Here is a 71,598-nt window from a genome sequence, read left to right on the forward strand (position 1 = left end):
ATCAGATAGAATGCATGGGATTATATCAGTCCTCTTGTATCTGCTTTAGTTTTCTGTATGAACTATTATATGATCTATTTTGGAGTATGTTCCATGTGCTGCTGAGAAAAATGTATGAAGTTTTGCTGTTGGATGGAAGACTCTGTGTATATCTGTTATGCCCAGCTGGGCTATGGTGTCCTTTAAGTTGGTGGTGTCTTTGCTTATCTTTTGTTGAGTTGACCTGTCATTTGATGAGTGTGACATATTGAATTCTCCCACTATGATTGTGTTTGGGTCTATCTTGTTCTGTAATTCTAAGAAAGTTTGCTTGACAAATATAAGTGCTCCCATGTTGGGGAAGTAAATGTTTATAACTGTAATATTCTGATTATGAATTGTACCCTTTACTAATATGTAGTGGCCATCTTTATCTTTATGTATGTATTTTTACTGAGAAGTTAATTTTGTCAGAGATTAAGATTGCTAGTCCTGCTTTTTTGCACTGTCCTTTCACTTGGAGTTTGTTTCTGTCTTTGGCAGTGAGGTGGGTCTCTTGGAGGCAACATATGGATGGGTCTTGTTTCTTAATCCAGTTTGCTGATCACTGTCCTTTGATTGGATTGTTTATCCTCTTCCCATAGGAAATTATGGAGCAGTGGTTAATGTCCTTTGTGATTATTTATTTTTACTTCTGAGTTTCTTTCTCTTTTTCCCCTTTTGTGTTTAGTGATTTATAAGTAATAGCTTCTTGATGGGAATTCTTGCTGTTCTGCAACTTGTTCTTGATTATTTCATATTTTTTGTAATGCTGGTTTATTGTGCATGTATTCATATAGCTTCTCTTTGGAATGAAATATTCTTGTTTCTCCCTCAAATGTAAATGCAGTTGTTGGCCTTCAAGGTATGAATGATATATTTCCCAGCTTTTCTTTCATTTAGGGTTTGCGTGGAGAGGTCTGCAGTTATTCTAACTTTTTTCCATTGTAGTATCGCTCTTTCTTTGTTTTTGTGGCATTTAAGATCAGCTCCTTAGTATTCAGGTCTAATGTTTTCCTATAATGTATCTAGACAAGTTCCTTCTAGGATCTTGCCTGCTTGGAGTTCTGAAGCCTTCAATAATGTGAGTATTTTCCTTTTTGAGGTTGGGAAAGTTCTCTGCTATGATCTTGGTGAATAAGGGTTACATTCCTTTATTACAAAACTCCTCCCCTTCTTGGATTCCTATTATACAAAGATTAGCTTTCTTGGCTGCCAGGTCCTGGAGTTCTCTCTGGTGAATTCTGACTGATTTCTTCAGACTGATGATTCTCTGTTCCAGCTCTTGCGTTTTATCTTCCATTACTGATGTCCTATTCTCCATCTCAATCTGTTGCTTAATGCTTCCATTTTTGTTTGCATTGTGGCCACTGAGCTGATCATGTCTGCTCTGAGGGTATTAATCATTTCTTCTAGGGAAGTATAATTTTGTTCTATTTCTCTTTTGAAATTGAAGAGCTACTTGGTGATTTCCTGCTTATGTTCCTGGAATTTTCCTTTGATATCTTTAGTCATGTTTGCAATCATCTCCTTGAGCAGAGTCATTGTTTCATGTGTCTTCAGGTGTCATTTCTTTGGATGTTGACATCTCTCTCATTCCTTCACTCTTGATTCCTTTTGGGATTTGTGTGGGACTTTGATTATTTATGTATTTCGAGATTTGTCATTGCGAATTTTGCCGTGGTTATGAATGTTGTTGTAGGTTTGCTCTGTGGTCAGTAGGTGGTGGTTTTTGCTTGGTTTGGGAGTGGTGGTTCTTGGAATCTGTGTATACACGTGGTTCTCAGCCAGATGAGTTCCGCTTCTGACTGGGTCAGAGTCTGCAGCTTTTACAGGTTTGTCAGCCTGTTCGCAGAGGCTGTGTGAAACTACACAGCTAGCTCTGAGCTAGCCCAAACAGTGGCCCCACTGTGGGCCCACAATTTGGGGACTTTAGCCATAGAGTGGATCTGTGGTCCGGCAGCTAGTTTTCTAGTCCTGTTTCCAGGGACGGGCCAGCCAAGGGCCTGCGGTTTGGGAGCTCTCCTGAGATTTCAGCTAGACCAGTGGCTAGTTTGTGGTCCTATTCCTGGGTGCAGGACCCTGCAGAGGATGTGGGCTCCGAGGGCAGAGCCACACCCTTCTGGTTCTCCAAGTACGAGCTCGGCCCCTGCTGGTCTGCCCTTCAGTTCCCTGCAGTGTTTCAGGGAAGTACTGGGCTGCTTTTGGCTGACAGTCTTTCTATGACTCTATGGGGGCACCACCTGGTGCTGGCTTGCCAGAGGCTCCCAGCAGGATGGCGCCCCTCTTGGTTTTGGTTCAGTCAGATGCTAGCAAGCAGACTCACACACACCCCCACCTGCAGTTGGAAGACAGGGTCTTAGTGCTCCCTCAGTCTCCAGTTTTTGTGGCCTGGGTGGAGGAGGCTGTTGGGCAGTTGTAAGCAGGTATACCTCCACACCCTTTGTTGGGGTGCTGGGTCTTAGCGCCAGCCCACCTGTCAGTCTCCAGTTAATGGCTTGGGGGAGGGGGCTGTTGAGGGAAGGGACAGGATTCTGAGTTACTTGCCCACCCCCCTGCACTTGTCAATCTTTCTTGGGTGGGGTGGAGGGGTCTGGGTTAATTTCTGTAGCTTGCCACTAGCTCTGCTTTTCCGATTGGTTTGGGGGAACCTGCTGGACTACTTACTCCTCGGGGTTTGGCTGTGAGCTGCTCTACGGTGTTGGAGGCTCGCTCGCCTCCCCCTCTGGTCTCTGCCACTGTCTGTGCTGTCTGTGCCTGCTCTCTGTGGGATTCCTGCATCTGGATTCTGCTGCTTGCTGGGTTCCATGTGGTGTGTCTGCTAAGCCAACCATAGAACCTTCCTCGAATGAGCCCATCATCTGCCATAGAACAATGTGACATAAACAGGGTGCCAGAAAAATTTTTTTAAAATGTATTTTACACACTTTTGGAGCTAGTTATCCACAAGATCAAGGCAAAAGAATAATTGATGTCTCATGAGAGTTATGTTTTTTTGGTTTTTGTTTTTTTTTGGCCAGTCCTGGGCTTAAGCTCAGGGCCTGAGCACTGTCCTTGGATTTTTCTCAAAGCTAGAGCTCTACCACTTGAGCCTTCGCACCACTTCCGGCTTTTTCTAAGTATGTGGTACCCAGGAATTGAACCCGGGTCTTCGTGCATGCTAGGCAAGCACTCTACCACTAGGCCAAACTCCTGGCCCTCATGAGAGTTTTTTCCAAGAGACCAGACTTGTTTTTTTGCCGGTACTGGGACTTGAACTCAGGGCCTGAACACTGTCCTTGTGTTTTCTCAAGGCTAGCCTCTACCACTTGAAGCACAGCACCATTTCCAGCTTTTTCTATGTATGCGGTACTGAGGAATCAAACCTGGGTCTTTGTGCTTGCCAGGCAACCTCTCTTCCACTAGGTCAAACTTAGGGGCCTGAGACCAGATTTTGTTGTTGTTGTTGTTGTTGTATCACTTAAGGAAGAGAAAAGAATGATACTCTGATCATTCCTTAGACATTACATTATCAATCTCTTCTAAACAGGGATAAAATTTGAACAAACTCATTGTGCAGAAAAAAAAAATCGTTCAATCAATTCACGGTCGTTGCACTGCCTTCTTTGTCCTGACAAATTTCTTATGTCTATGGTGCAGATTTAACTTTAAGAACTACCAGTTTGTGCTGGCCTTCACTTTTGCTGTAGAGGAGATCAACAAGAATCCCAATCTCTTATACAACATGACTCTGGGATTTGATATCTATAATGTCGATTTTGGAGGTTGGTCAACACTTAAGAATCCCTTTATTTGGCTCTCTGGACAATCCAAGATCCCTAATTACACCTGCATGAGAGAAAGTAACTCTGTAGCAGCACTCACAGGAATATCGGGAATAACATCTGCCCAGATTGGGACACTGCTGGGACTCTACAGACTTCCACAGGTGAGGATGGGAAGGAGGCACATGTCTACTTTGGTGCTTTTTGTTCAGATGATTTGAAAAGAAAAAGAAACCTATCAAGTTTTATGATTTCAAATTTTATGATAGCAAAGGCTAAATACACAAATAAAGCAGGGTATCTACATTCCTATTGATGAAGAAAGGATGGAGAAGTGGGTACAAACAAGGGAATGACCTGGATCAGAGAGCCTGATGAATAATGTTGCAGAAAGCAAGCAAAAGGTAGAAAACTACTCTAAAAATTAGCCAGGTGCTAGGAAGTGGTGCTGTGACTCATGTTGGTAGAGCCCTCGGCTTGAACTGAAATGCTCAGGGACAGTGCTCAGGCTCAGAGTTCAAGCACACGACTAACAAAAACAATAGCCAGGTGGTCATGACTTTTGTCTGTAATTTGCTGGTATATGTGAGGACAAATGACAAAAACAGTTACACTGATACACAGTCATACAGAAACTGGTGCACACAACTTAAAGGCTTTTGTAGAGCTATTTATAAACAATTTGAAATTTGTTTTCCAGAAGTACACAAAACCAACTCCTTTTTCCACTCATTTAAGCCTCTTCCTTAGTATAAATCTAGACACAGTGTGTGAAGAATACCAATCCTCTAATAGACTCCCCATTTTTCTTTCTCTCTAGCTTACCTTTGGGAATTTAGATCCTGTCCTGAGTGAACAAAACAAGTTTCATCCTTTCTATCAGATAGCCTCAAAGGACACATCACTAGCCAATGCCATGGTCTCCTTGATGCTTCATTTCCACTGGAACTGGGTGGGGCTCTTGATCTCACTAGATGAAAATGGTTTGTGCCTACTTTCAGAACTGAAAAAAGCAATGGCCAAGAACAAACTCTGTGCAGCCTTTGAGTATGTGATCTCAAGCAATATGCTGACTGAAATAATTAACTTTATGACAATCCATCAGCAGATTAATAAATCATCAGCAAATGTATTTATCATTTATGGTGATAATGAATTCATAATAGACTTAATGCTATATTCTGGGCAACTTTTAATGACAGGAAAAGTTTGGCTTATGAACTTACAGAGTGATTTGTCCTTCAGCAGAAGGTATTTTATATTAGGCTCATTCCATGTTCCTCTCATGTTTTCACATCACCATTCAGACATTTCTGGGTTTAGGGATTTTATCAGGGCAGCGAAACCTTCCAAATACCCAGAAGACTTTTATCTTGCTCGATTGTGGTTTCTCTCTTTTAATTGCTCCCATTCTGAGTCTGACTGTGTGACATGGAAGAACTGCCCAGAGGATGCCTCCTTGGAATGGCTGCCTGGACACATTTTTGACATGACTATGTCTGAAGTGAGTTACAATATCTACAATGCTGTGTATGCTGTGGCCCACGCACTTCACAAAATGATTCTTCATCAAACAGAAAAGCCACTGATGGGAAATATGAAAGGGAGGTTGCCTTCCTCAGCACAGGTAGGTAATGTTGTGTTTCTTGGTTTGACACACCAAAATGCCAAGATAAACATTATTTACACTTTCTAAAATTATTTCAGGCCTGCGTTCATATGTTCATCAAGAAATTCATGCTAATGGAAAGGAGGAAATGTGCTTTACATTCCAATCAAAATTTTTCTATTACAACTAACCTCAAGAAACTCATACCTCATGTTTTCACATTTGCAAATCTATCTAATTTTCCTAGGAGTTTTTTTACATAGCAAAGGATTAATAGCTCCTATGTATCTAGGTACTTGAATGGTATTGTTTTCAGAAAGTAACTTGAAGCCAGGCACAGTAGCTTGTGTCTGTTATCCTAGCTTTTCAGGAGGCTGAGATCTAAGGATCATGATTCAAACCAGCCTCGGAAGTAAAGGCCATGAGACTCTTATCTCCAATTAATCACTAGAAAACGGGAAGTTGGGCTGTGGCTTTCCAGTAGGGCAGTAGCCTTGAGCTGAAGAGCTCAGGGACAACACCTAGGCCCAGAATTCAAGCCCCATGACTGACAGAAAAGAAAAAAAAGTAACTTGAAACAGACTGGAAAGATGGGGGAGAATATATAAGAGGTGGCACTGATCAAGCTTTATATACTGACTTATTGAATTCAAATCCTTTTGCATGATAACAAAAAAATTAAAAAAATCAATGTACCATTTCCATGCATCAAATATTGGTAAACAACTATATACCTAAAAGGAATTCCACTTTACTTTCTACCATTTTAGCTAGCTAGAAGTCCTTAGGGAGTCCCAAAATACACTAAAAATAAATGAGTAGTACCTCTTTAGGTACTAATTTATTAATAAAATGAACACTTTTGCTAATCTATGGTTATAGAATTCAGAAATATCTGATTCATGACTATTTACCTGGCAGTGGTTTGTCTTCAAGGGGCCTTGTAACCTTTTCCTGCATGACTAACATTCAGAGGCATTATTTTATGCCTCTATAAACTTTGTTTAGTTGTATTTCATACAGTATATATGCTAATATTGAATTATAAAACAAGTGTGATGGACAAAAGGGGGCATTGTAGAATTCAGATTTTCTGGCTTATCTCTTTTTTTCATATATTTTCTATTGTAATTAATAGAAGGGTTACATTATATTTACCAGATAGAAAGTACATTACTTTACATACATTTCTCATGTCTTGGTTCCCATTTCTCTCCCCCCACCTCCACCCCTCATCTTTTCCCCCCTTCCCTATCCGATTTCAAATAACCAAAAACGCATATATCCAATATATCAGATAACAAGGTAAAATACTGTAACAATATGAGATAACCAAGGAACAGCAAAAGAGATTAGAGATAATATAGTACATTAAGGACAACAATCACTCATTCTATGGCTTTTGTTTCTATATCCTGGAGGTCCTTTCATAGAGCTTCCCTATGACACAGCAATTCCACTACTTGGCATTTACCCAACCGTCCAGAAACAAAGACATACTAAAGCCACTAGCACAACAATGTTCATTGCGACACTATTTACCGTAGCAAAGATATGGAACCAACCCAGATGCCCCTCAGTTGATGACTGGATCAACAAGCTGTGGTATTTATACACAATGGAATTCTATGCTGCTGTCAGAAAGAACGGCATCACCCCATTTGTAAGGAAATGGAAAAATTTAGAAAAAATCATATTAAGTGAAGTAAGCCAGACTCAAAGGAACATGGGCTCAATGGTTTCCCTCTTTTGTTATAATCAGTAGAAACCTTGGGCTCTCCTAGCAGAGATTTACAATAGAGCAAAACCTAGATATATAAGGCCATATAGTATGATGCTAAATGAATGGATTATCTCTTTTAGCTGCATCCTTTTCTGAAGAAGATTCAGTTTCATAACCCTGTTGGAGAGCAAGTAATTTTGGATGAAAAAGACAAATTAGAGGCAGAGTATGACATTGTGAACCAGTGGAATTTTCCAGAAGGTCTTGAACTGAAGGTGAAAGTAGGACTATTCTCTCCATATGCTCCACATGGCCATCAACTGTCACTATCTGAAGAAATGATAGAGTGGGCCATAGGAACTGCTGAGGTGAGTTGGACCTCATCATAATGATTTGAACTACATAGATGAGAAATAAGATTTCATGGCTCCTATTCTCATTAATTATCCAGCATTTTAAATTCAATTATTTTCACCTTTAGGAAGTTTATTTATTTTTCTCTTCTAAATGTGATGTACAGTTACACAAGTAAGGTAATGAGGACATTTCTTTAGAAGAGTGTCACCTCCTCCCTCATTTTCTCCAAGATTCTCAGCACCTTTCTCCCTCTCCTCAAGTGCATATTTCATTTCCAACAGTCTCTACTAGTTCACACTTGGTCCCACCATTTCTGTGCTTCACATAAACTTACATACAATACAAAGGGTAGAGGAATAAAAAAAACAGCTACAATAAGGGAAAATGAGAAGGAAAAGAAGAAAAAAAGATCCCAAATAGTGCAATAAAATAAAACTTCTTGTTTCAGTGTCTTGCAGATCACTTTGTTAAGCATCATTTTATATGATCTCATGCACACAGCTTTGAGCCCTTGTAAACTAATACTATCCTCCTTTTGTTACATGATGAGAATGTTTAGAGTCCTGTCTAATTGATCATATCCAAGTGTAAAGTTGTGCTTTCACTATCTATTGGGTTTACTTGTAGAATTATGGGCCGATTCTATTTATTACAACTGAGTGAAATATGTCAACCAATGTTTTCTTGGGGCCTGATATACTTTGCTTAATATAATTTTTCCAAGTCTTTCTATTCCATTACAAATGGTGCAATATCGATCTTTCTGATGGAAGCAAGGAATTCCATTGTGATACATTTTCTTGATCCATTCATCTCACTAAAGAGCATCTGGGTTTATTATTAAGTATGGTAAGCAGTTCTTCAATGGGCATGGTTGTGCTGGTGCCTTTAGTGCAGCCTGGTTTGGAGTCATTTGGAAAAATGCCCAGAAAGTGGGATTGCTGGTTAAAAGGGAACACATATGTTTAGTCCTTTGAGGAATCTCCATACTGCTTTCCAGAGTACTTAAACAGGTTTACATTTCCACCAACAGTGGCCACAATCCCACCAGCATTTGTTATTGTTAGTTTTTTTGCGAGTGGTCATTCTAAATTGGGTGAAATGGAATCTCAATGTTCTTTGATTTGCATTTCCTTTATATCCAGAGATGATGAACATCATCTAATGGCATTTCTTATCTCTTTTTCAGACAAGTGTCTCTTTAAGTCTTCATCCCATTTGTTTTAATTGAGTTGTTGTTTACTTGAGGAGTTGTTATGCAGCATTTAATTTTTTGCGCTATGAGTATAGTTTAAATGAGGACATTGCTAGATCTTCCATTGTGTAAACTTTCTACTTAACTTATGAGCTGTGTCCTTTCCCATGCAGAAACTCTTTTTAGTTTTAGGCGATCCCATAACCCAATCTTTCTTTGATATATTGATGCTTACTTAGGAAGTATTGACTTATGCCAAGGTGCCCTATTGTTTCTGCTATCCCTTCCTGTAATATTATCCTGTCTGGTTTGGAGATAAGAGTTATGCAGGATTCAAAGAATGAGGTTGGTAGTGATCATTCCCTTTCAATTTCACAGAAGCATCTGAGCATTGGAGTGAGTTCTCTCTTGAAGTCCTTATAGAATTTGGCTGGGAATCCATATGGTCCTGGGCTTTGCTTTGATGGGAGGTCTTTTCTGTTTCATTAATTGGTATGGGTACATTTAGTGCCTCTAAATATTTTTGGTTCAATTTGGAGCTCTTCCCTACAAACTTGGAGTCTTTGATGATCACCTCCCAGTTTATATTAGGCCATCCAGAGAGGTTGTGGGGGCTTTGTGTGATTAAACACTTAGGAAGAGGCTCTTATCTGCTGCCTCCAATCTCTGCTGGGGGGCTTGGGTTTGGACAAGACTGCAGCCGATCTCAAACCTGTAGATTTCTCTGGATATAGGGGGGGCTAGCATCTGACTTTTAAGAAATTTTCATTTTTGCTGATTCTTGAAGGAAAAAAGAATGTACTACTTCTAGATTTTAATGTTTATTATCAAGATCTAAATGAAATGTTAGTATAGTTTTCTAATATTGTAGCCAAGTATCTGAGGAGTCAATCTATAATGTAGAAAAGGTAATTTTGCTCCACACTGTGGTTTTTTTCCATCTGGGCTTACTCAACCAGTAATTTATCCATCATGGACTTATCTAAGGAGATGTACCAAAATAATAATTTAAAGAAAATCTCCTGACAATCAGAAATCAAAGAGAAGGAAATAATGAGCCTCATTACACTATATAAGAGATATCTGCAATTTAGGTAAGACATTAGCAGCTTCAGTGAGTGTTTTTCTACTTGTTTTCATATTTCACAAATGAGTAAGAGACATACAATAAATTATTTGTCAGGTGCCAGTGGCTTATGCCTGTTATCCTAGCTGCTCAAGAGCTGATTTATGAGGAATGTAATTTTAAACAAGACCAGGCAGGAAAGTCATTAACCAGGAAAGCTAGAAGTGGAGCTGTCTGAACAATTATCAACACATATCTGGTTTTCTTCAGACTCCTCATTCTGTTTGTAGTGAAAGTTGTGGTGCGGGATTCAGGAAATCGCCTCAGGAGGAAAAGGCTGCTTGTTGCTTTGATTGTGCTCTTTGCCCAGAGAATGAGATTTCTAATGAAACAGGTAAGTCTATGATGTAAGTAGGAATTTTCCCTAATGTTCTCCAAATAATCCCTGTCAAGACAAACTAAGATTACAGAGCCAAAGCTTCCCTTCCTTCAGTTAAAACAATTGATAATATTGCTCCTTGAAATTACACAAGTAATGGCCTTGAATTGCATCTGTAATTATTTTTTTCTATGTATGGATTTCCTAAGAAAAATGACTTCTTAATATTCAGGATGTTTATCTTCTATTATACTATTTAATACAAAGTCAGGATCTCCACGTTCTTCCAAATTACATTTATAAAACAAGGAAAAAAGGTGTCATGTACACAATACATAGAATTGCTCTAGCCACAGAGAAAGATATCAGAAGAAGGGTTTGGTTTAATAAGTAGGCAAGTGCTGTTCATAGCCTGATGTTAGACCTTCAAGGAGTCGTTTGGTTCTCTGTTGCCCACTGTTTCAGAAGTGAAGAAGAGAGACCAATATAAGAACCATGAATTCAAGAATGTTTCCCCAAATTCCTATTAATGGTTCATAAGGATATACACCAAAGTATTAGCTATATTTTGCACAGTTTGCCATAAGGCTTACAGAGTTGTGCATAGAGTACTAAGTTAATATTACATTTGTAGCAACATAAAATATTGTAGAATATCATTAGGATATTAAAAATGTCAAAAATGACACATGATCATAAGAGTCTCTGGGTCTCTAATGCCCTGGCTGTCTTTGAACCTTGATCCTCTGATCTCAGGCTCCTAAATATCTAGAATGACAGGTGTGAGCCACTGCACCCGGTTTCATATACTACTTGAGCTTTTTTTAAATCACAAATCCTGACATGTTAATTTTATATCTAAACAGTCAGTTTCTAATTTCTATTGAAAATAGGACAGTATTGAAATGGGAATAGTGGTTATGTTCCTCAACAGATATGGAGCAGTGTGTGAAGTGTGCAGATCATCTGTATGCTAGCACCAAGAAAAACCAGTGCCTCCTGAGGGATGAAAGTTTCCTGGCTCATGGAGATCCCTTGGGCATGGCCCTGGCCTGCATGGCTCTCTGCTTGTCCACACTCACTGCTGCTGTTCTTGGGCTATTTGTGAAGTATCAAGACACTGCCATTGTCAAGGCCAATAACCGGACTCTTAGCTACATCCTGCTCACCTCCCTCATCTTCTGTTTCCTCTGTGCCTTGCTCTTTATCGGCCGTCCCAACACAGCCACCTGCATCCTGCAGCAGATCACATTTGGAGTTGTGTTCACGGTGGCTGTTTCCACTGTGTTGGCCAAAACAGTGACTGTGGTCCTGGCCTTCAAGGCCACTTGTCCAGGGAGAAGGATGAGGTGGCTGCTGGTGTCTGGGGCTCCTAACCTCCTCATCCCCACCTGCACCCTCATCCAGGTGAGTCTGTGTGGCCTCTGGCTGGGAAGCTCTCCTCCCTTTGTGGACACAGATGCACACTCTGAACATGGCCACCTCATCATCCTGTGCAACAAGGGCTCCCTCACTGCCTTCTACTGTGTCCTGGGCTACCTGGGCTCGCTGGCCCTGGCCAGCTTCACGGTGGCTTTTCTGGCCAGGAACCTGCCTGACACCTTCAATGAGGCCAAGTTCCTGACCTTCAGCATGCTGGTGTTCTGCAGTGTGTGGCTCACCTTCCTGCCTGTCTACCACAGTGCCAGGGGGAAGGTGATGGTGGCTGTGGAGGTCTTCTCCATCTTGGCCTCTGGCGCAGGCCTCCTGGGCTGCATTTTTGCCCCAAAGTGTTATATCATCCTGTTTATGCCAAATAGAAATTTTCTGCATGGCTTCAAAGATAAAAGACAGAGATGAAGGAGTTAGCTCTCTTACGATTAAAGTGGTATGTCTGATTTGTGCATAGAATATGTGGTGTATCGTTATTTTGTATATTGTATATATATTTATTTGTTTATTTGAAATAGGATAGGGAAGTGGGGAAAACAAGATGAGAGGAAGGGGTGTGGAGAAAGAAATGGGGACAAAAACACGAGAAGGTGTATCAATGTTTGTGAAGTAATTCACTTTCTATCTGGCAAATATAATGTAGCCCTTCTATTAATTACAATAAAAAGGAATATATTAAAAACTTAAAAAGACTAGAAGTTTCTTTTTGAAAACAAAAGAATGTGAGGTGTAAATCCACAGGAATTTTCATTTGTATTGTGGAATACTTCGATGAATTAGAGTTTATTACTTATTTTTCTAGTATTGGTAATCAGAAGTTGTATTGATAACCATTTAAATTCCAATACTTTGTATAGGTTTTCTCCTCCTGTGTAATCTGCACTTAATCTTCTTATCTTCTCTTCACTTAGCTTTCAGTGTTTTTTTCTCAATCATTTTTCTAAATTTTTGAGTACTGGAAACCTCTTCCTATATTACCATGCTGTGTAGACCTCTAATACATTTGTTTCATTAGCATTTCCTGCTTCAGAAAGTTTCATCCTTTAATGTGATCCTTGCCAAAGGTTTTCCTCAATACTTGTATATTTGTAGTCACAAGGTCGCTTTTTGTGCATTAATCCTGAATCTCTTTTGCAGGACCTTTCTCTATGTATCTGACTCAGCCTCTCCTTCTGTTTTCCATTCTCCATCTCCCCCTCTTCGTCATCCCTCTCTTTCTTCTTTCCTGATATAGCATTAGGAATGACATCCATACACTCCAAAACATTCTCTTCAAGATAGAATTACCAGGTCAAGATCTTTGGAGTTTCTCTTAAGTTAAAGTCTGTCATGTATCATACTTTGCTGCTCCATACTGGCATTCCCCTATTGCTTTTTAATCACTCTTTATTTACTTGGTATGTAAAAATGTGTACATTAAATATACGTAACATTATATCTTGTGTTTGTATCACATTTTACAATCTCTTGATGGAAGAACAATTTTCTCTCTCTTATTTCAAACTCTTAATTTGATAAGAACAGCGTTACTTATTCTTTCACATGCATTGACTTAGTTGGTTCATTCAATTTCTACAAAACTACATATTTAAGATACATGGACCGAATTTCACTCATTTCTTGTCCATTTGATTTTTGTTCCATGATTCTTCTGATATTAGTTATTCATGCATTCTTGAACTCAGTGCCTACACTTTCAGCCAAGTCTCCTTTACCACTTGAACCACAACTCCAATTCTAGAGTTTTCATTAAGTGGAAATCAAACTCCCATGAACTTTCCTGGCTAGGCTCAATTTGAAACTCTTTCCTCAGTTACGTTTTTAATAAAAACCCGACCTTAGTTTTTTTTTGAATTTTTATATTATTGTAATGAATACAAAGGTTTCATTATATTAGCCAGAGAGAGGGTACATTACCTCACAAACATTGATACCCCTTCTCATGTTTTTGTCCCTATTTCTGTCCACCCACCCCTCCCCTCATCTTGTTTCCCCCCTTCCCTATCCCATTTCAAATAAATGTATATACAATATAACAGATAACAAGGTAAGATACTGTAACAGTATGAGAATAACCAAGGAATAACAAAAGAGATGAGAAATAACATGGTACATTACAAACAACAATCACACATTATATAGCTCTAGTTTTCATACCCTGGAGGTCCTTTCATTTAGCCTAATCCTATATGGCCTTATATATCTAGGTTTTGCTCTATTGTAAATGTCTGCTAGGAGAGCCCAAGGTTTCTACTGATTATGACAAATGAAGGAAACCATTGAGCCTATGTTCCTTTGAGTCTGGCTTACTTCACTTAATATGATTTTTTCCAAGTGTTTCCATTTCCTTATAAATGAGTCATTCTTTCTGACAGAAGCATAGAATTCCATTGTATATAAATACCACATCTTTTGATCCACTCATCAACTGAGGGGCATCTAGGTTGGTTCCATATCTTTGCTATGGTAAATAGTGCTGCAATGAACATCATTGTGCTAGTGGCTTTAGTATGTCCTTGTTTCTGGACGATTGGGTAAATGCCAAGTAGTGGAATTGCTGGGTCATAGGGGAGTTCTATGTTTAGTCTTTAGAGGAATCGCCATACTGCTTTCCACAGGGGTTGAGCGAGTTTGCACTCCCACCAACAGTGTAGTAGTGATCCCTCCTGGCCACATCCCCTCCAGCATCTCTTTTGTTTTGTATTTCTTGATAATGGCCATTCTAACTGGAATGAGGTGGAATCTCAGAATTGCTTTGATTTGTATTTCTTTTATTGGCAAAGATTTGAGCATTTCTTACTGTGTCTATAAACCATTCTTCTTTTGAGAGAACTCTCTTTAAGTCTTTGGCCCATCTTTTAATGGGATGATTGTTTCTTTGGAGATTAGTTTTGGAGTGATTCAATGTTGGGGCCTGACCTCCATCTCTGAGGCCTGATTCTGGCTCAGTGGCAATTAAAGGGCTTTGGCTAGGCATTCACTCCTTGCATACCTCTCTTAAGGCATCTCTGTGTACGTGACTTGATTGAGCCCCCCTCAGGTTCGCGGGTCTTGCAGCTCAGGTCTCGCGTGTGTTTTCCTGCACCTGTCCCACCCAGTACCTGAAAGCCCCACCCAGACCCTTAGTGGTAGCACGGTGGCCCTCTTCCTATTGGCTAGCTTCCCAGTTCCCACCTTCTCCTACCCCAACAGTATATAACTAATTGTCTGACACAATAGAGAGCATGAGAGAACAGCAGGTCAGATCAGCAGAGATCAGCAGAGAGATCTGATGCACTTTCATGGTTAACACTGCTTCTGACTCAGGCGTGGTGTTTTTCTTCCCCAGTAATTGGGGGAGGGCTGGGTCATCGATACTTACCATCTCGCTCAGCTCCCGGGGGACTACAGGCTGGCCCTGTGTGTCCCTTCCTGTTCCTGTATTGCTGCCCCAGAGAGAAGCAACAACTGGTGCCCCGTGTGAGGACACTTTGCAGCCTGTGTGAGGGCTCCACGTGCTCGAGAAATTCACCGCCGATGAGCCAATCGGATTGAGGGTAAGTATACTCCCATAAATTACAGGAAAGATCTTTTCTAAGAATGACCCTTCCCTTGACTCTCTTAAGCTCTTCCTTAAGAGTCGAGGGTTAGAGATTTTAGCTACACAGACATCTAAAGTGTGGGATACTTTAGTTAAAATCGCCCCGTGGCTGCCAACTAGCAACTTGTTGGACTGGAATACTTGGGACAAAATTGAGCGTCTAATCGGAAAAGCCCTGATTAATCAAGGCGAGATTCCCCCACTCTGAGTTTATCCAGTCTTCTATGCTCTAAAGTCTAGTTTTTCTTCTCAGCATTCCAACCAGAGGGCTGAGTCCCCCGGGGACATAGTTAACAAAGAGAGGCCAGATGCCTCCTTTACTCCCTGCTGAGATGCTAATCTCTCATTGTCCATGGAAAGGCCAAGTTCCCCTCAGGGAAATGAGAAGGAACCACCCTCTGCTCCTCCCCCTATACCCAGACCCCCAGGCCTTAACAGTCTCACAGGAGGGTCTGGGCCTGGGCTGCCCTGCTAGTTTCCCAACCCCCACGGTGCCAGAGCTCCATCCACCAGACAGGTGCTTCTGAGGTCCACAAGATATTGCAGTCTTTGTCTGGAAGCCTGTCCAAAAGGCCGGAGAGCGTGACCCCAACAGACAGTGTCACTAGTGAGGCACCATTTAAACCTGGTCAGGAGTCCTGCCAGCTATTCCCGGTTAATATTGACCCAGGCGGTAACTGCCCTGCAACCGGCTATCCCTGGGAGCCTGGCAACCTTAAGGAACTCGAAAAGGCTGTCTTAGAAGTTGGCCCTAATGCTCCTTGGACGGAAACAATCCTCCAAGGCCTTGCTCATCAACCATGTACTGCAGCCGATTGGATGACTCTGGCCAAAGCAGTTCTTCCAGGCCCGCTTTTCATTAAGTGGTGTGCCCTGTATAAAGAAGAATTCCGCCAACAGGCGGAGAGGAACCAACATGTTCAACCTGTAATCCCCATTACTTTGGGGATGCTTGCAGGGACCTCTGATCAGTACTTGATGGGGGTCCAGCAGGTAACCATACCACCTCCCTATCTGGACCGATTAGAGCTTTGGGCCTAGTGGCCTGGAGAAAACTGGAGGAAGGTCCCTCTGAGTCTCCAATAGCAGGAATTAACCAAAGACCAGGAGAGGACCTGTCCACTTTTGTTGATAGAGTTGAGGGGAGCATAAAAAGTGAAGAGCTAAAAAAAGTGCCCCCATTCTGAAGCAGCAACCGTCTTGTTGTTTATGTAAGCTGTTCAGGGTGTAGAGATGAAAAATAACTATCCCCAGGCACAAAATTATCCCCCATCAGTAAGCAGAATAAAAAGAAAACTCTGATTCGAAAAATCTCCAAGGACCCAGAGGCTGCACAAACAGGAACTTCTGGACCCTAGTTGACCATTGTTCGCACAGGTGTCCATAAGCTCCAGGAACTAACCTATTTTGTGTCAAAATTAGACTGCACATATAGCATTGGATAGCATTTGTTTCCCAAACCATAAAACTATTCTTTGACAGTTGAATGAGACCCAGCCAGCGTGAGAACTTCCCGTCAGTTTCCACCGGCCTGGGAAGCTTCCTAATCCCTATGTAAACCTGTGATGTTTGCCTTTAAAAAGACTGTAAACTCTTACTGTCAACTCTCTCCTCCCCCACCTCACTGCCTCACTGCGTCGGGGTGCGCGTGGACAGAGAGTTCCTTGCCTGGCTCATAACCCACAATAAACTTTGCTTTTGCATTTCGGACGCCTCTATCTCGGTGGTTTTCTTTGGGGACCCCGTCTCAGGGCACAACAAAAAGAAACTCTCTGAACCCTTGAAACTCCCCAGTATTTGTGATTAAAAAACCTAATGGCAAGTGGAGACTACTCAAAAATTTGAAAAAAATAAATGAGAGGATGGAACTTTTTGGGACCCCCCCCAAAGGGGGATGCCCTGAATACCTGCCATTCCTAATGACCAATATCTCATAGTCATAGACATCAAAGACTGTTTTTTCTCTATTCCTCTCCACCTGGAAGATACTGAGAAGTTTGCCTTCTCCCTTCCTTCATTAAATTATAAAGGCCCTGATTTGTGTTTTGAATGGACAGTTCTACGTCAAGGTATGGCCAATAGTCCTCCTATATGTCAGGACTATATGTCTAGAGTCTTATCCCCTCTTAACGAGGAGACAGGCTCACTTTTCTATGTATATATGGATGATATCATTATAGAAAGCCCAGACACTCAGCATTTAGATTGTCTTTTTAATAAATGTCTCCAACTGTTAAAAGATAATTGCTTCCAAATTGCCCCAGAAAAAATCCAATAGATACCCCCCTTTAAAATCCTGGGATCTGTCCTAACACTGGATGTGGTGTCTCCTTTAAAACCCCAATTATCTATCCAAGACACTTACACCCTGCCCCAACTTCAAAAACTTCTTGGTGAAATTAATTGGATGAGACCATGGATCCCCATAACCACTGTAACTCTTACACCTCTTTTTGACCTCTTAAAGGGTCTTGATCTGATCTCCATAGTAACGTTGTCAGCTGATCATAAAGAGGTTCTAAATAAAATTCAATTAGCTATTGATGAAGCAGCCTTAAAGAGGTATGATCCTACTATGCCCCTAATGCTCTATGTCCTGTCAGGACAGACCCTCTTTACTGCCCTTTTAGGCCAGGAAGGGGAACCTCTTCACTGGATTCACCTGTCAGTCGGAGGAACACCTAGAGTTTACTCCATGATTGACCAGATGGCAGATTGTATTGTCAAAGGACGAGATTTATCCACTCGTCTTTTTGGAAGTGAACCCCACTCTCTTATTGTCCCCTTTAGGATTAATGATTTCTCTTGGCTACAAAGAAATAATGCTAGATTAGCAATAGCCATGGAAGGCTTTCCAGATAAAGTGGATTGTCATTATGGTCCCCATAAATGGATGTGCTCCTTTAGCCAGCTGGAGTGGCGACCTCCAAAACTTTTTCTAAGTGAAGCTGATCCCTCCTTCCCCACCTCTGAAATAACTCTAGGGGGAGAGAGGTCTTTTCGTGAATTCTAAGTCTCATGTATTTTGGAGGATAGAAAACATGAAGGCGCTTTTACACGCTTTTCTTAGTTATTTTTTTCTTTGGGGGGGGGGAGAATGATTTCTTGCATAGTCATATATTCTCAAAAAACCATAAATAGAAAAAGCATGAATGGAAAAACACAAACTGGTACAGGTGTCAGTGCTTCATGATAGTAGATTGACTCATGGTTTTAATATTTGTAGGAAAATTATTAATAATATAAAATTTAAAGTTTTAAATTCAAATACCCAACTCAACTTGTGCATTGATCTTGCGTTTCTGAAGTGTCATTGCTGAATATAGCAGGGCCATTGCTTCCCCAGCCAATAGTAAACGGTGCATTTGTGGAGGCTTTCGAACATAACATTATTGTCCATTATATTTTCCCCATGCTCACTAATCAATTTCTTCTTTGTAACATGAAGGGTTTCCATCATGATAATTCCCTTTATGGATAGAGTGTACATTGAACAAGTTCACACCCTTATTTACATTCCCACTTCTCCTCCATCCCTTCTTTCAATAAAATACTGTACACTGGGTTCTATTGTGCTGTCTTCTGGGATACACACATCTAAGTGTACATATCTATGCATATGCACATATGAGAAGGTATACACAAATAGGCATGTTTTGATCCTTTTATTCCCTATTTATCCTTTCTTTATGGTAACTTAATTTAAATACACCAGACCAAGAATAATGATCAGGGTGGTGGTTCACAACACTGAAGTTACCATGGCAGCCAAAATCAGGAGTTCAGAGTAAGACTTTGTTACAATTCTTTCTAAATAACCAAAGTTGGAGGGTCTTTTCTCCATGTGAGTTATTTGGTAAAGGGAAATAAATTCAGAAATTATTTTCTGCTTTTTAAAATATGTACCTCTTTTGCATTGCTGCATGAATCAAATGTATGGTCATCTAACTATTTAGTTTTCTGTGGTGGATTTTGCATGAAAAAATACTCAGTATGATTATGCTGTATCTGTGAGCAGAGCCTGACATGCAATCCCCATCAAATCACATGTAGCTGTGTTTCTACAAGTTTCTCTGTGAGTGATTCCCTTCATTAACTTGGCTGATCCTATAACCACATTACATAAATGCAGTCGCTCAAAACCAAACATTTTTCAGGCAGGTGCTGGTGACTCATGGAGGCTGAGATTTGAAGATCACAGCTCTGGAGTCATTCTGGACAGGAGAGTCAGTGAGACTCTGAGCATGGCCACACCACTTAACCCCCAAAGAAAGGGGGGATGTGCAGCTGTGCCTCCTGTGCCTGTCTGTGCACACACCTTCAACGTGAAAGTTCATTCAAGCTCCAGACCCTGCAGGAAGCAAAGCTTACTTTTGGTTCCTGTGGAGCTACTTGCCTCAAGGTCAAAACAACAAACTATTTAGTGTCTCATACTTCAGATTTAATGGAGAGAAAACTTTTTTTAACCTTTTGTGCCTGTTCTAGGGCTTAAATTCCAGGCTTGGGTGCTGGCTCTGAGCTTTTGTGCTCAAGGGTAGTGCTCTATCATTTGAGCCATGGCTCCACTTCTTGTTTGTTTTTGAGTTAACCAGAAATACAAGTCATGAAAGACTTTCCTGCACAAGCTGGCTTTCAAATGTGATCCTCAAATCTCAGCCTCCCGAGTAGCGAGGTTACAGATGTGAGCCGTGGGCATGCAGTGAGTGCAACCTTTTTTTGGTATGTCACATATGGCAGATAAAAATGAACTCTCTCTGGACTTCCATAAAATTCTGAATCTCATTCACAAGGAATTCTCCTTCATGTCTTTACTGAATCCTAAATAAGACTATTCATTTTCACTCTTGCCAAGTAGGGGGAAATTTAACAACATAGTCATTTTGCAGAGCAACTCGGATTTGATCTATGAAAGCCACTGCATTTCAGATCAAGCTTCTTCCATGCTCATTGTGCAGGATTCTCTTCACGACTCTCAGTTTGCTCTGGTCTTGGCTTTTGCTCTTGAGGAAATCAACAAGAGCTCCAATCTTTTTTACAACATGGGTCTGGAATTTATTATTTAAAATGTTGATTTCAGAGCTTAATCAGCCTTTCAGAATCCCTTTAGTTGGCTTTCTGGTCAGTACCAGACTCCAAACTTCACCTGTCTGATAGAAAGCAAATCTGTAGGAAAATATCATGAGTGTCATTGGCCCAGATGGTAACACTGCTGGAATTTTGTAGATTTCCACAGGTGAGAGTTGAAAGGATGGAAGAATGTGAAAACACCTGTACTTCATTGAAATTTTTTTATTGATTTACTTTATTGTTATTATAGAGCTGATGTATAGAGAGATTAAAATTACATGAGTCATGTAATAAGTAAATTTTCCTTCACTCAACGTCTTCTGTTCCCTCATTCTTCCCAGTTCCTGCCCCCCATCTACAACCAGGAGTTGAATAGTTGACTTTTGAAGTGTGTAAATAAAAGGAACTCAGGGGCAGGGAATTTGACCTAGTGGTAGAGGGCTTGCCTAGCATGCACGAGGACCCAGGTTCGATTCCTCGGTACCACATACATAGAAAAAAGCTGAAAGTGGTGCTGAGGCTCAAGTGGTAGAGCTCTAGCCTTGAGAAAGTCCAAGGACAGGGTTCATGCCCTGAGCTCAAGCCCAGGACTGGCAAAAAAAAAAAAGGAACTCAAGAGAGTGGATTTAGGCACCTATCAAACTTTATGATTACCATAAAATGCACTCAGCTAGTGAAGTCTCCACATTCCCATTGTCCACAAAAGACAAGATGGCGAGATTGGAATAGACAGATTACATGACATTGTAAGCCTGACCAATAATGTTCTAGTATGCTCTCAAGAAGCAGGAAATAACTTTAACAATGAACAGTATGTTAAGTGAAGTAAGCTAGGTTCAGAAAAACAAAGAGGTCCATTTTTTCTCTCATATATGAGAGCTAGATCCCAAATATGAACATGAAAAATAAAATAACTCACTTTATCATATGAAGAAGCATATCAAGAGGGCCTGGGCAACAGCATACACACCATTGTAGACATTGTAACTCTCTTCAGACATGCCACGTCAAAAATGTGTCCAGGCAGCCGTTCCAAAGAGGCATCCCGAGGACAGTTCAGAATATGAGAATGTGAGCAATATTTCAAAAAGCACAGCTTAGCAAGAAAAAACTCTTTTGGATATTTAAGGGTTATCATGATAAAATATGTGATAAAAATAGATAAAATGGCTGAATGATGGTGTGAAAACATGAAAGGTACAGGAAGTGAACCTACTATGAAATTTCTCTTTCTCGTGGAAAATCCCACCATGAAGTCATACAAGCTATACCTTTCATTACAAATTGTACAGATACAGTAGGAAGATTACCATTAGACTCAATTTCAGTTTTAATTTGTATTAATAAGCAATAGCCAGGAGTGGTAGAAATTTTAAAGTGCCCCCACACACATTCTGAGAATTCCTGGAACATTACTGATGAAGATCAGAGCTCTAGGTGATTCTTTTATTGGATCCAATTTCTTCCAAACATTTTAATGTATATATCCCTCCCACTACCAGGTTTTCCCCTGATTATGGCCAAGTGTACCAAAATATGCATCCAACACCACAGCCGTTTACAGAGCATGTTCACTGTCCTGAAGTATTCCTGTCCTCTAGTGCCATTGAAGTGTCTGAATGCAATTTGGGTGTAACAGATGTTGACAAATGAAAAATATAAAGTGGGATATTGATTTAGGTTTGTAATAGAGAAGAATTTCTCCTGTTATCACATGTCCTCGGTCCAGCAAATCATGCAAATGTCTTGATCTATGTTAGCATGTTCAGTAATAATTACCTGTTTATATGTGAAAGTTCAGAACACAAAAGTGGAACTCAATTTCAGCAGTGACCTTGAGTTATTGACATGTAATTGCTGATTTCAGTAACGGCATTGTTTCCTTAGGCAATAGTAAATGGGTACATTTGTGTTGGCTTCTGCACATGGAATTCCCATTGAAACCTGCCTCAGTCAACCACCAATATCCTGTGGCTCTTATGAACATGGTGAGAATGAATCAACCCCTCTAAGCATGATGCCCTTATAACTTTAATTGGAATCTCGAAAGCATAGACTTCTCTGGCCGTTTCACCATGCCCCTGACATGGTATCTTCTGAGGCTGTCCACGTGCATCATCCCAAATGGCTTTCTTACACAGATGATGGACAAAATACAGCCAAGGTAACTCCATCTCTGGGGCCTCACTCTCTGTGGTTTTAGATGAACTCACAGCACCTGGGATGAAGAATGCAAATCTACAAACATATTTTCCGACTCATGTTTTTTCCCCTGGATGCAAGGACACAGATGCAGAGCCCCAGGGAAGAGTTTTACACATTACTTTTGGGAACTCACCACAGTCCCCCCCAAAATGAGCTATAGTATAGATCTCTGTCAATAAAGAGACACATCTGCACATATACAACGATATATGAATATAGGTACCTGACACAGTGGTCCTCACTTCCAGCTTAGAATTTCAGCATGGCAGCTGCTTCAGGGATGTGCCCTTTGACTTTCACACTCCTTCTCCTCCAGCTTCCCCTCCTTGTCAGGTCCTTGGCTGGCACCAGCTGCTTTTCTACCATGAAGCACCAAGCACACATGGATGGAGATGTGATGATTGCTGGGTTTTTTCCTCTCTACACTTTGGAAACCGATTGCAGTAACAGCGATGCTTCTACACAAGAAGACCACATGCCATAAGTAACTTGTCATTTTATTCCAATTTAGTTTCAGTCTGAGAATGGACAATGTCTGAGGGAGTTCTTGATGCACACATCAGTGTTCTCTGTCTCCTCTAGGTGGACCTCCCATCCCGGTTGTACCAAGTACTAGTTATTTTGTCTTACATCTTATGTTGAGTGATGTTTTTTTCTTCCTACTAGTAGGAAAGGACTCTATTTTCTCCCACATACTTTCTCCTTTCCAGGTCGATAAGCTCATCACTTTTTAATCCAGCATCCCTGTATCTCCATCTCAGCTGTCAGTGCAGAAGATGAAGTGGTGTTATTACAAACAATCTGAATTACAGCACGTGTTCTATATTAGAAGGATGCAGCCACATTCCCTTCACCCCTGTGGCAGTAGTCTGAGAACTTTTCTTTAGTAGCACCTATATTTTTAGGATATTGATAAAATTTCTTATTCAGAGGTCTGATATCTAAAGACCATGGTTTGAAGACATTCCAGGAAGGAAATATGTCACACACACACACACACACACACACACACACACACACACACGCATGTGCACACACACGTACATTCTTATTGTAGACAAGTAGTTATTGTTTCAGGCTAAGCACTGTGTTATTAATTTATGTCAAATATGTTCCACAATGCAGGCTTTACAAGGCAGATCTGCATTATCAAAGATCCCTTCTGGGTGGATTTTATCTGTCTGAGTTCTGCTTTACTTGGCACATTCATCTCTTTGGCTTGTGGGCTGTAGCTGAGGGTCTAATAAATGGCTATCCAAAAATGGCTGTATAGAACTTGAAGCATTTCTATCAAACTCTTAGATACCTATTGCAAGAGAAAATGTTGGGGTTTTTAGCACTCCTTGCCTCCTGACCCACAGGAGGAGCAAGGAGAACAAGCCCCGACTAAGACAAGACCAACAAAGGTTAGGGCTGACTGGCCACCTTCACCCAGCCCTCCCTCTCCAGAGGGGAGCCACAGATGCACCAAGGAGACTGTCACAGCAAGACTTGTTTATTGGGAAAATACAAGGGGCTAAAGTAAGATGCAGGAGTCTATCAGCATACAGGTGGGCAGGGCAAGGGGAGGTAGGTGCGGTCAGAGAGGGAGGCGGGGCCAATCCATGGGTTTGAGGTAGCCTTATTTTACATCACAAACCACAGCCAAACCTCCCAACCAGGAGACAGCATGGTTGGATTTCCAAAACCAGGAAGTGAGCACTGGACCACAAGGTAGGCCTTTTACCCTTGATGTGACGTGCCCCACAAGAAAATATTTGTCATTTGCAGTCTTTTTCAAGTGCTGGTGTGACAGGTGAAGCCTGAAGTATCTGTATATAGTTAAGACCAGAAGAGATGTCACAATAGAAATTACCCCCTTCTAGCTATAGAAGATATATGTCCTTATGTTATGTGTTACTGGTATGTTTGGTTATTTTTCTTTTGTGCTATTCCTGGAAACTCAGGTCTGGGCACTGTTCTTGAACTAATTTAGCTCAAGGCTAATGCTCTAGCACTTGAGCCACAGCTTTACTTCTGGCATTTTTGGTGGCTAAATGGAGATGAGAGTGCCCAACCTGGCTTCAAAACACAATCTTCAAATATCATACTTCTGACCTGCTAATACTGAACACATGAGCTACCAGTGCCCGGGTTAGCTTTATTCCCCATTATTTACTCATGTTTATATGATTTTCCTTCTCTTAATTTCCCAAAATATATTTTAGTACTTTCGTTAGCATGCCAAGGTAGACAAATTGAGTATTATGGTTTCAGCCGATGGGTGTTTCTTAGCTACCTACAGATACAAAGAGAGGCCTATTCTGAGTTAGTAAAATTTTATGCAGGGTATTGACTAGAGATAGCAATATTTATCCACTAACTCTAGGCATCAGTGGTGAGAGATTTGACTCAAATCTTCACTCTCTAAAGTCACAGCAATGTTTCTCAATTTTTATACAATATGGCACTTGTGCCAAGAGTCTGGTGCATTTTATAGCTCCATACCACATCTTATGTACTTTGATTAAAGTCACTCACTCTACTTGTGATCATTTTTGGGTACTTGTCCCACATCCTTCATATCTCGAATTTCTTCTGCTCACTTTCAGTTTTCTGAGGTAGATGGGATTATGGGCATGAGCTGTTGGTTAGGCTTCATTATATTCTTGACTGGCTTTTTTTCTTGAGGCTGACACTCTGACATTTGACCTACACACCTCCAATTCTAGCTTTTTGTTTGTTACCTGGAGATAAAGAGTGTTGTGGACTTTTCTGCTCCCTATTGCTTTGACTTAGGATCCTTGGATCTCAGCCTCCTGTTCAACTGGTATTGTAGGTAGAAGCTAATAGCAATTCTTGAGGAATCTGCAATTCTTTTTTTTTTATAGACCATCACCCAATCTGCAATTTTTGGGGGTTGATGGGTAGCTCATTGTAGCTTTGATTTCTATTGTCTTGATTGCTCAAATGACTGATCATTTTTGTGTATTGATTTTCCATTTGTTCCTTTTAATTTTTAAAGTGTCTGCTCATGTTTCTGATCCTGGCTTGGATTTTTTTTTCTTTCTGGTATTTAAGGTTCAGAATTATTTTACACTGTGCTATTAATCCTCTGTAAGATGAATAGCTAGCAACATTTTTAGCTATCCATTTAACTCTCCCTCCATTTCTTTCATTGTAATGAAGCTTTTCAGCTGGTAGCAACCACAGCTACTTCACATTTCCAGTGTGTATGAATGAGACAAATGATTCCATCACTTAGCCAAATCCAGAGTTTAATTCTTGCTGTTATTTAATGAGTGATTTAAATTTAAAGTTACCTGTATATGTATGTTTCTATTCATTTTCCTTATTACTTACAAATTTCTAATGTCTATAAAGAACTAATCAATTTTGAGCTGTTAAAAAGCACAAATTGGGTATAGTTCCAGTAGGGTCTAGTTTTAGTGTTTGACCTATAGATAACCCGTTTCAATGTGCCACCCCTTATCAAGGGTGCCATCCTTAGGCCATGTATTATTTTGTAACTTCTTCAAGAACCAGATATCTGGTTGCTTACAATTATTTCTTGGTTTTATATTTCATTGATCTCTATGTCTGTTTTTATCAGTATTTTTTCTGCTATTATGGCTCTGCGGTAGAAGACAAAAACAGGTATAGTGATGCTTCAGTATTGTTCTTGTGTCCGAAGATAGCTGTGGCTAATTGAGGATTTCCTTTTTCATAAATTGTAGTCTTACCTGTTCTATTTCTGTGACGGAAAGGATAGGAATTTTGATGGAGACTGCACTGAATCTGTAGATTTTTTTTTCAGTAACATGGCTATTTTCATCATACTAATTCTGCTCAGTCAGAATAAGGGGAGGTATGTGTTGCTATGTGTCATTTTCTTTGCTTTCCCCTTTGATTGTTCATGATTTTGACATCAGTCTTATGATCCTGTTGTTTTGTAGAACCCCCTCTAAGCTTTATTTATCATCAGTATTGTGTTTTTTTCCCTGTACTTCATTTTCTTTGACTTGATTAGTTCATTTCTTCTTCTAATTTGGGGTTTGTTTCTTCTAGTTCCCTGAGATGCAGTGTAGGTTTTTTAGTACACTATGTGTACTCCTGATTTAAGCAAAGGTTGTTACAGTTTCCTTTTATTTCTCCTTTTTCTATACCTATAGATTCTAATATTCTGTTTTCATTTTCATTTGTTCCAAGGATAACTTTATTTCTTGAAAGTTGCCTTGGGGAAAAAATAATATATTTAATCATATATTAATCATTTAGTTAAACTGAATAATTTTTATTTAATTTAATTATTTATTTATGGTTGTAAATAGATCATTCAATTGTCATGTTATGTGCAAAGGGAAAAAAGTAAAAATAACATAACATGTTTCCATTTCTAGAAGTTCATGTTTTTTGTTTTTGTTTTTGTTTTTTTGCCAGTCCTGTGACTTGAACTCAGGGCCTGAGCACTGTCCTTGGGTTTTCTCAAGGCTAGCACTCTACCACTTGAGCCACAGCACCACTTCTGGCTTTTTCTATGTATGTGGTACTGAGGAATCGAACCCGGGTCTTCGTGCATGCTAGGCAGGCACTCTACCACTAGGCCAAACTCCCAGCCCCTTTTTTTTTGTTTTTGTTTTTTTGCCAGTCCTGTGGCTTGAGCTCAGGGCCTGAGCACTGTCCTTGGGCTTTCTCAAGGCTAGCACTCTACCACTTGAGCCACAGCACCACTTCTGGCTTTTTCTATGTATGTGGAGTGCTGAGGAATCGAACCCTGGTCTTTGTGCATGCTAGGCAAGCACTCTTACCACTAGGCCAAACTCCCAGCCCCTAGAAGTTCATTTTGATTAAAAATATTTTATCTTATCATAGGTACATAACTATCAAACTCTAGTGATCCTCTCCTAAGGGGGTGTGGGGGAGGGAAAGCGGGAACAAAGCATGGAAGGAGTAACAATGTACAACCAGAAATGTACTCACTACCTTATGTATGTACTTGCAACCCCTCTGAAAATACCCTTGACAGTAACATTAAGTCTTTAAAAAGAATATCTTCCTTTGGTCTCATGTGTGAATGTTTCGAATCCTGTTTGATTTATCATGTCCAAGTGTCATGTTCAATCATTTACTATCCATGGGGTTTTTTTTGTAGATTTATAAGCACATTCAAATTATTATAAATGAGAGAAACCATGCATCCTATATTTCTTTGGGTCTGGCTTACTTTACTCAATACAATTTTTTCCAAGATTTTCTGTTTTCTTATGAATGGGGGAAATGTCATTCTTTCTAATGGAAGCATAGAATTCATTGTGTATATATACCCCAATTTCTCCACCCATTCTTCCACTGAGGGGCATCTGGTCTGATTCCATATCTTGGCTATGGTAAAGAAAGCTGCAATAAGCATGGTTTGACTGGTAGATTTAGTTTAGCCTTGTTTTTGCTCCATTCAGATAAATGCCCAGGAGTAGAGCATTGCTGTGTCACAGGGAAGCTTGATGTATGGTCTTTTGAGAAACCTCAATACTTCTTTCCCAAGTGTTTAAACACATTTACATTCCCATCAGTAGCATGGTACCATTCCCTTTGACCACATCCTTGACAGTATCTCTTCTCATTAATTTTCTTGATAATGGCCATTCAAACTGGGGTGAAGTGGAATCTCAATGTTGTTTTGATTTGCATTTCTGGACTGGTCAGACATCCTTTAATTGGGTGGCTACTTTTGCATTGGACTCTTTTTGCCATCTTTTGTACTTCTTTTAGAGTCTTGTTTGTGTCCTCCATGAATTCTCCCACTATTCTTTGGTTCATCTCATTATTCTCATATATTGTCTTGTGTATGTTTTTAACTTTTCATGAACTGAATTTATCAGCCTTGTTTTCAATGCATCTGATGAACTGTCTTCTAGGTTCCCGTTGGATGACTCTCTTGACTGGTTGTTGTCTGTGAGTATTTTATTTCATTGGATTTACATAATTATAGTATTTCTGTGATGTCTTCTTCCCATTTGAAGATGCTTTGGCTTTATTTGGGGGGAATCTGGGACCTTGTGATAGACTGCCTTCTGTTATTTTGGTTGACTAAGCAGCTGGTGTTCTGTTCCATTGTTGAGATTTACATATCTGGGTTCGGGGCTTGTAGAAGCCATTGAGTGAAAATATAAGGTTCAGTTTGGCAGAGGAGCTATACCGCTAAACCTTCACTATCAGATACAATTATTGAGCTTGTGAGGCAAAGTTAGGATATTAGGGGTAGTTTTCAGGGATGCATATGACTATAAGTTTATAGAGGCTCTAAGTTTATATAAGTTTATGACTATACGTTTATAGAGGAGTAGGAGGGAAAACAAAGAAAGACAGGAGAGAGAATGGGTGTGACTGAAAATACAAATGAGGCAGGAAAAATCCCCTTATAGTCTATACTACAATAGTAAGGCAAACACCCTGAGCCTTAATGCTGACTACACTAAAAGCCTAAGGTACTAGCTGACAGTCTCCCATCTGATGAAACATCCTCTTTTGAGCAAAAATAAGGCAATATAGAGAAGAATATTATATTGTATGCTTATATATAACACTGTAGGTTTTATATATATATATATATATACACACATACATATCTCAAATCATCATATAAGTAAACCCAGAACATTCAACTCTGGGACTCACAACTTGGAGTTGCTTTCCAAGATACTTCCCTAACCGTGTACTGCTCCAAGGACCATGTATCCATGGTTGGGAGTTTTTGTTATTGATCATAGCTGAAATTTGCTGTTGCACAGGCCGCAATGTGCCCCAGCCTTCTTTCTGACATAGATACAGAAGGTGTGGAAAAGAGTTTGCTTCAGACATGATTCCCCCTCTCTGGTTGAAGATCTGATCTAGGCACTCTGGATCATGCCAAGAGCTGGTCCCCCAGGAAAAGGGTCCCTGACAGGGTACTCACAGTTGCTGGAGTGAGTGCTGAGCTGGCTAGCAGCGCATTTGTATGTGTTGTTTTCAAGATTTTCTTCACACTGTGTTTTCCCCCAGTGTCGCTCTTCAGGTGTGTCACTCGCTCTCTGTGCGGGACGGAGCCCAGTGTGGTCATGCACTGGTTCACCAGTTTCTGTCCTTGATCTCCACCAGTGTAGATCTGTACTGTTGCAATGTGTCTCTGTGTGTAGTTTGATGGATGTAACTCTTGAGGTGATGTGTGTTCCTGGACCCTAAATCTCTGGTCAAGGAAAACGAGGATGTTTCCTGTGGCAATACCACCATCATCCCAGAAGTCTATTGTCAACTTTTGACAAAACTCTTTTTCTCACATACATTTATTTCTTTCTTTCAGTTTCTTCCTCCAGATGTGTTTATTAAATTAGATTTTCTTCAACTTCCATTGTGGTCATTTCACATGCATATGCAGTATATGTTGAACAAGTTCACCCTTTCATTTGAATTTCCATTTGGCCTTCATTGCCTCCTTTTGATAACAACATGTTCTCATTATATTAATTGTTCAGAAGTGTGCACTCACAAACACACACTCTGGCATACACAGACATGACAGAGAGAGAAAGAAATGTACATTAATCATTTTCACTCCTCTGTATTCTTTTCTTTTCAGTATCCAAATCTAAATATATTGGGAAGAAAGTAGTCAAGACTGCATTCTACCGTGGTGGGTTTGGAATTGGGATTTCAATGTAAAGCTTGTTTACAATTCTCTCACACTCCTCCTTGGTGGAGGTTCCTCTGTCTATACTGAGTTCCTTCATGTTGGCTGCATCCCTTTTGCTTTGTGACATAATTAATAAGATTCCCTCCCATCATATTTGAGCTCTTGCGCCAGTATTTCAGGGAGGACTGTTGAGTCTATAAGCACAGCTTGCCATTGAGTCTCCATTAAATGGCACTTTGTTTCTGAAAGTTCTTCTTTAATTGAACAAATATGAGCTATCCTGGTCTGCCACATAAACACATAACTCAAAACTCAAGATTTAGCTTTTACACAGATGATCCCAAGATTTAAAAAGTATTTGTTGTCTCGTGTAAGCCTAGTTTGTGCTTAACGAGCAAAAGCTTTTTGCTGTGGTGCATGTGGTAGTGGATTAAAACAGCTCTCTCTCTCTTTCTCTATCTCTCTTTCTCTTTCTTTCTCTCTCTCTCTTTCTCTCTCTCTTTCTCTCTTTCTCTCTCTCTTTCTCTCTCTTTCTCTCTCTCTTTCTCTCTCTCTCTCTCTCAGCTTAAATAATTTTCTGACTCATGCTCATGATAAAATTTCTTCACATCCTTACCTCCTAAATTTCTATGTTCGTTATGCAGGTTTATCTTAAAGAACTATCATTTTGTTTTGGCCTTGGCTTTTGCTATTGAGGAGATCAACAATAATTCTGATCTTTTACACAACTTAACTCTGGGATTTGATATATATGACGTTCACTCTGGAGTCTGGACAGCATTAAAGAATCCCTTCATTTGGCTCTTTGGGAAGAACAAGATTCCCAACTACTCCTGTATGAGAGACAGCAAGTCTGTAGCAGTGCTTACAGGACCATCAGGAATAACATCTGGCCAGATTGGGACATTGCTGGAACTCTACATGTTTCCACAGGTAAGGGTGTGATGAATGGAAAGATATAAAGTATTTAATTGGTACCACTTCAGGTGTTCAAATAGAATGATAGGAAGAGACTGGATTTAAGACCCTATGAAATTTTGTGGTATCAAAGACTAAGTAGTCAAAGATAGTGGAATTTCTCTACTCCCACTATTTGGAAAAGGAGATGGAAAAAGTTAGAGCAGACAAAAGGATTATTTGTCAATTTTCTTTCTCTTTAGTTCACCTTTGGGCCTTTTGATCAGACCCTGATTGACCATAACAAGTTTCCTGCTCTCTATCAGATGAGCCCAAAGGACACATCCATAGCCCCTGCCATGGTCTCCTTACTGCTTCACTTCAGCTGGAACTGGGTGGGGCTGCTGACCTCAGAAAATGAGAATGGTTGGTGGATTCTTCCTGAACTGAAAGAAAAAATGTCCAAGAACGCAGTTTGTATAGCCTATGAACTAGCCATCCCAAGTCAAGGTGTGTCACATGTATTTAAATTCATGCCACTTTACAGTCAGATAAATAAGTCATCAGTCAATGTCCTCATCATATATGGTGATAATGAGTCACTACTAGATTTACTGTTGTGTGTTGAGCAACTTTTAATAAAAGGGACAGTTTGTATCATGAACTCACAGTGGGATTTAACTATGAAAAGAAGATATTTCATGCTAGGCTCATCGCATGTACCTCTCATATTTTCCCATCATCATGCAGATGTTTCTGGATTCACTGAATTTATCAAGGCAGCTAACCCTTCCAAATACCCAGAAGACTTTTTTCTTGCGAGGTTGTGGTCTCTCTCTTTCAATTGCTCAGATCCCGAGTCTGACTGTGTAAGTTGGGACAACTGTCCTCATGATGCCTCCTTGGACAGGCTGCCTGGGCACATTTATGATATGACTATGTCTGGATACAGTTACAATATATACAACTCTGTCTATGCTGTAGCCCAGGCTCTCCATGAGATGCTCCTTCATCAATCAGAAGAACGAGCAGTGGGAGATAGAGAAGGGACTTCCCCTGCACAGGTAATGCCTTCTATTTTGGAGGCCATGAAGCATGAGCAAACTCACTTCCTAGAAGGGTGTGTTACTGTATGAAATTAAACCTTTCAGGTTTTTCCAAATCCCCAGAAATTATACTTTTTTATATGTCTGTAAAGTACTCTTGACATGTATTTATGTGCTCTTCAGAAAAAAATAAAGCTGGGCACAAGGGCTCACTCCTATAATCCTAGCTACTCAGGAGGCTGAGATCTGAGGATCGAGGTTCAAAGCCAGCCCTGGCACAAAAAGACCTGAGACTTTTATCTCCAATTAACCTCTAGAAAACAGGAAGTGGGGCTTGGTTCAAGGGTAGGGCAGTGACCTTGAGCTGAAGAGCTCAAGGGACAAAGCCCAGGCCAAGGGGTAAGGTAGTAGTCTTGACCTGACGAGGTCAGGGATAGCGCCCAGGCCAAGTTCAAGCCCCATGACCCACGAAAAAAAAATAGACCAGTAACAAAGATGAAATGTAAACCATGTTTCTATAAATTCTTTTAGTTATAAATAGCCTAAACATGTTCATAGCTAATGCTTTCAAAATTGGAAATTCAGCTTTTCCCAAGTGATCTTATTTTATTCTACTTTACACATTAAAAATTTAGCAGCTAAACTACACAAATTCATATAAAAATAGTAGTTGAGGCAGACTGAGAATTCTCTCCTTCATGGCTATATATGTAGAAGTGGTTTCTCTTTTAAAAAATAAAAAGGCGGGGCCGGGAGTTTGGCCTAGTGGTTAAAGTGCTTGCCTAGCATGAATGAAGACCCGGGTTCGATTCCTCGGTACCACATACATAGAAAAAAGTCGGAAGTTGTGCTGAGGCTCAAGTGGTAGAGCTCTAGCCTTGAGAAAGTCCAAGGACCGTGCTCAGGCCCTGAGCTCAAGCCCAGGACTGGCAAAAAAAAATAAAATAAAAAATAAAATAAATAAATAAATAAATAAATAAATAAATAAATAAATAAAAAGGCCTTCTAGTCCCTTTTCTGAGTCACCAGGATTCAGAAAGACTACTTTTTCTTCTGGCATAGTCCATTAGGTACCTATGCTATTCTTGAATTTGGAATCAGACCTTAAAGGAAATTGAATCTGGAGATTTTTTCTTTTTTTGTGGGTCATAGGGCTTGAATTCGTCCTGGGCGTTGGCCCTGAGCTCTTCAGCACAAGGCTACTGCCCTACCCTTGAGCTAAACCCCACTTCCTGTTTTCTAGAAGTTAATTGGAGATAAGAGTCTCTGGTCCCTCTGTGCCCTGGCTGGCTTTGAACCTTGATCTTCAGATCTCAGCCTCCTGAGTGACTACAGGCGGGAGCCACCGCCCCTAGCAGGAGATCTTCTTAGTTCCAGTTTTCTTTCTTAATTCTGGGATGTTCTTCCCTATAAGATGATCTATCTCTTTTAGCTGCAACCTTACTTGAAGAACATCCGATTTTATAATCCTGCTGGGGATCAAGTGATTTTGGATGAGAAAAGAAAATTGGAGCCAGAGTATGACATTGTGAACATTTGGAATTTTCCAGAAGGTCTTCAACATCAGGTGAAAGTAGGAAAGTTCTCTCCATATGCTGTCCATGGTAATCAACTGTCTTTATCTGAAGATATGATAGAGTGGGCCATTGAAACTACAGAGGTTGGTTGAATTTAATTGTAATGATTTTAAGGAAATCTATGTAAGCAAAAGACACCCATTAAATTTATACCTAGCTGAGTGGGTGTCAGTAACTTTCTCCTGCAATCGTATTTACACAATAGCTGAATGCCAATATAAAACTTCAGACTCTATTATAACTTTTCAAAAGAATGAACTTTATGGAGTGTTAGGTATGTAAATCTTAACAGTTACTGACACATACCTGATTTTCCTCAGATTCCTCACTCTGTCTGCAGTGAGAGTTGTGGTCCTGGGTTCAGGAAATCTCCTCTGGAGGGAAAGGCTGCTTGTTGTTTTGATTGTGCCCCTTGCCCAAAGAATGAGATTGCTAATGGGACAAGTAAGTCTATTATGAAGAAATTATTTACCTCTCCAGAGTTTTTTTATTTAAAAATTCATCTTTTTATTTTTCTGTGCATGGCATTTTATTTCTTTTTATTGTAGTTTATTGTCAGGATAATGTATAGAGGGGTTATAGTTTCATTAGTCAGGTAATGAATACTTTATTTCTCAAACCTTGATACCCTTTCCCATGTTTTTGTCCCCCTGGGCTTCCCCCCACCCCCTCTCAATCATCTTGTTTTCTCCCTTCACTTCCCTATTTCAAATAAACAAATAACTGTATATTTAGTATACCAAGTAACAAAGTCAGATACAGTAACCTCATGAGATTAACCATAAGAGGAAAAAAAGAAAAGAAACAACTTGATACAGTATATTAAGAACAACAATCATAGCTGGCCCACATGGCTCACACCTGTAATCCTAGCACTCAGGAGGCTGAGATCTGAGGATCAAGTCTCAAAGCCAGCCTGGGCACAAAAGGACCTGAGACTCTTTTCTCCAATTAACCTGTAAAAAATGGGAAGTGTGGCTTAACTCAAGGGTACGGTGGTAGCCTTGAGCTGAAAGGTTCAGGGACAACACCCAGGACCAGGGTTAGGGCAGCAGCCTTGAGCTAAAGAGCTCAAGGACAGTGCCTAGGCTGAGTTCAAGCCATATGAACCATCAAAAAATAAAAATAAAATAAAATAAAATAAAATAAGAGCAACAATCACAAAGAAAAACCTTGTTTCTTTAACCTAGAACTCATTTCATTTAGTCTCATCTTGTAAGACCATATGTACATAGGTTTTGAGGTATGCACCTTTGGGTCTGGCTTACTTCACTTAATATGATTTTTTTTCTAGTCTTTCCATTTCCTTAATAATGGGGCGATATCATTCTTTCTGATGGCAGCATAGAATTCCATTGTGAATAAGTACCACATCTTCTCAATCCATTCATCTACTGAGTGGCATCTTGGTTGGTTCCATATCTTAGCTACAGTAAATAATGCCAGTAGTGCTAATAGCTTTACTATGTCCTTATTTCTTGACATTTGGGTAAATTCCAAGGAGTGGGACAGCTGAGTCATAGAGGAGCTCTATGTCTAGTCTTTTGAGGAACTGCCAAACTGCATTCCAGAGTGGTTGAACGATTTACACTCCCCCAACAATGTAGTAATGATGTTGGTGGGAGTGTAAACTTGTCCCAAGTTTTCCTCAATCGAAACAAGTCAATGTAAAACTTGTACATTGGGATTACAGAGCCTGTTTTCTATCTGTCAACAATTTAACTTTGATGAATGGTGGTATTGCTAGCTGGAATATAAAAGGTTGTCGATTTGAATTACATATTTTAGCAATATTTTCTACTCGATTGAAGGCAAAGTTATCTCCAGGAACCCTTCATATTACTAATCATTAAGACAAGTGTAAACTCTAGCATGAAATTAAACAGAGGTCTTATTTAAGACAGTGTTCATCTTAAAAGTAACCTTTTGTTCACATAGAAAATATTAATCTTAGAAGCATATTTATTTCTCAATGTCCAGAAATGTTGATGCCACAGAGCAAGTGCTCAGAAAATTGGATTCAGTTTAAGTAGTGAGCATGAGGGCTGGGAGTTTAGCCTAATGGTAGAGTGCTTGAGTAGTATGCACATACATACAAAACCTATGACTCAGTGGTAATGCTCTAGCCTTGAGAAAGCCCAAGGACAGTGCGCTGGCCCGGAGTACAAGCCCTGGGACTGGCAAAAACAAAAAAGAAGTGAGTATGATTGTAAGGTATCAAGAGTAGTTTCTCTTTTCCTATTAATTCAGAGATTAAAAGAATAGACAAATATAATGAAATGGGTTCAATGAGGTTCCAGGGAATAAAATTAATACTTTACAGAGATATGTAGGGAAATGTAAATTGTATTATTTACAATTTTCAGTACAATTGTAGAATTGAACATACTTCTGTTAATATGACTGAGAAAAAGTCTAGGAAATTTTTAGGATATTAGCATACCCCAACATATGTATTAAAGGGAAAAATTGAATAAAAAAGCCTAAAGAGGAAGATGGAAATGGAAGGGTTTATTCTGTTTGGGTTTTTTTGTTCATTAGTGGGGCTTGAACTCTGGATCTGGGCATGTCACTGAGCTCTTCAGCTCAAGATTACCTCCCTACCCCTGGAGCCACAGCACCACTTGTGGTTTTCTAGTAGTTAACTGGAGATTTAAAAAAGAAAAAGTCTCACAGACTTTAGTGCCCCGGCTGTCTTTGAAACTTGATCCTCAGATCTCAGCCTCCTGAGTAGCTAGGATTACAGGCATGAGACACTGCAACTGACAATTCTTTAGAAAAGAAACAAAACTTCTTTTATGATAAGTGCTGACATATTAGGATTAAACCTATGTGAAAACTTTGCTAATTTTTATGAAGAAAAATAAATTCACAGCAAGAACTGATGGTAGCTTACGCTTCTCCCCAGATATGGAGCAGTGTGTGAGGTGTGCAGATCATCAGTATGCCAACACACAGAGAGATCAGTGCCTCCTGAGAGCTGAAAGTTTCCTGGCTCATGGAGATCCCTTGGGCATGGCCCTGGCCTGCATGGCTCTGTGCCTCTCTATGCTCACTGCTGCTGTTCTGGGGATGTTTGTGAAACACCGAGACACTGCCATTGTCAAGGCCAATAACCGGACTCTCAGCTACAACCTGCTCACCTCCCTCATCTTCTGTTTCCTCTGTGCCTTGCTCTTTATCGGCCGTCCCAACACAGCCACCTGCATCCTGCAGCAGATCACATTTGGAGTTGTGTTCACGGTGGCTGTTTCCACTGTGTTGGCCAAAACAGTGACTGTGGTCCTGGCCTTCAAGGCCACTTGTCCAGGGAGAAGGATGAGGTGGCTGCTGGTGTCTGGGGCTCCTAACCTCCTCATCCCCACCTGCACCCTCATCCAGGTGAGTCTGTGTGGCCTCTGGCTGGGAAGCTCTCCTCCCTTTGTGGACACAGATGCACACTCTGAACATGGCCACCTCATCATCCTGTGCAACAAGGGCTCCCTCACTGCCTTCTACTGTGTCCTGGGCTACCTGGGCTCGCTGGCCCTGGCCAGCTTCACGGTGGCTTTTCTGGCCAGGAACCTGCCTGACACCTTCAATGAGGCCAAGTTCCTGACCTTCAGCATGCTGGTGTTCTGCAGTGTGTGGCTCACCTTCCTGCCTGTCTACCACAGTGCCAGGGGGAAGGTGATGGTGGCTGTGGAGGTCTTCTCCATCTTGGCCTCCGGGGCAGGCCTCCTGGGCTGCATTTTTGCCCCAAAGTGTTACATCATCTTTTTATTGCCAAATAGAAAATCTCTGCATGGCTTGAGAGATAAAGGACACACTAGAAGAAATAAATATTCCAGAGATGAAACTCATATGTTTGATTAGGATATAGAAGGTCTGATTTAAACCTACAGTAATTTTCTATTGTTACATTAGTTTGTATAGTGGAATGTTTACTTCAATAACTAATGGTCTATTGCTCATTCTTCTAGTGTTGGTGATCATGAGTTGTGGTGATTATCCTTCAAATGCATTTCTTCTTGTATATTTTTGTCCTTCCTGTACAATGTGCACTTAATTCCATTTTCCTCAGTGTTTTTTCACTGCTGTCTTCCTCAAACACTTTTATAATTTTTTTGACAGACATGGGGCTTGAACTCAGGACCTAAGCACTGTCTTTGGTCTTTTTTTCAAGGCTAAAGCTCTACCATATGAGCCACAGCACCACTTCCAGCTTTTTCCATGTATCTGGTACTGAAGAATCGAACCAAGGTCTTCGTGTGTGCTAACCAAGCACTCTACCACTAGGCCTGCTTCTATCCTGGCTCAGTTACATCTAGGGCCAAGGACACTTTAATTGAGGAGAGCTCAGAGTTGTGGAGAGTTGGCCCTCCCGCTGCTCAGGAAGAAAAGGGTTTAGAGCCTCACTCTGAGGAGGGATATTTGGGCCCCTTTGATCCTGGGATCTGCCTCAGAGCCCTACACCAAGCGCTCCTGCCCCGGAATTTGCAGCAGACAATTGGGGTGCAGAGTAGCCTACGCCATTTTACTACCCCTCTTCCTGCGCTTCACCTCGTGTTAAACCGGAAGAGGAGGTCAAGCTGCCATCTTGCTCCTCCTCTGCACTGGAAGAGGAGGTTAAGTCGCCAAACAGCAGCGGCTCCTCCCCTGAACCGGAAGGGCGGGTTCAGCCGCCATTTTGCTCCCAACCATGCTTGGCTTTCCCTGTAAATGCTAACCCTGGGGGCAATAGACCAGGCCCTAAAAGAGCTTAAGAAAGCAGTCTCCAAAGATGGGCCTAATTCGCCCTGGGCCAAAGCCATCCTCCAAGGCCTGGCTCATCAGCAGTGTACCACCCAAGACTGGAAATGAGCAGTGCCATGCCCAGGCTGAAAGGAACCAGGCTGTTAATCCCCCAGTCCCTGTGACTTATGGGAGGCTAATGTGATTAGTATTTTAAAGGAATGTTTAAAAGTTTATTTCCTTATAATTTGGTTTCATGCTACTTTGCAATTGGATGTATTTTAGAAAAAGAAAGAAACTAAGTCCAGACTTAGACTTTTGGTGCACTGATGTTTGTAGTTCTTGCATTAAGGAAAATCTTATTTAACTCTTGGACTTCTAGGCAGTAATCTAAACAGAAAAAAAAAAGCCTCTTCTAAAAGACAAAGGGAGTGCCTTGAGCCTTAGGAGGCCTGGAGACAAAGGAAGTTCCTTGAGCCCGTAAAGGTTTTTCAAACGCAAATAAAGACTAAAGTGTTAAGTGTTTAAGCAAATATCTGTAAAAGTTTTAAAGAACATTAGAAATGGGTTTCTGAACAAAATTTGAAAGTGGAGTTGTCCTAAATGTTTGTTTCAAGAAAGAGAAAAAAAGGAAAATTAGGACTACCAAAATGATTGCTTAATTGCTATTTAGCTTGCTCTTGTAAGTCTCCTTATAGTAATTTCCAGCTGGCCCATGGAGAAGGACAGCAATCCTTATTCAGATGTAACTTTGGCTCTTACCATACCATAGGACTCATTGATCTGAAAGCTGCAGTTTTGAGCCAGCCCGGGCAAAGCAAAGTCCTGTGAGACTGTGGTGTCTAGTCTGCCAGCAGAAGAATGCTGGGGCAGAGTTGCTTTGGAGCTCAAAGTGGCAAAATGCTAGCCTTGAGCTGGAGAGCTGTGGGCACTCAGGCGCACCAGTCACAGATGCTGGTTGTGGCCCAGGAGCCCAAAAGGCCTAGGCACTTTCTACCACTCTTACCTCTTCCAGTGGTGCTGGGAGAGGAGTTTATGGATGTGGCCAGCAAGGCCAATTCAAAAGAGATAGCCCTGGGGGATGGATCCTCCAAGGGAAGTCTTTCAGGCCAGACAAAAGGCCTAACTCCACCTAAAATACCCTGACCCAGAGGAGCTACAATGACCTGCCTCTCAGGTCTTAAGTTCCCAGCTCCTAAAAACTGCTGCAGGCCCCAGCTAGCTGGCCTAGCAGCATCTTAGCAATTGGCACGCCCCTTGTTCTGGCCAGAGCCATTCAGCCACTGCTCTTAAAGAGGATCTGCCCTATAATCTCTAGGGAGAGACAAGATACGGATGTTGTGACATTCTATGATGACTGCATTAGTTATGAAAAAATTAGCATAGAACTGCTCCCCCAATTCTAGAGGCCACAGTCTAATCGCATGGGGAGCAGTGGCCTATTGGCCAGAAAAACAGTTGGAGCTACTAAAGTTAATAAGGATCAGGCAAATACAAGTTTCAAATACAAGTTTCTTCATGATCTCCCTGCAATATGCCCATGGGAGCCACCCGACCAGGGCTCCCAAGTCTTTCATCAATTCCTAATAATTTGTATATTTATGCTATTGAGATAAAAGATTGCTTTTTTTCTAGAAACAGTGGTTTTCCTTTAACAACCTTTTTAGGAAAAGACACCCAGGTTTAAAGTAAAGGCCTCCGGAGGTCAGTAAAAGTCGGCCGACCACCCTGTATGTCTGTCTAAATAAGTTGTTTGGTGAGAACGTTAATCTGAGTTCGTGTAGCTGTGTTAAATGTAAGTCAATGTCTGGTTCTGTTTGAGAGTAGGTTAGGATGGCCTCCGCCAGCCAGCTACCAAGGAATGGAAAATTCCGTAGGGGAGGTGCCCCCTGAATTCCTGATTCCAGGGCCTCACAGTCTTTCCGTCACTCTGGTAGTTTAAGGCCAGGCACGCCATCAGAAGTTTAGTTGTTTCTTAAAAGTCTCTGCTTCTCTGTCTTTATTTCTGGAAAACAAAAGTTTCCTCCCCACCTGGGGTAGGTCTAGGGCCTGGTATGGTCCCTCCTACTGCATTGGAGGTGAGCCTAGGCCAGACAGAGCAGCTGCAGGCTTAGTAGTAACAGTATAGAGACAGTGGGTGGCAGGATGCAGACTTCAGTCTTGGTTCTTCTAGGTTTGGGACTCCCACCCAGCTTTCATCTGCAAAAAGTATTATGGTAAAATTGATAACCATCCTTAATATGGATCCTTGCAGTTTGTGTGAGTGTGTGTATGCGAATAATTTTGCGCGCTTTAAGATCTTTATAAATGTGTGTGTGAATGAGTGTGAGTAAACATGTTCAAGGTTAAATTGTCAGCATCCAAAACAATGGATAAATTCATAATTGAAACAAACTTGTCCCCTAATGATTCAAGTCAGATCCCTGCCATGTGAACTGACTCACTTAAATCAGAGAGGGATGCATCAAAGATTCCCCCTGGTCCCTATGAAAGACTTAAAAAAAGATCATGAGGACATGTAAATTGTGCATACCATTTTTACAAGTCCCACCTCTACAATCCCCTGGGGTCAATCCCTGGGGCCTTAAACCTAATGTTATCTGGCAGACTGATGTAACCCAATAAGCACCCTTTGGAAAATTATGTCTACTCATTCACATGCTTGTTGGGCTACTGCACATTCCAGTGAAAGAGCCTGACACGCTGAAAGCCTTTCTTTACAATGTTTTGTTATCTTGAGTTTACCCCTACAGGTTAAAATGGATAACCAGCCTTGTTTTAATGAAACAAAAGGGGGGAGGCAACCCCCATGACCAATTGAGGACAGCTATGCTTACATTATTTTAAATTTTTCCAAGGATCAGCCTCTGACTGCCTTTCAGAGACATTGGTCTAATCAGACACCTTATTTAAAGGTTGAAGTCCGTTGAAGAGATCCTCTTACTGGAGAGGCCCTGATCCCCTCATTAATGTGGGGAGAGGATTTGGATGTGTCTTCCCGGTGGGAGAACCAAACCCAATTTGGGTACCGGCTAGAGATTTAAAATATTGTCAGCAAACAAAAAATTAATTACCCAAGAGCATCCCCTCTTGAGGTATGCTTTCTCCCTCTCGTTCACAGGAATAAGGAGACCATACCGGACGCCCTGCTTAGCTGTGGTTGGAATCCTCAGTCACCTTTCTTCTCCTCATCCTGAGCATCATTATCCACGCCGCCCACAAAGATGCTACCTACAATATCAGCTTGATTTTCTGACTGCAGGAGTCCTCCAAATAGTCGAGCCCTTGATCTGCTTAAAAAGGCTACAGGAGGTTCTCAAATGCCTCCAAAATGAACTCGATACATACTATGTATGGACTGGACTATGGTTGGTTGGCTCCCTTACCTTCTCCCCTTTGTGGATGGGCCCCTTGGTTACAGTGGGTTTTGTATTCACATTCAGATCTTGTGTAATCAATAAGCTCCTTCAGTGTTTTAGAAAGCAGGATCAGGGAAAGCTGTTCAGCTAATGGTGGTCTGGCAACAATATGCTGTGCTATGAGACAGCGGACTGGGAACTCTGTGAGGTTGACCCCTGCCCTTACCAGGATGTGCAGGTGTACAGAAGGGTTTCCTTTGCTGACGTTGGCCATCCCCCTTATTTCAAACCTCCACTTGGGTCTGCCAACCCTACAGGTAAATTGCCTGAAGTGCTAGAGAGGTAGCCAATGACGGGTAAGATCTCCAGAGGTGGACAACCTAAGACAGGCACACTTCTCGAGTAAGGCAAATACCTGCTTAATAAAACAAAAGGGAGGAGATGTGGGGCACGTCACATCAAGGGTAAAAGGCCTACCTCATGGCCCAGTGCTCACTTCCTGGTTTTGGAGATCCAACCATGCTGTCTCCTGGTTGGGAGGTTTGGCTGTGGTTTGTGATGTAAAATAAGGCTACCTCGAACCCATGGATTGGCCCCCACGCCCTTTCTGACCTGACCGCACCTACCTCCCCCTGTCCTGCCTACTTCTATGTTAATAGATTCCTGCTTCTTACTTTAGCCCCTGTTTCTTTCCCATTAAATGAGTCTGCCTTGACATTCTCCCTGGTGTGTCTGTGTTTTTCCTCTGGAGAGGGAGGGCTAGGTGAAGGCGGCCAGCCGGCCCTATCCTTTCTCGGTTTCGTCTTAGTCGGGACGTGTTCTCTTTGCCCTTCCTGCTGGTCAGGAGGCAAAGAGTGCTAAAAATCCTGACACTGCCATACCACTCCTTGGCATCTATCCTGAACATCATAACCCAAGATATGATAAGGACACCTGCTCAGCTATGTTCATCTCTGCACTATTCACAATAGCCAGGTGATGGAAACAATCCAGATGCCCTACTGCAGATGAATGGATACAGAAAATGTGATATATATATATATATATATATATATATATATATATATACACACACACACACAATGGAATTCTACATAGCCAACAGACAAGATAAAATAATAGCATTCACAGGGAAATGGATGAATCTAGAGCGAATCATGTTGAGTGAGACAAGTCAAGACTTAAGGAACAAAGGGCGCATGGTATCCTTAATATGTGGCTATTAAATCCAAAGAATACAAAAGTGAGGACTCAATATTTGCATACCCAATGCTATGGACATGGTAATGGAAATATAAACATAACTATATAGACATAAAAACCTACGACTCTATAGATATAATGTTTTATTTCATAGATTAATATGTATCTATGACATAGAAACCCTCAGCCTAATTTTGATTATGTTCTAAAATCTAAGTGCCAGTGATTGTATACAGAGATTCCCTTCTTAAATACTTGTTTGTGGAAATGTGATGTATACACTCCTAAAGAAAAACTCGAAAAATTCCGAAAGAATCAACAAACCAATTAACAAACTAGCAAATAACCTTTAGAGATACTTCTCAAATCCAGAAGTATTAATGGTAATAATGGAAAAGGAAAGCCAAATGATACTTATTTTTTTCTCATTCAAGTGACAATGCCTGTCACTGAGAATACAAATAACAAATGCTGGTAAGAATGTAGGGAGAGGGAACATGCACGTATTATTCAGGGAATGGAATTTGAGGCATCTGCTTCAGAAATCAGTATACAGGTTCCTCAAGACACTATCGTTTTATGAAAAGGACCACCTTGTGAAGCTGAAGGCACTTGCATGGTGATGTGAACATGTATAAATAAATCCTCTGTATAATTACATATGCTAGAAAGAATTTTTAAAGTAAATGACAAAATCAAATATAATGCAAAGAATATACAAGGGGTAGTGTCTTTAGTAAGCATGTTTGTTTTCCTCTTGTGTTTTTAAAGTACAAATGTGATGCATATTCTCTGACACAGTGCATGATTATGGGCAAATATACCACAATGTGCATCCAACACTACAGCCTTTTACAGGATGTGTTCACTTCCCTGGGGAATCTCTGTTATCCTGGGCCACTGAAGTTCCTATATGGAATTTGGGCCTAGCATACATTGACAAGAAGAAAATATAGTGTAGCTTTCAGTATTGACTTAGGTTCGTGATAGTGAAGAATTTCCTCTACTATCATATGTTTTCAACTAGTCCATCATGAAAACATCTTGATCTTAGCATGTTTAGTAATAATTACTTGTTTGAAGGTGAAATTTCAGAATGCAAAAGTGGAACTCAATTTTAGCAGTGACCTTGAGATATTGTCATGTAATTGCTGGTTTTAGCAGCATCATTGCTTCCTCAGAAAATAGTAAATGACTTCATTTGTGAAGATTTCTGCACATGGGGTTACTAATGAAACCAGCCTTGATCAACCACAAAAGTTCTGTGTCTGTTATGGATATTGTGCGTGTGTGAATTGACCCTCTGGGTATGATCACTTCATAACTTTGGTTGATATCTCATAGGCATAGAGTTTTCTGGCCATTTCATCATGCATGTGACATGGCATCCTCTGATGCAATTTAGTTGCATCAGCCCAAATGGCTTGCAGGCAAATAGTTTCCTGACACAGATGCCAAATAAAATACATCTAAAATAACTTTGTCTCTGGGGCCTCACTATCTGTGGACTCGGATGAAATCACAGCACCTGATGTGAACAAGGCGAATTAGCAAATGGTGTTTTCCAAGTCATGTTTTTCTCCTGGATGTAAGGCCACAAATGCAGAGCCCCAGGGAAGTTTTACACATTACTTCTGGGGATTCCCAAGAGTCTTTGATGGAAGATGAGCTATACTTCAGATCTCTGTCAATAAAAGGACCCATATGCACATACACAGAGATGTCTGAGTGAAGTTACCTGACACAGTGGGCCCCACTTCCAGCCAGAATTTTAGCGTGGCGGATGTTTCAGGGATGTGCCCTTTTCTATTTTTTTCTTTTCTTTTGTGGGTCGTGGGGCTTGAACTTTGCCTGGGAGTTGTTCCAAAGCTCTTCAGCTCAAGTCTATTGCCCTATCCTTGAGCAAAGCCCCACTCCCAGTTTTCTAGAGGTTAATTGGAGATAAGAGTCTCAGGTCCTTTTGTGCCCAGGCTGGCTTTGAACCTTGATCTCAGATCTCAGCCTCCTGAGTAGCTAGGATTACAGGCGTGAGCCACTGCGCCAGGCCCTAGGACTCTTCTTAACAAATGAACCTCAGGGCGTCTGCACACCACCTGCCAGCCCCATGGAGACGTCACTGCCACCCAAGCCCAAACTGGATCCGCAGTGGGAGGTGCCCGAGCCACCCTCCAGCCTCGCTCCCTGCCGCCGCAGACGCTGGCCCAGGGCTGCCTGCTACAGTGGCAGCAGCAGACACAGACCTCAAAAGCAATTTTCAAGTGGTTGACAGGGGCTTAGTAGAAAATGCTTTCTGAAATGAACTCCAAGAAAAGGAAACAAAGTACTTTTTATTTGCCTTTATTGTTATTTTCTCTTTTGTCTTGTTGGATTGTTTGTATTGGGGAGGTTAAGGAGATCACAAAAAGCTGGAATAACAATGGTATTCACCAGACACTGTGTAGAGAAAATAAACTGTATATCTTCTGGGTGAGGACAGGAAGAAAAAACTGAGAGAAATGAGGGAAGGAGAGACATTGTTCAAAAAAATGTACACATTATTCTTTACCTGATCCATATAACTATTCCCCCTCTGCACAGCAACTCTACAATAAAATAAAATAAGAATTCCAGTACCAACATATGCCTCCCAAATCCCCACTTCATCTGTAAGGGCTATGGAAGGAAGGTGGTCCATGCAATTGGAAACTAAACAAAAGGGAGAATCCCATATACCAAGTCATGTCCAGTAGACTGTCAAAACAATGAAAAGTGATAAAAATCACAGATGAAGGCAAAAGGATCACATTAGCAACTTGGCAGCCTTTTAAAATGCATATTTATGCATTATCTAAGCACTTTCCTACATGAAAGAAATATTCCCAGAAGGAAAGGATCGTCACCAATATAATCATCACTAAAGAATAGCTAGAGAGATAAAGTAAAGACGGATTCCGCAGAACAAAATTTCACCCTAGATCAAGTGAGCCTTGTTTTACCTAATTTCTGAATGGAACATCTCTTCTTCACACATTGAACATTTTCCTGGATAGATCACAGGATATTACTCAAACACAGCCTCAAACGTTTAAAAATACTGAAATATTATTTAACATAAATTGAGACTACAGTATACTAAGACTAAACATTAATATTAAAAGTTGAGGGGCTGGGAGTTTGGCCTAGTGGTAGAGTGCTTGCCTAGCATGCACAAAAACCCGGGTTCAATTCCTCCGTACTACATACATAGAAAAAAGCTGGAAGTGGTGCTGAGGCTCAAGTGGTAGAGTGCTAAGCCTTGAGAAAGTCCAAGGACAGTGCTCAGGCCCTGAGCCCAAGCCCAGGACTGGCAACAAAAAAAAGTTGAAAATAAGCACATATGTAAAATTTAAATGAATTATTTTTCAGTCACCAGTGGGTCAAGTCAAAATTGAAGAAATAAAAAAATGAAAATATATTTGGCCTGGGAGTTTGGCCTAATGGTGGAGTGCTTGCCTAGCATGCATGAAGACCAGGGTTCAATTCCTGGGTACCACATATATAGAAAAAAGTCAGAAGTGGAGCTGTGGCTCAAGTGGTGGAGCTCTAGCCTTGAGAAAGTCCAAGGACAGTACTCAGGCCTGAGTTCAAGCCCAGGACTGGCCAAAAAATGAAAATATAAACAGAATACCAAAATCTGTGAATATTACAAAGGAATGGTAAAAGAAAACCTTTTTGCCAGTCCTGGTGTTGGAACTCGGAACGTTAACACTGTCCTTGAGCCTCATTGTGCTAAAGGCTAATAATCTCCTAGTAAAGCCACAGCAGTGTTTCTGACTTTTTCTGGAATTAATTGGAGAAAATAAAATCACCAAAATTTCTGCCTGAGCTGACTATGAACCATAATCCTCAGATCTCAACCGCCTGAGTAGCTAGGATCACAGGCATAAATCATCAGCATTTGGATTTTTATCATTAAGTAATTTTCCAAAGGTATTTTTAATTCAACATGTTTGTGATTGCTGACAAACAATATCCAACTATGAAATCACTCTGCGTGTCCAAGTGTTGTAGAATGAAATGAAAGTGAGTTTTTTAAAACCATAATTATGGGGCTTGGAGCATGTGCTCACCTAGCATGCTTGTAGACCTGGGTTCTGTTCCTTGGTACCATATACATAGAAAAAAAGCCAGAAGTGGTGCTGTGGCTCAAGTGGTACAGTGTTAGCCTTGAGGAAAAGTCCAAGAACAGTCCTCAGGCCCTGAGTTCAAGCTCCTGGGCTGACAGAAAAAAAAACCAATATGATTATGAAATCACAGTTGCAAGAAGAGACATGAAAGATCATCCTGTTAAGCAAATTACACAGGAATCACGAGTACAAGTAACATCTTTTCTCACCTATTTGTAATGTAGAAGAAAAACAGAGAGAAAGGAATATGTGAGGAGGAACAGAATGTGGAAGGAACCATAATAAATTATTGCAAATAGAATGGGTGAGTATAATCAAAGTATGAGACATGTAATATCAATATACAGTAATGAGCTAGCTTGCATGGCATAAGTATTTGCAATAACAAATGAAAAACATTTCCATGATGTCTGTGAGTACAAGTTTACTAAAAAGTTCTACCCACTGATACCTACTTGCAATGGTCCATTTACTTTCTGTAAACATTTCTGGCTGTACCCTGCAACACCCATATGTTTTTCTTCCTAATCACCAACAATTCTTCATATCTTCAAGCAGTTAAGAAACATTCACAACTGAACCAGAAGATTTAATGTGTCTATAGAAGAGCACTAATAAAAATCATTCCACTGTAAGTAGGGATATCAGGTAAAGGAAAATCAAGTGCAAGTAGAAAAGTAATGGAGTTTAAGAAAAACAGGTATCTGGGAGTGATAGGAAGAAGCAGCAGTTTCTTTAATCATTCATATTTCTTCAGATAGCTATGATGAGAGTATGTCCTTATTCTACCATCTCTGCCCCCATCCCAAGTGTGTGTACCAACCCCAAGCTGCCCTTGTCTTGAAAACAGGTGAAAGAAATTGATAGAGGCCAAGAATCCAATGTATACTCTATAAAATTAAGAGTACAATTAAGAGTAAAAGGAAGGTTGGATAGGGGAGGATGGAGTGAGAATGATGGAAGGAATGACCCTGGATCAAGATATGTCAGATTCATAAACAGCTTGTTGATATAGCAACACCTTTAGCAATGACTTTAATCTTGCAAGTGGAGTCAAATCAGATGCTACAATTTCTAGCAATTCCTTAGACATTTATGTAAGAGACCCTCTGCTGCAGACCAGAGCCTCAGGGTGCGCATGTCCACAAGTAAAGGAGAACACAGCCAGGGCAGATGAAATTCTCCATAAAAGAAGTCTTATTTCTAGGATGCCTGGCAGCTGCTGGAACATGCATTTAAACTGATATAAAATGAAATAGAGATTACTCTGAAAGACAAGCTACTCTACAGAAAGACTTTTAAAATCAAACTCAACAAAATAGATGCCACCTCATACGTACCAAACAAAACTTCTCAGAGCACTGACCTATGGAGAAGAAAATATGTCTGCAGCCTCAAAGTATAGAATTTATGATACCTGACTCTGGGTGTTAGTAATGATGTCACTTCTTCTGTTGCAAAGACAGCCTGCATGGAGGAGATAGAGGGATACTGGGAAACATGGAGAGATCACAGACCTGGAAAACAAGTGAAGCAACATGGAAAGAAATGAGTCCCCTCCTATTAGCAGACAAAAAAATCCCTCAAAAGGAGATGAGTGTATACAAATGTATTAACTGAAGTGCAGAATATTCAAGGAAAAAATCAAATCCTGTAATTCCTTAGTCAGGTAAAGTCAAAAAAACAAAACAAAACTCCAGGAAGTAAGCACTCAAAGGGAGTGAGGTAAGAGGGAAGGGGTCAACAAATGAACAAGAGAAGAGGGGGAGAATGCAGTCAGTAGTTCAATGTATATATTACAATATCTAAAAAGTGGGAGATGGCCGGGAGATTGGCCTAGTGGTAGAGTGCTTGCCTAGCATGCACGAAGACCCGAGTTAGATTTCTCGGTACCACATAAATAGAAAAAAAAGCTGGAAGTGGTGCTGAGGCTCAAGTGGTGGAGCTCTAGCCTTGAGAAAGTCCAAGGACAATGCTCAGACCCTGAGCTCAAACCCAGGACCGAAAAAATAAATAAATAAATAAGTGAGGAAGAGGGTGAGTAGGACAGGGATTAATGACAGTGTTGAAAGGGGTGACATTGATTATGGGGCACGTCACATCCAGGGTAAAAGACCTACCTCGTGGCCCAGTGCTCACTTCCTGGTTTTGGAAATCCAACCATGCTCTCTCCTGGTTGGGAGGTTTGGCTGTGGTTTGTGATGTAAAATAAGGCTACCTCGAACCCATGGATTGGCCCCGCTGCCCTCTCTGACTGCACCTACCTCCCCCTGTCCTGCCTACTTTTATGCTGATAGACTCCTGCTTCTTACTTTAGTCCCTTGTATTTTCCCATTAAACGAGTCTGCCATGACAGTCTCCCTGGCGCGTCTGTGTCTTCCCTCTGGTGAGGGAGGGCTGGGTGAAGGCAGCCAGCCGGCCCTATCCTTTCTCAGTCTCGTCTTAGTCGGGGTGGGGCGTGTTCTCTTTGCCCTTCCTGCTGGTCAGGAGGCAAAGAGTGCTAAAAACCCCGACATTTCTGGCGCCCGAATATGGGACACGGAAGGAACGCTCATCAGAAGCAGAATTGTCTGCGAGCTGAGCCAACGGATTATGAGGTACAGGTCTCCCTGAAAAGATGGGGCAACCTCACACCAAGAATGAGGACCAGGCGCTCACAGCGTCTAGATTTAAAAGCAGAGGTTTGGAGGTTTCACGTCTCCAGGCTGAGAAGGTCTGTGCCGCGTTAATGGCGGCCATTCTTTTCAATTGGGCCGCATGGGACCGCATGGAGCGCCTGGTGAGAAGGAGGAAGATTAACTTGGGAGAGGACCCTCCCCAATGTCTTTCAGAGACATTGGTCTAATCAGACGCCTTTTTTTAAAGATTGATGTCTGTTGAAGAGATCCTCTTACTAGAGAGGCCCTGATCCCCTCATTAATGTGGGGAGAGGAATTGGATGTGTCTTCCCGGACTTCAACCTTTAAACAAGGCGTCTGATTAGACCAATGTCTCTGAAAGGCAGTCAGAGGCTGATCCTTGGAAAAATTTAAAATAATGTAAGCATAGCTGTGTCGGGGTTTTTAGCACTCTTTGCCTCCTGACCAGCAGGAAGGGCAAAGAGAACACGCCCTGACTAAGATGAGACCGAGAAAGGATAGGGCCGGCTGGCCGCCTTCACCCAGCCCTCCCTTCTCCAGAGGGAAGACACAGACACGCCAGGGAGAATGTCACAGCAGACTCTTTTAATGGGAAGATACCAGGGGCTAAAGTAAGAAGCAGGAATCTATTAACATAAAAGTAGGCAGGACAGGGGGAGGTAGGTGCAGTCAGAGAGGGCAGCGGGACCAATCCATGGGTTCGAGGTAGCCTTATTTTACATCACAAACCATAGCCAAACCTCCCAACCAGGAGACAGGCAGGGTGAATCTCCAAAACCAGGAAGTGAGCACTGGGCCATGAGGTAGGCCTTTTACCTTTGATGTGAGGTGCCCCACATAGCTGTCCTCAATTGGTCATGGGGGTTGCCTCCCCCCTTTTGTTTTATTAAAACAAGGCCGGTTATCCATTTTAACCTGTAGGGGTAAACTCAAGATAACAAAACATTGTAAAGAAAGGCTTTCAGCGTGTCAGGCTCTTTCGCTGGAATGCGCAGTGGCCCAACAAGCATGTGAATGAGTATCTATAGACATAATTTTCCAAAGGGTGCTTAGTGGGTTACATCACTCTGGCAGATAACATTAGGTTTAAGGCCCCTGGGATTGACCCCAGGGGATTGTAGAGGTGGGACTTGTAAAAATGGCATGCACAATTTACATGTCCTCAAGATCTTTTTTAAGTCTTTTATAGGGACCAAGGGGAATCTTTGATGCATCAGTTCACGTGATGAGTAAGTTCACGTGGCAGGGATCTGACTTGAATCATTAGGGGACAAGTTTAAGAAATACTAATCATATCATCCACCTACCATCAGATTTCCAGTGTCAGTCTGCAAGGAAGACTACTTTTTGCAGATGAAGGTTGGGTGGGAGTCTTAAACCAAGGAGAACTAAGGCTCCTATTCTATGAAATCATTTTCCTGAGTTGTTTCACCTGCAGGGAAGTAGCTTCTCTGGACCATTAACTGAATGGTTCCTAGTCTCTCTTTCATAAATTGCACAAGCTTATTAAGAATACAAGGTCCAAAAGTTAGTAAAAGTAATAATATCATTAGGGATCCTATTAGACTAGACATGAGAGTGGTGAACCAGGGACATTCACTATACCAAGCTTTAAGGGGTTGGAGGGGTGCCTGCTGGCCTTCCACCTGTCCCCACAGTAGAGGTCAGCTGGTCTAGCTTGGGAGCAATGGACCCAAGAATGTCAAAGTCCATTTCTCTGGGAGTCTGAAAGTTCAAGATTCTTACACGCTGTCTTTACCTAGGTGTGATGAGTCCAGTAGCTCTTTACTGGAAACCAGCTGATGAACATGTCCTAAAGACAACTCGTGAGGCCTGTAAGGGCTGGATTGAATCAGGGTTAGCACAACAAATGGCTCCTGGGGCTGCCTCTGGATGCCAGACACAACACATGGCCTGGGGGGAGGTGTCAACAATTGTCATCAGACTCAGGCAGACAGCATTCTTTGGTTTAGGGGGCATACAGCGTACTCTCCTAGTTCTGCACCCAAGAAGGCCCTCACAATTAGGAAATATACATCCAAGCATAGCAACTCCTCAGATGGGCACAAAGAATAGTTCCACATCAGTATACCAATCCTAACGCTGTTTGTATTATGGCTAGCTCAGTTACATGTCAATTTTATTGTAAGCTCCATTCTCAAGACATGCTCATACCATCCACTACATACAGGAACTCTCTAGGATTTGTCTCTTTCCTTTTTTGTAGAACAAACATAAGACACTTCTTTCCAGATCCTCCCTTGAAAAGTGCAGCTGCAGCCAATATTAGTGAGACCCCGGCTACGGCTGTACTGTAACTGCTGTTGCCCAACAAAAGAAGTTAAAAAGCAGCCCCGCAGGATGTTTGCGGATGAGGCTGATAAGGTTGTAAATCCAGATGAAAGGCACGTCCGCCCTCTTCTAGCTAAGTGAAAAATTCCACTACTGCCCAAAGTAAACTCCTAGCCTTATTTGAAGTTAACCGACCCCTACCCTGTAATTACGCTTCTGCTTCTGTAACCGTGCTTCTGCTACCCATAAATACCCCTCTTCCCCAAGCCTCGGCGCGCAAAGTCTTCTAGGAGGCTTTGTCGTCCCGGGCGCCCGTGTTCCTGAATAAACCTCTTGCTGCTTGCATCCGACTGCGTGGACTCGCTGATCCTTGGGAAGGGGGCTCCGTCTGAAAGACGTCCCGCTGAGTCGGGGGTCTTACACCCTTATCCATAAACTATTTTTTCTGTTTCCTTATTTCTTTCCAAAGGTTTTCTTTTTTTTTAAGCTTTTTCCCTCTTCTTTACCTGCCGATAGCCCTCATTCACAGCTAGCACCTCTCATGTCTAGACTGTTCAGCACTGGATGGAAAATTCCCTTCACGCATCCAGAGTCACCATGATGGCTGCAACAACCTAGGGGACTTTTTGAACTTGGCACAGATGGAACGTCCCATCACCAAGGGTTCAGCTCCAGTCCTCCGGGGACACAGCTGAGGACGAAGGGCCTGTCATGTAAAAGCGCACGCGGGGGACGCGACAGCCGCCTTCCACTGAACCCGGGCCAGCGAGCCTCTCTGCCCGGGGTCGGCCTTGCTCGGAGCTCCGCGGACACCGCCCGGAGACAAACCGCCTAGCGCCCCGCGCCCGCCCCGAGAGGCACCGCAGAGGTCGGCACGAGCGGCCGGGCCCCTCGGCAACCTCGGAACGCCGCCACCGGAGCCCGCAGAGACCCTGGTGGCGGCGGCGAGGGTGAAACCAACGGTGGCGGCGGGCAGGACCCAAAGGGCCACTGCGCCCCAGCAACGCCATGGGAGCCCCCGACAGGACGCCTGGACTGAGATCCCGCCGCCCGTGAAGCCGAAGTGAAACCGGGGCGGGCGGGCCTCGCCATCACGGCGAAGCTGGCCGGCCAGCCCCGAAACAGAAGACGGATGGGCACCTGCACCACCCGTGCCCGCCGCCCCCCTCCAACATCGCCGCCTCCACCCTTTGCCCCGTGCAGGCCGGCCCTGCCCCACCCCACCCCACCCCACCCGACAACTCCTACAATCGCTCAGGCCAAGAGGGGGACCCGGGTAGGGAGGGAGCAGAACAGAGACCAGGTCCGAGAGCCCATGACCCAGAGAGAACGGGGGTCTTCGTGGATGATGAAGGAGCAAGCGGTGCATGAGCCTCGGGGGACAAGAGGGGGGGCTGGGCGGCCTGGGGAAAAAAACACAAATCCAAACCCACCCAGTACTGAGAGTACTGCCTTTGCTGTGACTGGTGTGATTGGTGGAGTGAGTGAGTGAGTGACTGAGTGAGTGAGTGGACCCACTCTGCTCTCCCTATTGGATGTTCACCGTGGTTTCCCTGACCTGTGCTGCGAGTGGGTGGGTGGGTGGATGGGTGGGTGATGCACCTGCTCTCTTTTGGTCAGAAGGTGGAACTCCTCTGAACACTGAAGGCACTGCAGATACACGAGACATGGGATCCAAACAAATTCCATGACATGGACACCTGGCATGGCATGGTGGTGTGGTTTCTTTGAGATTTAGACTTTTTCTTTCTCTTTCTTTCTTTCTTTCTTTCTTTCTTTCTTTCTTTCTTTCTTTCTTTCAGAGGGAGCAAGGGAAGGGGCACAGATTTTAAGGGAAGTAGGATAGTATTTGGCATGCAATGTGTGGAAAATGAATGATGCAGCGTGTGGGCAGGGATGGGGAAGCAAGCGAAAGGAGGGGTAAAAAAATAATAGCAATAAGGACTGGGAATGTGGCTTAGAGCTACAGTGATGGCTTTGAGCAAAAAGCAGCTAGCTCAGGGACAGTATCCCAGGCCCAAGACTAGAGGAAAAATAAAAAAATTCCTCCTTGGAAATGAAGGAACCATGTACCTATTTACCATCTCATCTGTCCAGGCCCTTTCTGTGACCGCCTGACAGTTCACAAGCAGTCTCTCATTCTCCCTCGCGCTAGCTACCCCTCCTCTGTCTGTCTGTCTGTCTGCCTGTCTGCCTGCCTGTCTGTCTGTCTCTCTCTCTCTCTCTCTCTCTGTCTCTCTCTCTCTCTTTCTCTCTCTCTCTCTCTCTCTCTGTCTCTCTGTCTCTCTCTCTGTCTCTCTCTCTCTCTTTCTCTCTCCCTCTTCTACCCTGAGTAGGTGCAGTGACACACATGAGACACTGGACTCTGGCTCCAAGAGAGCTTCATTTTCAACAACCCAGCAGAATTGACAGCCGGTGGGTCACTCACTATTCTCAGGATGAGCCTCTTCACCAGAACTTTGTCAACATCCTGGAATCATTGTCCGCCATGACAGGCAGTGTCCGCTAGGTGGCGCCCCAGGACAAGGGAAAACAGATCCAAGCTTGATCAGGAGAGAGCAGACATAGGAAGGATTGGGGGGGTGGGGGGGGGAGGACCGCCCCTCCCCCACCTCTAAGTAACCGAGGACAAACCTCGCTCACCCAGGGTGGAGAAGAGGTCTTTGTGCAAGCACTCTACCAGTGGGCCACACTCCTGGCCTCCGTTCTAAACAGAAATGTATGTATTGTATTTATCTTCCTATTTATTTCGCCAGTCTGGGGCTTGAACTCAGGGCCTGCCTGCCTGGGCGCTGTCCTTAGACACTTGTGGCTCAACACCACATTCCCAGCCCATATGATTTTTTAAAAATATTATTTAGTTTATTTATTATTTATTTATTTCTCCCCCAGTCCTGGGGCTTGAAGTTTAGACCTGAGCATCATTCTTGGGCTCTTTCCTCAAGGCTAGCAGTCTGCCACTTGAGCCATAGCACCTCTTCCATCTCGTCTATGTACTTGGCACTGAGCAATCAACCCTGGGTCTCCGTGCATGCTAGACAAGCACTCACTCTACCACTCTAGGCCAAACTCCCAGCCCCCTGACCAATTTTTAAAAGTTAAAAAAAAATGCCAATGATAACACCTATGCAGAAAACACTGGAAATGGTTCTGTGGCTCAATTGGCAGAACAGTAGCCAAAGAAAGGTCTGAGGACCAAGTGCCCAGGCCCTAACTTCAAGTCTGAGGACCTGGGGTGACAGGGAGGGGGACCTCGGCACTGGGAATGTGGCAAGGAACTGGCAAAATAAGAACTAAGTACGAACTCACTAAACTTCATCAATAACATCTGCCCAAAAAGCCAGATGGAAGTGGATGTGTGGCTCCCATGGTAGAACTTCAGGTGAAAAAGCTCCAGGAGAACAATCCAGGCCCCAGGCAGGACAAATCATCCATCATCCTCAATGATCATCATCTGTGATCCTGAAGTCTCTCGCCTGGGAAATGGAAGCAGGCCCTGGCCTGGCCTGGCCTGGCCTGAGCTTGGGAAAATGAAGAGGAGACTCCTGACTTCCTCCCCTCTCTCCTCTCTCCAGAGGGGGTCAGTCACGTGGGGGTCAGCCACATGCGGGACAGGTCCTACTCACACCCAGCCTCACCGAAGGGTAGAGGGCAGAGCCCAGTCCTGCCCAGACATGCTCACGCCCTCCCCCAATTCTGTCTGTCTCCTGGTCTGGCAGGGGGCAGCGGGTGGTAGCGGTCTGACCAGTCCAGCTAGCAGGAAGCAAGCCAGCCAGTCTGTCGCTGGCCCAGGGAAGTGGCCGGCAGCAGAAAAAAAATACTCCCAAAGCTGCCTTTTCCTGCCCAAGGATCAGGCCAAGCACACAAGAGGCTGTGTTTGTCAAGACAGAGTGTGTGTGTGTGTGTGTGTGTGTGTGTGTGTGTGTGTGTCACCTCGCCAGAGCCCTCTGCGGGTGGGGATGGGGGTGGGGTGGGGGTGGGGTGGGGTGAAGGCAAGCCAGTCAGCTCGTCAGCTCCTCCCTAGAAATGAAGCACCAACTGTGCTTTGTCTTGTAAATGTTGTCATGGCAATGACCTGACAGTCGAAGTAGTGGTCACCCTGCGGGGTGGGGGTGGGGCCTGGGGAAGAGAAATCACCAAAGGTGGGGGGAATCAAATACAAAGAACCAAACAAACAAGAACAAGAAAGACAGCAGCTAGCAGGCCCTGAATTCCACGACCCGCTACCTTCAGGAAAATCGTTTCAAGAAAGTAGGATCCATGAGACCGGGAGTTTGGCCTAGTGGTAGAGGGCTCGCTTAGCATACGGGAAGACCCGGGTTCCATTCCTCAGTACCACACACGTAGAAGTCAGAAATGAATGCTGCTGCTGCTGCTGTGGTTGATGACGTGGTAGAGCTCTGGCCTCGAGAAAGCCCAGGCCCTGAGTTCCAGTTCAGGGGGAAAGGAGGCACGGGAAAGTACCGCTAGGCATTCAGAGACAAGACAGCCCGGGCACACACCTTCCAAATGCAGGGCTCCAGTGAAGGCAATCCCACCAGGAAGGAGGCAGTCTCAGAGGCCTGGCTTGAGTGTAGGCCTCAACCTAAAAATGACCTCGATATTGTGTTTCCCCTTTGGGGCGCGCTCTCTCTCTCTCTGTGTCTCTCTCTCCGTCTCTGTCTCTCTGTCTCTGTCTCTCCCTCTCTCTCCCTCCCCCTCTCTTCCTCCCCTCCTCTCCCCCCCCTCCTTTTCTTTCTCTGTACTTTGAGCCGGGAAGTTATTGAGCACCTAAACTTCTGTATGTTACTTAGATCTGGTAACTTGGTGGAGAGAATAAAACCAGTTTTCTTAGGAGAGATGGATGAGGGGAAGGAGGAAAAGGAGGTAGGTAGGGAAGGAGAGGGGGGGGAGGGAGGGGGGATTACAAATGAAGCTCCTCTGCATTCATTTTGTTTCTTTCCTTCCTTGTTTCTTTCTTTCTTTCTTTTTTTTGGCCAGTCTTGGGGCTTGTACTCAGGGCCTGAGCATTGTCTTTGGGCTTCTTTCTCAAGGCTAGAGCTCTACCACTTGAGCCAGAGCACCACACACTTCTGGATTTTTTTTCCCCCTATGGATGTGGTACCAAGGAATGGAACCCCCGGGCCTTTGCGTGTGCTAAGCGAGCACTCTTCCACTAGGCGGAACTCCTGTCCCCTCATTTCTATTTCTTTCCTTCCTTGTCATAAACACCTATGTCCTTGGTTAGAATGTCAGCAAAGTGCAGGAAGCACGTGCCAATGTCAGAGGGGCAAAATGATTTGCGCAGGATGAAAGGAATGGTGAAAAGGAAGGCATGGATCTGACCTAGTAGTGGCTTCTTGAAGCTTGAGACCATGCTGGTACCAGGGCCTTGCAGGGGACTTCAGGATTCAACAGACAAGGTGTGCTTTTAACTTTGTCTGCATGTGCACATTGTGAGGTGGGAGGGGAGAGTTCAGCCTCCAGTTTGTCTTCAGGTAGGTCTTACGTGAGGAAGCAGCTTAGGTCATTGGGCCCTGAGAAGTGACCCTACCTCCATCACAATGGAATGGACCATGGAACCCTGGTAACCAGGCAACCATAATAGTCTGGTCAAGCCAGCTCACTATGACTCTGGAAGGAGAAAGATGTTCTTGTGTTGTATTTGAAGGTCAGGGGATCAAGGGCTCAACAAGTGCTGGGGCCAGCCGGCAGCGAACCAGGGATTGCAAATTGGGATTCCTGAAATAGGGGGCAGGGATTAGGAAAAAATAAAAGGGAGACAAACAGATGGGGTTCGGGAAGGCTACAGCCCAAATCAGGAGCCACAGCTTAAGAAGCCTGTAGCCCAAGACTGTAGCCCAGTTTATTTCAAGTTCTGACCTTAAATACACTTCATTAAACTAGGGAACTGCCAGGGGCTACATTCGAAGCGATCAAGTCCCAAACAGGTTAAAAGAGAAGTGATTGACACAGCCCAAAATCATGATAAGAGCTACTTCCTTGTGTACACAATTGTGTGGGTCCAAGGTCACTGACCCCACAGTTACTGTCACTGACCCCACAGTCGGTCCCCAACAAACAAGTTGGGCTTTGGGGGTCTCTTTTAAGCCCAATCACCAGTTCAGCACTTCATCAAATTTCCCAACAAGAAATCAATAGAAATACAAGGCATCTCAGGTGAAGTATAGTCAGGATACCTTCTATTTGTGTGCTTTTTAGTGTCAATAATGATATAACACTTTCTACGTGGGGTCCAACCCACTTTATCACAATTACTCAATTTGAAATATGCTCCCATTTCCACTTTTGAAAGATCATTTCTCCTTAGTACCTTAGTGTGACAAAGACTCAGGAGTGTGCCCTGTGAGTGTGCCCTATAACATATGGAGCCTGGAGGGAAGCCTGTTGGAGAAGCTGGCGATGAACTTGGTCCCTGTCCACCAGAAAGACAATCTTCTTTATTTGAAACTTGTGGGACAATGGAGCAAGCGCTGGCTATTCTGTTTAGAAACTTGAGTGTCCCTTCTTCAAGCTCAGGGCTGTTTCGCCCCACCTGGCTGAGTCTTGGGAATACTTGGCACCTCTCTGAGCCTGTGCATTCCCACTGGGGTCTTGTATTGGGAATGTTGGATAAGACAAAGACATGTACACCATGGCTAGTTTCTTAGGACTGGCCACCCAGAATATTTTATTTCCCTCAGAAGCTACTGTGGATTCAGAAGTCTGCTTACAGAGGGGCTCGGCTTTCGACACAAGATAGTGGCCCCTAACTGTAGTCCTCATGTATCTGAGGCCCCAGGAAATCAAGTTTCCAAATAGTAAATAAGATTTCAAAAGCAATCTTGAAGGCCTGTGAAGTAGTGTGGACTGAAGAGGGAAAAGAGGAGGGTGGAATGAGGACCCTATGTCTACAGAACCAGCAGGAAAGGAATATATTGAACTCATTTACAGACTTCTGAAGCATTTATTTTTAACTTTTTATTTTTTGGTGCCCATCCTGTGCCTTGAATTCAGGATCTGTTTTTTTTTGTTTTTTTTTGTTTTGTTTTTTTTTTGTCCCGAGTTTGGTGATCAAATCAGTACTCTATCACTTGAGCCACAGCTCTGTTTCTGGCTGTTGGCTGGTTAATGAAGATAAGCCTCTTGGAATTTCCTTCCAAGGTTGGGTTTGAACTCTGCTTCTCAGATCTCAGCCTCACAAGTATCTAGGATTAGAGGCATGAGCCACCGGCACCAGGCAGAGCATTACTTTGGACACATTCACTCAAAGCTCTTCAGTTTTTCAGAGAAAAATATAGCTGTATCTCATGTGCCTTCCTGCTTTATATTCCAAACTGTGACTTAGCCAACCCTATAGGTGTCTCCTTAGTTCTGACGAGAGCCACAGTGACTTCCTGCTCTTCTTCATCAGCTACAAATTGCTCTGTCCTAACTGTGAGGAAGATGAGCAAGTGAGGAAGCAGGTGACTTTGGGACCAAGGGAAGTGTTCTTGAACCTGGGGATCTCTGGAGCAGCTTATTCAGAGCGCAAATTTCCCATTCACACACCACTTGTGATTTCCACCATGTAAGGCTTGGGACTTCAGCACATGGCAGAGCACACAGTTGTGGGTGAGCTCTGTGCAGAAACTCAACTCAGAACGCTGAAATCTGAGGATTGGGGCTCAAAGCCAGCAATGGCACTAAAGACTGTGAGACTCTTATCTCCAATTAATCACTAGAAAAGGGGAAGTGGGCTGGGGCTCTAAGGGTATGATGGTAGCCCTGAGCTACAGCGCTCAGGGACAGCACCCAGGCCCATCCCTTACCCCGCCACAAAGTGTATCTAGGTATCTCACAGGTTTTCCTAATCTTTCACAATTCAGCATTTGGTACCATATAATCTTGATCCACTAGGAACCTACTTTGTGCTTAATTCATTCCACATGCTCTGACAGAACCTGGACAACCACACAGCCACATGCCAATCCTTTACTCTACAGTTAGGCCAATAATGAGACCACATCCTCTCCATAGTCAGCCATATCATCTTTCCAGAAGTGGTGTGTTTTAAATCATGCATGAGTAGAACATTCACCAGTTGCATAAAGATATCATAAAACCCCTTGATTCATTAAAGAAAAATTCTGTTCCTCTATAGCAAATATATTCTCAATGGTTCTCACCTCCAGCCTCTTTTCTGCAGACATTTTTGTAGGAATAAAGACAGAGGGGCCTGGAGTTTGGCCTTGTGGCAGAGTGCTTTCCTAGCATGCATGAGAACCTGGGTTTGATTCTTTGGTACCACATACATAGAATAAAAGTTGGAAGTGGTGCTGTGGCTCAAGTGGTAGAGCTCCAGCCTTGAGAAAGCCCAAGGACAGCGATCAAGCCCTGAGTTCAAGCACCAGAATTGCGCCCCCCACAAATAAAAGGGAATGATCAAATGCTGACTATACAATGACTAAGAGGAATCTCAGTTAAGTAAAAAGGAATATACCCTATCTTTATACATTCAGAAAAATTCATGAATATATTAGAAAATATGTATAAAGTGCATAAATTTTATGTGTTGGCCTATGTGCGGGCTTCAACTGACCACCTCAGAGCTATCCCTGAGATTTCTGTGCTCAAGGCTAGCACTCTACTAGTTGAGCCAAAAAATCACTTGTCCTCAATTGAGGTACATGTGATTAACATTTCAGGGTTTTTTTCACACACACAAAAAGACTTACAAACTTAAACTTTCAACACTGTCTTATTTTAGTATCAAGGTTGAAGCAGGTAGAGATAGAAAAAGTGAAACATTTCCTGACCCCCACAGAGATGAGACTCAGAATAGCAGCTGTTGTCTGTAGGCTTCTTTGTTGCAAGTACTGGGTCTCACTTCAATTGTTTCTGCTCTTTGCTGGTGCTCTGCCATTTGAACCAGGCCCTAATTCCTGCTTTGTGTTGGTTAATTAGAGATATTATTTTCTACTATTCGAGCAATGATCACAACCCAGCATTTTACCTATTTGAATAAATTAATTTTTCTTTTCAATTTGATATCTGGTTCTAATGAATAAGTCTGGTCTTTTTGCTTATACAAATATGTAGTTTCCCCACTTCTATTATATTTATGATTGGCTTAAAACCACCATACCAAAATTTCATGTTTTAGAAGTTTTCATCTTTTGTGCTAGTAGTGGCATTTGAACTCATAGCTTTGAGTACTTGCTATTTTTTTTGCTCAATTTAGACATACAACTTGAGCCACACCTTAAGTTCCTGATTTTTACTAGCTCTTGGATAATCTTTTAGAGTTCTCTATAGGTGCTTCTGTGAACCTCCACCCTTAGAATAGGCCACACTGGAAGATAGAATTACTGAGATGTGTCATGATACCTGGCAGGTCTTTGTCAATCTATGTAACTATTCTTTTGTTGATGATGGCTTTTCCTTTTCAGTGTACACATTTCCTACATGTTTTATCAAAAATGTTATCACTGAAATAAATTTTTTGTGTTATTGGAGTTATAATTTTCCTAGATATGTGTACAAAGCACAATGGATGTGGATACACTTGAACTCACAGAACAAAGTCTCACATATTACTACAATTACCCTGGCATTTGTCCCAATAAACAGAATACCTTTCTAGGCTTCTGATCTGATATGTCCTAAACCCTATCTCTCCATGGAGGCATGGCTTGAATTCCTTGCCTCTCTGTACATTTAATATCTCCCTGTAACATCTGGTAAGATTCTTTAGTGTAGCTCCAGCTCTGTTATTTACCCCACTTAGGACTCATATGTCTGAGGCATCAGATTGTAGGTTGAAATAATACACAGCATCAAGGATTCAAGAATTACACAACATAGTCTGTGAGTGTGGATCATAGGGCTTGAACTCTGCACCTAGGTGTTGTCCCTGAGCTCTTCAGCTCAAGGCTACTGTCCTACCACTTCCTGTTTTCTAGTTGTTAACTGGAGATAAGAATCTCAGTCTTTAGTGCCCAGGCTAGCTTTGAACTACGATCCTCAGATCTCAGCCTCCTGAATAGCTACGATTACAGGTATGAGCCACTGTGCCTAGCTATCTCCAACTAACCACCAAAAAAAAAACTGGAAGTGGCACTGTGGTTCAAGTGGTAGAGCTCTATCTTTGAGCTTAAGAGCTCAGTAAAAGCTCCCAGGCTTTCCCAGAAAAGAATTGAAGAATTGTGCAACATAATGCAAACATTGCCATTCTAATAAATGTGGAAAAGTAAATAGAAGGGGCTGGGTGTTTGGCCTAGTGGTGGAGTGCTTGCCTAGCATGCACAAAGACCTGGGTTCAATTCCTCTGTACCACATACATAGAAAAAGCTGGAAATGGTGCTGTGGCTCAAGTGGTAGAGTGCTGGCCTTGAAAAAGCCCAAGGACAGTGCTTCAGGCTCCAGGGCTGGCAAAAAATGTAAATATAAATATTTTACAACAATCTTGGTAAGAAAGTGATTACTTTCCCCGTGAGGAGGGAGGGAAGCTCTAAATCTAGATCACCCTCTAAATTGCCTTCAGGCAGTAATTTTATTTCAGACTCCTCAAAGGGATCATTGTCCTCATCAAAGACAGGATTTTCTTCCTGAGTTTAGGGAGGGGTAGATCCTAGTCTCTCAATTAGAGACTGGTTCTCCTTCGGAGGGACAGATTTGTAGGGATATTCTGTGAGGACAGATTCGCTGTCCTCAACTGAATCTAGCTTTTGGACCTCACTTATTATTCTCCTGACATAGGCTTGGGGACATTTTTACATAAAGCATACATGTGCTACTTTATCCTGCACAGCCACCAGAGTGCTGCTCTGATTCGTCTGGAGCTGGTCTGGGTGGACTGTGAAAGTAAAGGGAAGAAATTCTGGATCAACTTCTCCTGGAGGACCTGCAGGTTCACCTGAGTCACATGTGGGGTTCAGAACACAAGGTTATCCTTAGGACTCAAAACCTGTCCGGTCTTTTCTAAAAAAAAGGAACAAACCTATCTTCACATGCTTTCTGGAGTCCAGTGGTGGCTCCAGACCTCCACCATTCACCATTGCTGACATCACTGACGAGTTCTTTATCTGGAGTTCAGGAGAAGCTCTTCTAGGACTACTCAAACCTAAGAATGGAAATAGCTACAGGATTCTTAGAGTGTCTCTAGAGGTTAAGGTGGGACTAAACTTCCATGAGGATGGGGGAAGCTGTAGAAATTGAGCTTGAACTGAACACTGATGAGAAGGTAGGGTCTTTCTAATGAGTGGCTATGTCTGAGTACTTTCAAAAAGAGAACCTGGCAGAGAATATCCATAAAAGAATGCTTTGCCAAGCTGGGTCATACTAAGGGCTCCCAGACGATCAGGGAAGCTCAGAAGCTCTGAGGAGCCTAAAGAAGGACTTCTTTTTCTTGGTTTCACGGGTCACACATTCCTCCAGCTGGTCAAAAAGAATGTGTAAGTGGAAGAGCAGATCCAGGTTGTAGTCCAATATCTGGATATAAATTTAGGATATAACATTGCCTGAAACAATGTGTGTATACATGTGTACAGGGTTTAGGGCTTAATCCCAGGGCCTGTGTGATAACTGAACATTTTTTGCTCAAAGGTAGTGCTCTATCATTTGAGCCACAGCTCCACTTCCAGCTTATAGTAGCTCATTGGAGATGAGAGTTTGCTGCCAAGTCTTGACTGGAACTAAATTCTCAGTTCTCTGCCTCCTACATAGCTGGGATTATAGGTATGAGCCACCAGAACCTGCTGAGGAAGCATTATTACATGAGGCAGAGGGGTTGTAATTTTCCGTCCAGCTTCAAAAGCACTATGTCAAAACAAGAGGAAAACCCTAAAGCAAGACATAATAAGATGGAATGAGGATAAATTTAGTGGTATAGCATGCTAGCCTAACTTGCAGAAGACCCTGCAAAACATAGTATTCTGTATTACAACACCAAGCAAAAGATTCTACCTAGTTTGTTCATAAACAGACACAAAAGCCAGTGTGTGAATTTATGTGAGTAATTTACATTAAAATCCTAGAACAATGAAAGGGAAACACCCTTTGAATTCAATGGCTTTATGTCGTCCCACCAATCATCACATTCCTCCTAGACAAAAACAAAAACAAAAACAAAAACACAAAAAAACATTATTTGTATGTTTATATTTGTCCTGGGTCATGAAATAAAACCTTGGAAATGTCCCTGAATTTTGTGTTCAAGGCAACAGACACTGACACATAGTGTTCTGTGTGCAAGTGTTGCTCTCTAATCTTTGTTACTCAGGAATCTGAGATCTGAGGCTCACAGTTTGAAGCTAGCCAAGGTAGAATAATCCATTACTCCCACTTCCTGTGTCCCCATACCTTCTGACAGGCCCACTGCCATTCCACCAACACCCCACCCACCCTGACCTCTTTCCCTCACTGTCCAGTCCACCCCCACAACCATCACCCCTACTCCCAGCCCCACATCTGACCATCTTTAGGCCCCAACTATCACCTGACAGCACTATGGAGGGGAGGAGGGAGGTGAGCAGTCACCCTGAGAGCCTCTGGTGGCAAGCGGAACTCACTACACCAAGGAGGGGAGGAGGGTAGTGGGCAATCACCCAGTTCACCCTCTGCTGGCAAGCGGAGCTCATTGCACAACCGAGGGCATGATGGTGGTGGGCATTCACCTAGAGCATCCTCTGGTGGCTAGCGGAGCACACTGGACCATGGAGGAAAGTAGGGTAGTGAGCAAGGGCCAGCCCGCTCTCTGTTGGCAAGCAGAGCTCACTGAGGGGTGGAGGGTGGTGAGCATTCACCCGGAGTGCCCTCTGGTGGCAAGGGCAGTTCACTGCACCGTTGAGGAGAGGAGGGTGGTGAGCAAGGGCCCAGCGGGCCCTCTGGTGGCAAGCGTAGCTCACTGCACCTCTGAGGGGAAGAGGGTGGTGAGCATTGACCCACTGAGTCCTCTGCTGGCAAGCAGAGCTCACTATATCATGGAGGGGAGGAGGGTGGTGAGCATTCACCCAGAGCACTCTCTCGTGGGAAGTGGAGCTCACTGCACCACAGAGGGGAGGATGGTGGTGAGTACCGGCCCAGTGGTCCCTGTGTTTGGAAGCAGAGCTCACTGTCCTCCAGAGGGGAGGAGAGTGTTGAGCATTCACCCAGCACACCCTCTGGTGGCAAACTGAGCTCACTACACCAAGGAGGGGAGGAGGGTGGTGAACATTTACCCAGAGTGCCCTCTGATGGCAAGCGGAGCTCACGGCACCTCGGAAAGGAGGAGGGTGGTGAGCACCCGCCCAGCACACCCTCTGGTGGCAAGTGGTGCTCACTACACCACAGAGGGGAGGAGGGTGGGGAACATTTACCCAGCACACCCTCTGGTGGGAAGCAGAGCTCACTGCACCACAAAAGGGTGGAGGGTGGTGAGCATTCACCCAGCACTCCCTCTGGTGGCAAGCAGAGTCAATGCACCATGGAGGAAGGACCGTGATGACCACCAAGAGCGCCTTCTGATGGCAAGTGGAGCTCACTGCACCGCCCAGGGGAGGAGGGTGGTGAGCAAGAACCCAGCGTGCCCTTGGTGGCAAGCGGAGATGACTGCACCATGGAAGGAAGGAAGGTGGTGAGCATTCACCACAGCGCCCTCTGGTGGCAAGCGGAGCTCACTGTACTGCTCAGGGGAGGAGGGTCCCCTCCATGCCCACCCTTGGGTGACCAACCGATTCCTCCCCACCACCCCAGAATGGACAGCAGGTCCCCCCCATGCCCAACCCAGAGCACAGACTCCAAGCCCTGTCGACGGCCACCAAAGCAGACCACCCCCGGAAACTGTCCTGGTTCACACGCTGCTGCTCTGTTCGCCTCGCCTCTCCAGGTGGGAAGGGGAAGAGGCGGAGCTGAGAGGAGAGCAGCCAGAGGCAGTGGGAAGAACAGCCAGAGAAAAAGGCGGGCTGGAGCCGCAGTGGGGCTGAGGCTTGAGAAGGGCGGGGCTTGTGGGGGGCTGAGCGCCAGGGGTGGGGCCAGGATGAGGAAGGGAGGTGAGCGGTCTAGGGCGGGGCTTGGAGGGAGAGCTCCAGGAGGGTGGAGCCAGGACACGGAAGTGATGGTCTGGGGGCGGGCTTGCAGGGTCTGACCCCGAGAGCGGTGGGGCGGATAGAGGACGTGAGGGGTTGGGGGCGGGGCTTGCGGGGTCAGAGCCTGAGAGGGGTGGGGTGGAGCGAGGATGTGAGGGGCGGGGGCGGGGTGAGGACGCTAAACTGGTTTGGGGCAGTTCTGCCTGGGACCAGTTAGCCAGTGAGAGGCTCCAGTGCAGCTGCCTTCCTCTGAGAGACCGGCATTTGTTCCAGGGCCTACAGAGCTGTCCTGAGGCCGGGCGTCTGTTGCCTGTTAGCCCGTCCTGTAAGGTGCTGGCAGCGTTTCTTTGTGGGGAAGCGCCTGAAGGAGGCTGTCTCTACCCAAACGTCGCCTGTGTGTGTGTGAGGAAGGCCATGTTAGGCCTAAGCCAGGCCTCCGGAGCCAGCTCCCAGTCAGAGGTGCGCTTTTTAGCCTAGGCAGGCCTGGGGCCTGGGTGTGTGGTGGCTGTGAAAGTGTGTGGAGAAGTGGGGCGGGCAGCTCGTTTTTCCTCTTCCTGAAGGGGCTCCAGCCATATTAGGCCTAAGCCAGGCCTCCGGAGCCAGCTCCCAGTCAGAGGTGTGCTTTTTAGCCTAGGCAGGCCTGGGGCCTGGGTGTGTGTGGTGGCTGTGAAGGTGTGTGAGGTGGGATCTGCTGCTTTGTTTTTCCTCTTCCTGAAGGGACTTCGACCATGTTAGGCCTAAGCCAGGCCTCTGGAGCCAGTTCCCGGTCAGCAGTGAGCTTTCAGTGTAGGCCTGGGCCTGGTTGAGAGTGGACAGGCGTGGCAGCCCGCCTGCTGCTGCCTCCTCTTTTATTTTGTTTTATTTTCCTCTGTCCAGGCCTGGGGACGGTGCCGCCAAGGGAGGGAGTAGTCAGTGCAGATGGGGCCTGGGCTGCTGCCCCTCCTCCATGAGGATGTGAGGGGTTGGGGGCGGGGCTTGTGGGGTCAGAGCCTGAGAGGGGTGGGGCAGAGTGAGGACGTGAGGGGTCAGGGGCGGGGCGAGGATGCTGAACTGGTTTGGGGCAGTTCTGCCTGGGACCAGTTGGCCTGTGAAAGGCTCCAGTGTGGCCGCTTTTCTCTGAGAGAGCAGCATTTGTTTCGGGGCCTACAGAGCTGGGCGGGGCACTCTCGGCCTGAGGCCGGGTGTCTGTTGTCTGTTCACCAGTTCTGTAAGGTGCTGGCAGTGTTTCTTTGTGGGGAAGCACCTGAAGGAGGCTGTCTCTACCCGAATGTCGCCTGTGTGTGTGTGAGGAAGGCCATGTTAGGCCTAAGCCAGGCCTCCGGAGCCAGCTCCCAGTCAGAGGTGCGCTTTTTAGTCTAGGCAGGCCCGTGGCCTGGGAGTGTGGTGGCTGTGAAAATGTGTGAAGTGGGGCGGGCAGCTTCGTTTTTCCTCTTCCTGAAGGGGCTTTGGCCATGTTAGGCATCAGCCAGGCCTTCGGAGCCAGCTCCCAGTCAGCAGTGAGCTTTCAGTGTAGGCCGGGCCCTGGTTGAGAGTGGACAGATGTGGCAGCCTGCCCACCACTGCCTCCTCTTTTATTTTGTTTTATTTTCCTCCGTCCAGGCCCGGGGATGGTGCTGCCACGGGAGGGAGCGGTCAGTGCAGATGGGGCCTGGGCTGCTGCCCCTCTACCTTGAGGATGTGAGGGGTCTGGGGCGGGGCTTGCGGGGTCTGAGCCTGAGAGGGGTGGGGTGGAGCGAGGACGCTGAACTGGTTTGGGGCAGTTCTGCCTGGGACCAGTCGGCCCGCGAGAGCCTCCAGTGCACCTCCAGTGCGGCTGCCTTCCTCTGAGAGAGTGGTGTTTGTTGGGGGGGGGAGGGCCTACAGAGCTGTGTGGGGCACTCTCGGCCTGAGGCAGTTGTCTGTTCACGGGTCCTGTAAGGTGCCGGCAGCGTTTCTTTGTGGGGAGGCACCTGAAGGAGCAGTCTGTACCCAGACGCCGCATGTGTGTGTGAGGAAGGCAGGGGCTCTTGAAGTAAAGCGGTGCTTCTTGCCAGGTCTATACAAGGCATGGGGGGGGGTGGTTGTGAAGGTGTGTGAAGTGGGGCCTGCCATGCCATGTGTGTCCTTTGTACGCTTCCTGAAGGGAAGTCCTGGCCTAAGCCAGGCCTCCAGAGCCAGCTCCCAGTCAGTGGTGAGCTTTCAGTGTAGGCAGGCCCAGGGCCTAGTCGACAGTGGAGAGGTGTGGCCGCCCGCCCGGCCACCGCCGCCTCCTCTTTTATTTTGTTTTACTTTTTTTATTCCAGGCTCGAGGACAGTGCCGCCATGGCAGGAAGTGGTCAGTGCAGACCGGACCTGTGATGCTGCCACACCACTGCCTGACTTCCGTGCTCTGTCTGCTCTGGTAATGCTCCCCCACCCCCACTTCCGTGCTCTGTCTGCTCTGGTAATGCTCCCCCACCCCCACTTCCGTGCTCTGTCTGCTCTGGTAATGCTCCCCCACCCCCACTTCCTGTCTCTGTCCACTCTGGTAATGCTCCCCCACCCCCACTTCCTGTCTCTGTCCACTCTGGTAATGCTCCCCCACCCCCACTTCTGGTCTCTGTCTGGTCCAATAATGCGCCCCCACCCCCACTTCCTGTCTCTGTCCACTCTGGTAATGCTCCCCCTTCCCCACTTCCTGTCTCTGTCCGCTCTGGTAATGCTCCCCCTTCCCCACTTCCTGCCTCTGTCCTCTGGTAATGCTCCCCCTTCCCCACTTCCTGTCTCTGTCCACTCTGGTAATGTGCCCCACCCCCACTTCCTGACTCTGTCCACTCTGGTAATGCTCCCCCACCCCCACTTCTGGTCTCTGTCTCGTCCCATAATGCTCCCCCACCCTCACTTCCGCTGTATGTCCACTCACGAAATGCTTCCCCCTCCCAATTCTGGCCTCTGTCCACCCGGTAAAGCTCCCCGTCTCCTGTCCCCTCCCTGTCTCTGGTCCTCCCCGTCTCCTGTCCACTCCCCGTCTCCTGTCCCTCCTCGTCTCCTGTCCCCCCCTCGTCTCCTGTCCCCCCCTCGTCTCTTGTCCCCTCCCCATCTCCTGTCCCCTCCCCGTCTCCTGTCCCTTCCCCGTCTCCTGTCCCTCCCTGTGTCCTCTGCCCTTCCGGTGTCCTGTCCCCTCCCCATCTCCTGTCTCCTCCCTGTCTCCTGTCCCTCCCCATCTCCTGTCCCTCCCCATGTCTGTACCTCCCTGTGTTTTCTGCCCTTCCTGTATCCTGTCCCCTCCTGTCCCCCCTACCCCTCTCAGGGCCTGAGGACTGGTGGTTGGGGACATCATTCATTCTCCAGTGTGGATGTTGTTGGGGACATCATTCATTCATTCTCCAGTGTGGATGTTGGGGACATCATTCATTCATCCTCCAGTATGGAGGGCTTCTCCACATTGTACTGGGCATATCAGGATTTTGTCTATATTTTGGAGCATGCCTCCCCAGCCAGACAAGCACCTTGAGGCTGAACCATGTCCCCTATTTGTCTCAGGAAGCCATCATTGCCTCAAGCCTGGCCCAGGATCTGCCTCATGAGGAGTTTGGTGGGGTAGCAGAAGGTGGGAACAGAAAGTGTGGTCTACATGGATTTTTCTTTTTTTCCTTCTGTCGGCTCTACCCCAGATCCTGCTCAGCAGAAGAGAGGCCTCAGGATGCTGAGCCTTTGCTCTTCAGAGACTCCTTTCACTTTAGATGCTGTGATGAGAAAAGATGAAGAACCCAGAACCTTTGAATCAATCGTAAGTGTGGGATCTGGGTGTATACTCAAATGTAGGATGTAGGATCTGGCTCCCAGCCCACATCTTGCATAGGGCATGGGGGTTAGGGTGTGAAGGGATGTGTGGAAAGCATTGTTTTTTTTGCCAGGTGTTGGTACTCTGTAATCCTAGCTGCTAAGGAGTCCAAGATCTGAGGTTTGCATTTCACACCTTGCCCTGGAAGGAAAGTTCTTGAGAGCCTTTATCTCCAATAATGGGTAAAAAAGCTAAAATGGAGTTCAAGTGGTAGAACACTAGTCTTGAAAAAACATTTGTCAGGAAGAACACCTAGGTCCTAAGTTCAAGCCCCAGGACCAGCACAGAAAGATTTTTGTTTTTATTGTATAGGTCCAATACACATTTTATTAGACACACAAAGGCATTTTAATTTCTGCTTGGTGAATTCCTGTGATATTGTGTTCCAGGGTCTCTCACAAGCTGGGAAAGCACCTCAGCCTTTGAATTTCAAAATTTTCAGCCTTTGCTGTATGTTGTCTTCCCGTGACTATAGGCACTTTGAGAATAAAATGCACAGAGTCAGGGTAAAATGTGGAGAGACTGGAAGCTTGGGATTGTGAATACAGGTTTAGTGGGTATGGCCCCACGTAGAATGGCCTGGATGGACTCCATTTGAACTTGTTCTGGTGAACTCATGCCTTGCCCAGGCCTCTGGCCTCTCTCCAAGTGTCATCAAGTTTTCATCTATACTTTGATCATCCTGGGGCCTGGAGAAGTGGGTGAGGGTATGTGTGAGGAAGGGTAATCTCTCCCCCCATGCTTGGTGAGTTGGTGCTTGTCAGGACAACTTTGATGACCCTAGGCCCCTATCCAGGTCTCTGAATCGTCATCGTGATTTCACTTCTGCTTTTGGTCATGTCTTTCTCAGTGCCTGTGGGTTGGGGCTGAGGGAATGTGGGAAGTTTCATTTTTAATTACATAGGTCATATACACATTTTGTTCAACATATCATTTAAATTTCTTTTGGTGAATTTAAATTTTATTGTGTGTCAGGGCCTCCTACCACCTAGGCAAGCACCTCAACCCTGAGCCTCACCCCTTTCTGTCTAGTAACTCAATCAGTTCCTTTAGACTGATGTTATATGTCAGTTTTCTAGTAGGAGCTTCTGTGTGACTGTTTCCGTGTTGTCTTCCTCTGACAGTATACAGGATCCCACCGATCTGTGGAGCAGTTCTAGCATCTTCACCCTTCGTTGTGTGTTGATTTCTTCTGACCGTAAGTACTTCGGGGGCAAAACTTGCTGAGTATCAGGAAAAAATGTGGAGTCTAGACACTGGGAATTGTGTCTCAAGAATCTGATTTTGTGGTCTAATGTTGAAGTGGCCTGACTGACACATCCTACCCCTAACCTGCTTTCATAGACTCATGCAAAATTTAGGTCTCCCACCTCGTGTCTTAAGTCTGTACTAGGTTTTTTATCTGTGCTTCCAGTCGTGTTTATACCAAAGCCTGGTGAATGGAATGAAGACAAGTGTGAGGAAGGGCAGTGTATGCTTTCCTGCTTGTTAAGTTGGCACTTGTCAGAACACCTTTTGCCACAGCAGGCTTATCCTAAGTCTGTATCCTCAGCTCTGAGTCTTCACTGAGCTTTTAGCAATGTCCTGTATAGGGCATGGTGGTTAGGGAGTGAGGCATGTGTGACAGATGTTTATGTTGTCATTAAATACATCTTACATACACGTTTATTAGGCATTCCAAGGTATTTCAACTTGCATGGGTGAATTCCAGTGGTATTATGTTCACAGCTATCCACAGGCTAGGTCAGCAACTCCACACGAAGCCCTCAATTTTATGCCTCAGAAGTGGGGTTTTGTCAAGTTTCTAATAATAATCTTTGGAGGGAAGCAGAAGGCATATCCTAGCACTTTTCCTTCTCTGT

General features: G+C 43.7%; 2 protein-coding genes across 2 annotated transcripts; both read left to right on the forward strand.

Moving 5' to 3' along the window:
• Nucleotides 1-3,664: 3,664 nt before the first annotated feature.
• On the forward strand, nt 3,665-22,878 carry LOC150062671 (vomeronasal type-2 receptor 116-like). Its single transcript, XM_090334049.1, has 8 exons — nt 3,665-3,946; nt 4,603-5,409; nt 7,255-7,482; nt 10,003-10,126; nt 11,046-11,939; nt 14,259-14,304; nt 22,240-22,353; nt 22,728-22,878. The coding sequence occupies exons 1-8, from the start codon at nt 3,743-3,745 to the stop codon at nt 22,876-22,878; spliced, it is 2,568 nt and encodes an 855-aa protein (XP_090190175.1). The 5' UTR covers nt 3,665-3,742.
• Nucleotides 22,879-24,039: 1,161 nt separating this feature from the next.
• LOC150062672 (vomeronasal type-2 receptor 116-like) lies at nt 24,040-37,414 on the forward strand. The gene is made up of 6 exons (XM_090334051.1): nt 24,040-24,107; nt 30,684-30,972; nt 31,200-32,000; nt 33,415-33,642; nt 33,880-34,003; nt 36,468-37,414. Exons 1-6 carry the CDS (start codon nt 24,064-24,066, stop codon nt 37,412-37,414), a joined length of 2,433 nt encoding a protein of 810 aa, XP_090190177.1. The 5' UTR covers nt 24,040-24,063.
• The last annotated feature ends 34,184 nt before the right edge of the window (nt 37,415-71,598 follow it).

This window comes from Megascapheus bottae, chromosome 6, assembly GCF_031878675.1.
Source record: "Megascapheus bottae isolate mThoBot1 chromosome 6, mThoBot2.hap1, whole genome shotgun sequence".
NCBI classification, from domain to species: domain Eukaryota; kingdom Metazoa; phylum Chordata; class Mammalia; order Rodentia; family Geomyidae; genus Megascapheus; species Megascapheus bottae.

Excerpts from the sequence above, each read along its gene's own strand:
- LOC150062671 (XM_090334049.1), top strand. The coding sequence starts at position 3,743 with ATGACTCTGGGATTTGATATCTATAATGTCGATTTTGGAGGTTGGTCA. Across the intron at positions 11,940-14,258 it reads GCATGGCTTCAAAGATAAAA|GCCATTCTAACTGGAATGAG; the intron begins GACAGAGATGAA and ends TTCTTGATAATG. Across the intron at positions 14,305-22,239 it reads TCTCAGAATTGCTTTGATTT|CATAGACTTCTCTGGCCGTT; the intron begins GTATTTCTTTTA and ends GAATCTCGAAAG.
- LOC150062672 (XM_090334051.1), top strand. The coding sequence starts at position 24,064 with ATGGTTGGATTTCCAAAACCAGGAAGTGAGCACTGGACCACAAG. Across the intron at positions 24,108-30,683 it reads AGTGAGCACTGGACCACAAG|GTTTATCTTAAAGAACTATC; the intron begins GTAGGCCTTTTA and ends TTCGTTATGCAG. Across the intron at positions 33,643-33,879 it reads GGGCCATTGAAACTACAGAG|ATTCCTCACTCTGTCTGCAG; the intron begins GTTGGTTGAATT and ends GATTTTCCTCAG.